Source organism: Eutrema salsugineum, unplaced genomic scaffold, assembly GCF_000478725.1.
Source record: "Eutrema salsugineum unplaced genomic scaffold, Eutsalg1_0 scaffold_9, whole genome shotgun sequence".
In the NCBI taxonomy this organism is placed as follows: domain Eukaryota; kingdom Viridiplantae; phylum Streptophyta; class Magnoliopsida; order Brassicales; family Brassicaceae; genus Eutrema; species Eutrema salsugineum.
Window position 1 is genome coordinate 7,196,465 of NW_006256342.1, and position 72,089 is coordinate 7,268,553.

The 72,089-nt window shown below is 37.0% G+C and overlaps 1 protein-coding gene, 3 non-coding genes and 2 pseudogenes across 4 annotated transcripts; 5 read left to right on the forward strand and 1 right to left on the reverse strand.

The window, feature by feature from the left end:
* Positions 1-759: 759 nt before the first annotated feature.
* LOC112087149 lies at positions 760-866 on the forward strand. The gene has a single exon (XR_002899917.1). It is a non-coding gene; the product is annotated as a small nucleolar RNA R71 (small nucleolar RNA).
* Positions 867-5,525: 4,659 nt separating this feature from the next.
* LOC112087181 lies at positions 5,526-5,632 on the reverse strand. Its single transcript, XR_002899944.1, has one exon. It is a non-coding gene; the product is annotated as a small nucleolar RNA R71 (small nucleolar RNA).
* A 6,627-nt stretch (positions 5,633-12,259) lies between these two features.
* LOC18008387 lies at positions 12,260-13,058 on the forward strand (annotated as a pseudogene).
* Positions 13,059-20,572: 7,514 nt separating this feature from the next.
* On the forward strand, positions 20,573-20,683 carry LOC112087141. The gene has a single exon (XR_002899913.1). It is a non-coding gene; the product is annotated as a small nucleolar RNA R71 (small nucleolar RNA).
* Positions 20,684-31,271: 10,588 nt separating this feature from the next.
* LOC18008337 lies at positions 31,272-32,259 on the forward strand (annotated as a pseudogene).
* A 4,237-nt stretch (positions 32,260-36,496) lies between these two features.
* Positions 36,497-37,336, forward strand: LOC18008380 (agamous-like MADS-box protein AGL80). Its single transcript, XM_006391250.1, has one exon. The coding sequence runs from the start codon at positions 36,497-36,499 to the stop codon at positions 37,334-37,336; it is 840 nt and encodes a 279-aa protein (XP_006391312.1).
* Positions 37,337-72,089: the final 34,753 nt, after the last annotated feature.

Consider the following 72,089-nt stretch of genomic DNA (forward strand, 5'->3'; position numbering starts at 1 on the left):
CGGGAAGAGAGACTTGTGGTTCAGAAGTGCAGATGCCCTTGTTCTTTTTAATAGACTTTAGTTCAGCGCCTAGTGTCTCCAGATACCATCTTTTGTTGTCCTAGTAAGAGCTGTTGGAGAACAACATTGAAATCAGGACTTTGTTGAACAGTTGGTGGGCCAAAACCAGGAGGTGGAGCCTTTGGCTGTAGGCTGACTTGATTTGTGAAGCTATTCCCTTGATTCTGAACTGCTGGTTGCTGAAAACCCTGTTGACCTTGGGAGTTACCTTGGTACTGATTCTGTTGAACAAAGCTTTGAGGAGGGTATATTTGGTCTTGGGGCTTGGCCACATTGTTGCTCCTATAGGACAAGTTCTGGTGGTTGTTGAAGTTGTTGTAACCATTGAACTTGTTTTGATTCCCAGTGAAGTGCAACTCCTCTTGAGTGATACCCTCTTCATTGATATTTGTGAAGCATCTCTTCTCCTCACTCACATAGTGTATAGGCTTTTGAGTGGCAGCTAGGGCTTTGTCAAGCTTTATATTCAACACTTTAAACTTCTCTTCCAGCCCTTGGTGTCTACCAGAATCTTCTCCTCTATAGCTTCTATCATAATCTTCCCCATAAGTGTCTTGGCTCATGGCTAAGTTCTCAACAAGTTCCATAGCTGCATTGATTTCTTTTGCCAAGAAATTTCCATTTGATGCTGTGTCCAACTGAATCATGATCTTAGGAACAGCTCCTCCATACAAAGTGCTAAGGAGGGAGGCTTCTGAAAATCCATGATGTGGACACTTACTTGTGTAGCTTTTAAACCTGTCCAAAGCTTCTCCAAAGGTCTCATTAGAATGTTGAGTGAAGCTGGAAATCTGGTTCTTTAGCTTTGCAGTCCTTGAGCTTGAGAAGAACTTGGATAGAAAGGCCATCTTGCATTGCTCCCATGTGTGGATGGATCCTCTTGGGAGGTTCTTTTCCCACTGATGTGCCTTATCTCCAAGGCTGAATGGGAACAATCTCAGTTTGAAGCTGTCTTCAGATATCCCATTGATCTTAGTGAGATCACAAACTCTGTCAAACTGATCCAGATGCTCCAAGGGATCCTCCATAGGTAAGCCATGGAACTTCTGATTCTGAACCATATTGATCAAAGAGGCCTTCACCTCAAAGTTGTTGTTTTGGACCGGAGGTGGCCTGATTCCTGCTCCATACTGGTGTGCATAAGCTCGGTCATTCTCACCAACAAAGACTGGTTGGGGCTGATGACGTATGGGTGGGTTTGGGTGGGGCTGTGGTGGATTAACCTGAGGTCGGTCTTGGTTCTGGTTACCCTGAGCGTGTCCCTGATGGACCTGAGCCTGTTGAACTTGAATTCCAATCCCATTACCAGCTCTTTGACCTTGATCAGCTTCTTGAGCCTGATGCTCATTCCCAACTTGCTGATCCATTCCTAACCTTTCCAAGTGAACAGCTATTTCTCTTTGTCTTCTTGCTTGGCTTCTTGTGATCATCAACTTGAAAACAAAGCCAGAACTTGAAAGGTGATCAGTAAAACAAATGAAACTTGATCTCAAAAACTATATCAGAAACTAATGCTAACAATCCCCACACAATATGGCAACGGCGCCAATTGATAAGTAGGGTTTTTAGGTCTTAGATGGGTTATCAATCCCCTTGTCAAAGTAGTATAAGGGGTGTCAATCCATATGTGTGGTAGTTAGGCACTAGTTTATAAGACAAGTTCTTAAGTCAAGCTGAATAAAATATGAGTTTGGTGAAACCAGCAACAAGAAAGCATAAACAAGAAACAAACAAGAAATGATTAATGAACTACTAAACAAGCAAGCAAACAAAATGATGATAAAGCAAATGATGAAAGATAAACCTCTAGATGTGATCATTGATTAGGGTGCTTTAGATATTGATTCATGATGCTAAGAACATAATGCAACACTTGCTACTCTTTAGTCTAGGATTCTTAATCAGATTAATTCATTCCCATGACAATAATCCCTTTGCTAATCACCTAATCAAGTCTAAAAACCATTAGATATAATCAAGCAATCAACAAGCATAATGCATCAAGCCTAATAAGTGACCAAACAATCTCTCAACCAAGAAGACTGAATCTTATACAGAAAGACATAACAAGCAATCACATGATCTCAAACATTTTAACTTAGAACTCTAATCTAGACTAATCCTCTCATGAAGGTATTAATCTCTACACTAATCCACTTTTAAACCAAATTCCCATTTGTGAAATATGAACTAATGAGCATTAAGAGACAGTTCTAATATGTCATTTATGCTTCAAACAAACATTCCCATGGCATTTAAAACATAAACCCTTAAGTTAGCTCTTTCAGGCATTTCATCAAACACTTTTGGTGCATGAAATGCCTATGAACCCAGATTTCACTTTCCCAAGGAAATCTGGCATTAGGAGCAGCTAACTAAGGAAATGAAATGAGAATCTAAACCCTAAACATCACAAATCAAACATCTAAGCACCCTAATCTACACACCTAGAAGTTTAAAAAGAAGACTACTCACTAATCATGATGAACACACCATTTCCTTTGCAAGAGGTGATGTTAATCATGATTAGAAGCAAAGATAAGAAGATGAGATGATAAGAAACAGACTTAGATTGATTCAATCCTTGAGATATCTCTTAAAAACTCGTTTTTTTAACAAAAGGGGAAAGAGAAACAACAGAAAACAAAGTTTAGTTCTTGAAAAAAACCCTAAAAAATATTTATATCTCTCTAAAAACGAACCGGGTCAGCCCGGAACAAATCGGGTCCTGACCCGGCTTTAGTGGGTAAAGTGGAAATACTGCGGGTTGGTCCAGTGTCTCCCAGGTAGCATGCCCAAGTCGCAGTAGATGAAGAACTGGTCTTGTGAGACTTAAATCGCTTTGTCTTAGCCGCACGCCCAAGTAGGAGTGTTTTGCGAGTCTTGCTGCGGCTTAATCTTCTTCTTCTTCAACTCGCAGGACCAAGGCGGTTTCTGGGGAATGTACAAACCGTGCGGGTTGGTCTCATTTACACTCAGGTCGCAGGCTCAAGTCGGAGTAGATTGCGAGTGATCATGCGGCTTGGTTCCAGTGTCTCCCAGGTAGCATGCCCAAGTCGCAGTATTGTGGACTTAGCAATTTTCTTGCTCGGGAGCCTCAGACCTCATCCATTGATAGCTTACCCGCACTTCTCAACTCGCAGCATCAATTTCCAGGCATTCGTCTTCAGGCCTGCGAGTTAACCAAGTCGCAAGGCTTTCTCGCAGCATTCAGAGCTGCTGGGACCACTTCGCATTCCGGAGAGTGTAACTTCTAAGATACTTGTCCGAATTGAGTGATTCTGGTTGCAGAGGACAGACGACTCATACATCTCCAACTTTGGTGAAGGAAGCTGCGGTGCTTGGGAAGTGGAAGGCTTCCTGGAGGGCTCATATTTCCAGTGCATTTACACGATCAGAGAGAGGCGTCTAGACATGTCCATTCCGGAGACCGTATCTTCCTGCTCATAGCTCAGAATTGAATGATCTCGGACGTTCTGGAAAGAAGACTCAAATGTCTCTGATTTTCAAGAAGGCCCCGGAAACTAAATCGGCCTGGAAGTGCACCGTCCTTCGCATTCTTCGGAGCTCATCGGCTCGGTCCAAAACGGCAGCAAGACAGGAGTTTCTTCCAATGAGCTTAACTTTCTGCTCACGCGTCCGAATTCCATGATTTCACTTGCTCTGGAACCGTGATCCAATCCTCTCCAACGTTGATGAAGCACCCGACAACTGAATCGGACCGGAAGGTTCCCCGACAAGCGATCTCGGAGACGTGTTTGCACCCAGAGATTTTGGCCGAGAAATCCTTTAGCCGGTACGCGTTTTGGCCGGTAAAAATCCACTCGCGGTACGCGTTTTGGCCGAGAAAAACCTTCCTGGTGCGCGAGAATGGCTGATAACCTCCAAAGACCCAATTTCACCATTTTTCAAGCTTTGATCACCATTCCACTTCCTGGATTCATCTTTTCAGCTCCAAATAGCTCCGAATACACCTGATAAACACTCAAAACATGCAAAGACTCATTGGGACCTAATGCATCTCCTAAGTCCTAAAACAATGCCTAAAGACCTAAAATGTATGCAAATGAGACATAATTTGGACTTAAATATGTACATTAAATGATGCAATTTATGAATATATCATTCATCATGAGAATGATAGTTAAATGCATAAATGACATATTAGAACTGTTTCTTAATGCCCATTGATTCAGATTTCACAAATGGGAATTTGGTTTGAAAGTGGATTAGTGTAGAGATTAATGCCTTCATGAGAGGATTAATCTAGATTAGAGTTCTAAGTTAATTGGAATTTAAGAGCATGTGATGCTTGCTTTATCTTTCTGTATAAGATTCAGTCTTTCTTAGCTCTTATTTTGATACACAAAGAGGCTGTCTGGTCATTTTAGACTTGGAACCTTATGCTTGTTGATTGCTTATTCATCTAATGGGAATTAGTCTTGATTTGGTAATTAACAAAGGGATTTTTGTCATGAGAATGAATTTATCTGATTTGGAAGTCTAGACTAAAGAATTCCAAGTGTTGCATTGTTTACTTAGCATCATGAATTCACATTTAAAGCACCGTGATCAATGATCACATCTAGAGGTTTAGCTTTCTCTTTATTTTGAATTTGAGTCTTTTCTTGTTTATCTTGCCTGTTTAGTTCCAAAATATTGCTTGTTTCTTGTTTGTTTTATGCTTTTAGATCACTTTGTTACCAAAACCTGTTTAATTAGACTTGGATTAAGATAGATCCTCATAGTCTTAGTGCCTAGATAATCTCCATTTGGATTGACCCTCAAGTGCTACAACACAAGAGGTTAATTGACCTTAGTAGGCTAAAAAACCTACTATCAATTTGGCGCCATTGCCAATTGGAGATTCATTATAGTATTAAGACTTTGGATCTTCGTGAGATCAAGTCATTTTATTTTGTTTTACTGATTACCTTTCAAGTGCTGTCTTTTTTTTCAGGTGTATGAACACAAGAAGTCAAGCAAGGAGACAAAGAAAAAGAGCTGAGCACATTAAGAGGATGGGTATGGATCAAGGGCAACAGGCTTATGGTGGTAATGGAAACCACCAGGCTCAGCAACAGGCACCACCACTACGTCCAAGAACAGTTGTGGGAGTTGGTGATGAGGCCAATACTCAGGGTCAGAGACATGGGATTCAAGCTCCTACACCTGAAAACGATTTTGAGATCAAATCTGGCTTGATCAACATGGTGCAATCAAACAAGTTCCATGGCTTGGCATTAGAAGACCCATTAGATCACATTGACAACTTTGATAGAGTTTGTGATCAAACTAAGATGAATGGAGTGAGTGAGGACAGTTTCAAGTTGAGGCTATTTCCTTTTTCTCTATGAGACAAAGCTCATCAATGGGAAAAGTCTCGACCTAAATGACCAGTCACAACATGGGAGCAATGCAAAAGAGCATTTCTAACCAAGTTTTTCTCTTCATCAAGAACAGCAAGGTTAAGAAATGAAATCTCAAGTTTCATTCAGAAGAACCATGAATTCTTTTGTGAGGCTTGGGAAAGATTTAGAGGGTATACCATGCAATGCCCTCACCATGGATTCTCAGATTCTCAGCTGTTAAGTACCTTCTACAGAGGTGCTTTACCAAAGGTCGGACTCCTCTTGGACACTGCTTCAAATGGTAATTTCATGACCAAGGAAGTCAATGATGCCATGACCCTTGTGGAGAATGTAGCTCAGAGTGATGAGCTTTATGGATCAGACTTTGACAGGAATTCAAGAGGTGCTCTGTGTGCTGAAGAGGAAAGGACAAGAAAAGACATCTGGTCTCTCAATAAGAAGCTAGATAAACTTCTCCTAGCTTCTCCTAGCTTCTCATAAGTCAGTCAACTTGGTTAGAGATGTGAATCATGTGTTTCAACACATTTCAAGGGGAAAACATCACAGCTGAGGTAAACTTTGTAGGTGGACAACAAGGTTACCAAAAAGGCTTTACCTACTACAAGAATCACCCCACCCAGAACTGGATGATGTCTTTGATCAGAATTCACTATTGCACTTAATGAATGCAGAGAGCTAGTTGACTGAAATCGAGATTTAGATTATTTAAGTTTTGCATGACAGAAAAAGTGGACTAGTATCTTTTGTATCTTGGTGAGAATTTTCTAGACTAAGTTGTGGATTGATGCACGATCTATGGTCCTAGTTTAGGAGTTCATGTCTATGAGATTTGTGCATTTCCTATTTTTGTTTTAACTTAACCAGTTTAGACTTTTGCTTTGTTTGGGGACAAACAAAGGTTTAGGTCTGGGGGAGTTGATAACACCATATTTTGACCACTTTTATGGATCGTTTTGAAATAATTTTTCTATGTTTTTTATTGCTTTCAAGTACTTTTATTATGTTTTTCTAGTATTTGTAGTTCCAATACTCTTTTGAGGAAACTTAAGGAAAAACTTAACAAAATATATAGAAAACCAGATTTTCAGCTCAGAGTCAAACCGTCAGAAGTTCACCCCCGATTGAAGGCCTTCTCACCTTCTGATCAGCCTGAAATATGGAGATCTCAAAGATGGAACTATCAGCTTTCTAGCACACTTTACAGCTTGGCAATCCAACGGTTCAGTCAAAAGTTACGCGAAGAGCAAAATGTCTTGTAAACCAGCCGGCAAGCATTTCCACCCGCGGCCAACAGCCATTTCACCGCGGTCAGAAGCTACCCGGCCCAGCCAAACATCCATTCCCCGCGGCCACGTCCCTTCCGACCGCGGCCAGCCACCTCCGAGTTAGAAGGCCCATTTCTGAAGCCCAAATAATTTTTTCAGCCTCAATTCCGAAACCCTAGACACCATGGAGTATTGGAGACTATAAATACTTATCATTTAGGTCGTTTTTAGAGAGAGACGAAATACTTTAGAAAAGATACAACTTTAAGCTTTTGTTTTTAGGTTAAGGGAGAGAGAGATCTATCTCTTGAACCCTTCTTCTTTCTTCTACAATTTCGATTATTGCTTTTCATCTTAATACTATGTTTTTGATTTCGTTAATCATGTCTAAGTACTTTTATTGTCGGGTCAAAGGGATTTTCGATGGGGATACATGTGTTCGTTGAGGATTCCATGAGCTATTGAAGCCGAATCCTAGAACTTTTTCTTCTGAATTTACTTTTAATGCATGGGAGTAGCGTCATGAACTACAATCTGATTCAGATGCTTGGTGACACGAAAGTGTTCATCCGGTGTAAGATCTAGTTTGGGAGAGCAAAACAAACATAGGAGTGGAAACCTACCTATGGGCGATTTGTGAATGCTGACGAGTCTTAAACATATTGCATATTTTCTCTTCCAGGGCCAGAGTGGAAACATACTGGTCAGGGTTGAGAGAGATAGTTGTCTATGATCACAACAGTGGCGTATTCATACGTCCGTGACTCGAGTTCGAAAAGTTTTAGCTAGGATCTTATTAAATTTACTCTTTAGCAATGTTTGGAATCGTTCATACCCCAGAGAAAATTTCCCTGAAACCCAGCGCCTCTTTTCTATTGATTTTCACAGATTTTATTTCAAGCTTTAGTTCATCATTTTCATTCTCTTAATCAATTTTTATTTAAGCAATTAGGTTTAGCCGTTTTTCTTGTTTTTAGTCGATTTCATTAAGTTTAGTTATTAGGTCTTTTTAGTTCTAATATTTTCTCATTAAGATTAGTTTTTACGTTTTAAAAACACCACCAAAACCCTTACAAAAATCGTCTGGTTCTAGACTTCCTTACTTTATATTTCTTTCGAAGGCTTTTGCAGGAAAAATCCTCCTTCCCTGTGAATTCGATCCCTAACTACTACAATCGATCAGATGTGCACTTGCGGCTATTGATTTCATTTAGGGTAAACTTGACACCCTCACCACACGACACATCAGACGTAGTCATCGCCTACCGACGCCTTGTTCACTATGACATAGAAGAAGCGTTTGGTCCAGAAGCTATCCTTGCTCGAGAAGCCACTGATAATTTGGCGCTTTGCTTTATTCGAGATATAGAATCTCTGCCCTCCCGGAGCCTTGTGGATTACGAACATTATATTATTTTAGGTAGTTTAGTCAATTAATTTATAGATACATGCATTTATGTATCGCTAATAAGAAATACAATGTAACAAAATCTGTTACTAAAAAGAGATATACCAGTATATATTGCTACTAAAAGAGATATGTCAGTATATTTTTCACTGAGTGAAAAAACAAAATGCTACTTTTCAGAAACAAATATATTTGAATAGATTTTGTTACACTGTATTTCTACGAGTAATACATAATACATGTATCAATCAATCAATTGATCAAATGAATAATCAACCTAAAATAACAGAATGTTCATAATTCTATATCTGCAAATATATCTTCCACAAAATGATTTTTTTTTCATACTAATTTTTCAATATTATTAAAAGAAAAAATGTTGCAGATATTGATCTAATAATATGTTTCTACTATTTTTTTTGTAAAATTAATAAAATTTAAAATTTTAAAATATTTTTAATAAAATTAAAATATAAGAAAATTTTGTATCGAAACAATAGTTTATTAATAATAAATTAAAAAATAATTTAACTATGCAATAGATTTGATAAATGTATAAGTTCTTTTTTTTCAAAATTATATAGACCTTTAGTAAAACAATTAATTTTTGATTAATCAAATTAATTTATTTATTTCTGGAATATAGATCAATATATACAAGTATATAGATCGATATACTTTTAAAGAATATAACATGCTAGCTTTTTATTTTATTTTTGTAACCAAACATGCTAGCTAATTTATCTATGCTTTTAAAGAACCCCAAATTCTCCTAAATAAAGTCTTATTCATAAAATATGTGGTTAGTGAATAAAGTCTCATTCATAAAATATGTGGTTACAGAATCTATATTATAATTACATAATGGTTATTCAACACTAAAACTAGTTAGACCTGCTAGATCAGAACTGTACTCTTATCATGTATGAGTTGCACTAAAGCATTGATCTGTATTGACTCACTAAAACCATGCAGATTGTGAGAATGGTCAGTTCAGAATTTTAGATATATATATATATATAACCAATAAAATTGATAATGTTTTTTTGACAAATATATAAAGTATCTTCAGTTTGTATATGTGCAAATCCATAATTATCATATGTAGATAGATTGGCTATTTAAACAAGAACAATGATATATCAAATATGTTTGTGATCTATCTATCTATGGATACTAAAAAATTATAATGAATTAGTAGCAAGTTTAATCGTTTAGTTTGAAAATCTTACAACAGAAACAAAATCAAAATTGATAAATACATTAAATCTATGATGTATAAGGGAACTTCTGTTTTATGTCCTTTCTTCAGTTCTCAAAAATACCATGCTAAATCTTTAGGGTTAAAAACATTTCTATAAGAAAGTAGTATCAAAACTCCTAAAATATTATCTAAGATATCATAGTATAAATAACCCGTTGAATGAAATAAATTAAATTTAAAAAAAAAAACTTCTAAAGCATAGCTTATGCATTTGCTTATTTTAATGTGTATCAAGTTATACATGTAGTTTGTTAGGGATTGAATACTCTTATTAAACACTATAAAAGGAAAATTTATATAATTCGATATTAAAAGGAAAATACTTTTATTAAACACTAGTTCCTAAATGGACGTAGATATTCTAATTTAAAATGCGCCAAACAAAACGCATTTCTTATCGATACAGGTAACACATTAATATTTTGTAGCAAATAACCAGACACAAACTTAAAAATTAACACACTATACCACCATTTTAACCAGAACTTAATTAGATAATTGGTTTCACAAAGTTATTTAGAAGTCTAAGGGTCAAAGTAATAATTTTATTTCCTTCACTTCATAACCGGGCCTATTTCGATATAAACATATACAAAGATTTAAGCAATATTTTGAATTATAAAAACAAAATGCTATTTTCCAAAAACAATTATATTTGAATAGATTTTATTACATTGTATTTCTTATTAACAATACATAAATACATGTATCTATCATTCATGTAGGAAAAAAATATTCAGTGAAAGATATACTGCCATATCTGAAATTATGAACATTATATTATTTTAGGTAGTTTTCTTTATTTAGTCAATTAAATGATAGATAGATGTATTTATGTATTGCTAATAACAAATAAAATGTAACAAAATCTATTCATATATAATTGTTACTAAAAGAGATATACCAGTATATATTGCTACTAAAAGAGATATGCAAGCATATCTTTCACTGAGTGTAAAAACAAAATGCTATTTTCGAAAGAAAAAAATAGATTTGAATAGATTTGGTTACATTGTATTTCTATGAACAATACATAAATACATGTATCTATCAATCAATTGACCAAATGAATGATCAACCTAAAATAATAGAATGTTCATAATTCCAGATATGTCAGTATATCTTTCACAAAATAATGTTTTTCATACTAATTTTTCAATATTATTAAAAGAGAAAATGTTGTAGATATTGATCTAGTAATATGTTTCTACTATTTTTTTGTAAAATTATAAAATTTAAAATTTTTTAATAAGATTAAAAAGATAAAAAAATTTTGTATCGAAACATTAGTTTATTAATAATAAATTAAAAATAATATAACTATGCAATAGATTTGATAAATGTATAAATAATTCTTTTTTCAAAATTATATAAGGTAAAACAATTAATTTTTGATTAATAAAATTAATTTATTTTTGATCTAAAAAAACAAGATTTATTACCAAGTTTGATCTTATAATCTGACAACTACAGCACAAGCTAGACACAAAATATTCTCTCATGATTTTCTATTTTAAGCTATTTTCAACTTCCATTCCCTAAACTACATTTTTATTATTTAAAAAATATCAAATATTTTTATATCTTTAGACTCCTATAATATTAATTTATGATAAAATCACTTTTCAAAATGGCTATTTTATATTTCTAACCTAGATATAATATATAAATTCAAAACATTAGATTACAGTCGATCCAGATTTTATGACTTGGAGCATCTTCGATTTGTGAAAAACATAACTTAAGAGTGTGATGAAATCGACAGAGTGGATGAGAAGTGTTACGATGAGTGAAAGAAGCTAAATTGCGAACACACCACATAGAGAAGAGAATAAAAGTGAAGAAAGAAAAATAGAATTAGAGTTCTTCAATTTGGGAAACACTAAATATCGGTTGAATCAATTTTGAATGGGTAATAGAGGTCTTTTCACATACAATTAACACACGTGGTATTAAATTTTTAACAGTGTTCAAGAATTTCCGTTTAGCTGATAAACAGAGGTAAAAATGGGGAGTAAAAATAGCAGTTTTTGAATGTATGGGAATTAAAACGACACTCCAAAATACGTTGGATATTTTTTGGGAAGTCAAAATAGATCAGGTATTTTTCTGGCAAATGTTTAAGACTTCGGGTATTTTAAGATTTTTTCTCGATTTTTAACTATGAACTTAGGAGAATAATATTTATAATGCTTTAGTTTGTGGTCACTTTACAAGTCAAAATAAATCACATTCAAAGTTCCCAATAAAGAAAACTAATTCCAGAAATATATTAAAAAGAAACTTTGACCCATTTCCTAATCCAAATCTTAGATATTATCTCAGATATCTATAAATATTTTTTTTAACATTAATGTACAATTTTTACTTATGTCATCTTGTTTATATAAGTGACTAAGATAGAAAAAATAATTAAATAGATTCATAACTGTATTAGTTATAATTACTCCCTCCGTATTTATTTAGTTGTCGTTTTAAGATTATGCACATAGATTAAGAAAACATTAATTGTATTAGATTTTCAATATAAAAACATCATTAATTATCTATTTAAATACAATTCAACCAACAATAAAACAAATTGCATAATAAAAATAATTATAAAAAATAAAAAACTAATAAATGTTACATTGAAAACTGAAAACGACAACTAATTTAAAACAAACAAAATTCTCTAAAACGACAACTAATAAAAAACAGAGGGAGTATTATTTTATTTTTATTTTACTCTCAATATATAAAATAATAATATCTATAATAAAAGAGACAAATCTTTCTACCCCTCCATTACTATATAACACAACTCATCCATGATTTTATTTCACAACTAACACAAAACAAATAAACATACAAAAAAAAAGAGAAACCTTTTTTTTTAAAAAAGCCCATCATGACGAGGAAGAAGGTGAAGCTTGCTTTCATTGAAAATAACTCGTCTAGGAAAGCAACCTTTTGAAAAAAACAAAGAAAGGCATTTTGAAGAAAGTGAAGGAAATCTCGACTCTCTGTGGTGTCACTGCCTGTGCCATCATCTACAGACCCTATATGTCTAATCCAGATGTTTGGCCATCGATTTCTGGTGTGCAAAAGGTAGTTTTGGATTTCCGGACATTGTCGGAGATGGGCCAACACAAAAAAATGGTGGACCAAGAGACCTTTCTCAGACAGAGGATCGCCAAATTGTCTGAGAATCTGAGGAGGCTGGGGAAGGCTAACAGGGAGCAAGAGATGATTGAAGTCATGTTCCAATGTTGGGATGGAAGCCTGTGGAGGTTTCATCTCAATATTTTGGATCTCAATGACTTAGGTTATGTGATTGACCAATATCAAGAGATATTAATCGCAAGATCGAGATTTTGGGGAGTTCTAGTATGGAGATGGGTGAATCTTCTAATACTGCTGTCACTGCGGCTATGGCTCATTCTTTTGAAGGCATTGGATCTTTGGCAGTTGCTTCGGCTACTACTGCTCCAGCCGCTCCAGCCCTTACAATTCATGAGGTTTATTCTTCCTCCTCATCCGCTGTTGCCGCAACTTTTTTTAACTCTATTCAGCAACAGCAACAATTTCTTCATCCTGTCACTCCACATGTTGGATTCTATGAGCAAACTCGAAATATGAACCTAAATCAAATTCATAATCGGAGCCAGCAACAACTTTTTATGGAGATGATGAACCATCCTGACTAAATGAGTGATGCATATGAGCATATGGATAACCGCCACAACCCCAACCTCCACAACCCCTTCCACCACCACCAGCACCAGCACCACTACCACTACCACTACCACCAACAGCAACAACAGCAAATCTCCAATGATTCCTATACTGCTCTGACCACAGTCAGCTCAAGCAGTGTCATCCATGTTACCAGTCCTAATCCTACCAATAATATATGGTTCTATTAGGGTTTCAAGAATGGACGTTCACATTCTAATATGCAAAAAAATAAAATTATTCTCAAGTGCTTTTGCAATATATATTTTTTTAGCTGTTTTTAATATTGTTGTGGTTTTTTTAAATTATCTTAATGATTATGATTTTCCATTTTATGGATTTGTGATATGTCTCATTTTTATTTAATAAATATATGATTTTCGTTAGCGTTTTGAGAATAGACGTTCATAGTCTGATAAGTAAAATAAAAAAATTATTCTAAAGTGCAAAATACACTTTAGTTTCTTTTAGTTTCCGTTTACCTGAGATATTGTAGTTAAAATCTAGGGTAATGGTGACTACCTAATATATTACCAAATTCGGTAGTAAGTTTTACATCAATTTCAAAATAAATTTTCTAATCAAATGTCTAATTTATCAGTTAGCCAAAAATATTTTGAATGTCTTTAAGGCAGGTGATAACTATTTAAATGTATGCAATTTATCATATATATATGGATTTTTGTATATTATATATACATATATATATATATTAATCTATAAGAAATGTAAATTAAGGTTTACTCTATTTTAAATATCTCCTTTACAGCAAATATTTAGCTCTTAGTTTCTGTGTTTAACTGTATCTTCTTTGTGATGAAAACTCTAATCATATTTGGCTACGAGTGGACCAGCATGGCTTCATGAGAGATTATATCGAGAAGGATGTGCCACAAGATATTTAAGATTGAGAAACTCGGAAGTGGAAGCATGTTGGAATTATTGGAGTCTGATGCTTTATTTATATGGTTACTTTTTCCTTTTTTTTTTTATTTACGAGACCTTTTGTTCTTTGGTTTTTGCTTAATTATATTCCAACGTGAAAAAAACTATATAAAATATGTTGAAATAATGTTCGCTAAGCAAAAAAAGATGTCTTGTAAAAAAATCGAGAATTATATATTTTTTTGGATATTTTTTTTTATTGTTCATCGATTTTATTCTCTGCTAATATCTTTATTTTTGGATGTAAGAAGAGATTGTTTATCTTCTGGTTCAGGAAATAGTATATTTTTATGATTTTTTATTTTATTTCATATCTGTATTATAGTTCTCTAGATGGATGAAGTAAATCAGATTCATAGTTTTTCTCAACTCTCTAGCGGCGCAAAAAGCAAGCAATTAGTTTTTCATGAAAATATATCAATATGTACAAATTATAGATAGATATATGTAACTGTTTGTGTTGGGTATTGATGTGCTCATGTTTTAACCCTAGTTTTCTGCAAGCGCACAGATGTACGTTGTAGTTTTTATGGTTCGATCCACTGAAGACCAAGTAACTGCAGTACGAGTTTACTTGAGATGAGAACTGAGATAAGATGAAAATATGGGTGTTTGTTTGGGGGTTGTGAACAGTGACGAAAATAACAAATAATAAACTTAAAAACAAGTAAACAATAAGATCAAATCAATACGAGAAGGTGTTGGGCGTTAGGGAATTCGCCGGGAATCATAAACTAGCTAACAAGAGGATTAAACATAGAGTTTTCTATAGATGTGTTCCTGAAATCAAACCCAGACTAACCTACTCACGTAGTATTAATCACAAATCAATTCACTCAGATTTACTAAACTCCCATTCAGTTCTCTAAGTTTCTAGACAAATTAGTTTGGTAATCTCACAAAACGCTTTAGATCGACTCATGCCGTCTAAGAGGATTTGTTCATCTAAATAGTGTTAATCGATTCAACAACACTTTCGGTGAGTAAATCAACCTAATCGCAGTAGCTAGATGATCGATCCAAGCCACATAAACGAAACGCAGATTTAGACAAAGAACTCTAAAGATAAACCCTAATCTAACAAACCAGAAATCAATCCGTGAATCCCTTTGAAAAATCCCTTGAAACCCAACAAGGGAATTACTCAATCATGGTGTATGAAAACATCACAGAAGTATTGTAGTATATATGCTGGAAATTAAATAAGAGAAAGGTAAAGAACGAAGAACGAGGATGAAGATGGAGATCGATGATGGATCCTTCGGCGACCCCTTCTTATCCCGAAGACGGCAACTCCGAGGTGTGCGGCTCTCTTCTCTGCTCTCTCTCCACGACTTGGTCATTAGAATGACCTAAAACGAGTATATATAGCCTTCTAATTTGTTGGAAACGTCTAGGGTTTAAAGAATAAGTAGTGGGCTGGACTTGGGCTTGAATTAGGTCACTTTCGGACGTCAACGTTATCTGGCCGCGGTCGCGGTGGTCCTGACCGCGGGGAATCATGGTCTGGCCGCGGTCGCGGCCTATGCTCTCCTTCGAGACTGCATTTTCTGTCTTTAGTGCATCAGGAATATCTGAAGATCTAGCCGTTGAATTGTCTCCAAACCAATTGCATTACAACGCTGATTGTCTCCTATATGTTGTCTCAAATTTTGGGGATGATCAGACGGTGAGAAGGTCTTCATCGAGTACCATACTTCTGACGGTCTGCATTTATCCAAAATTGCTCATTTGTTCCAAACTGCACATCTTTAGTTCAAGCTTCCTGAAAAATATTTTAAAACTCTAAAACATAGAAATCACTTAAAAACTATTGAAAACAGAGTTAAAACACCTGCATAAGATATTAAAACGGCCCATAAAAATGGTCAAAATCCGGTGTTATCAACTCCCCAGACTTAAACTTTTGTTTGTCCTCAAACAAAACATAGATCAAGCCAGGAAAAGAATCCTTAAAAACCCGCAGGAACTAAACTATATCTCAGTGACCGGCCTTCTAAACCATAACCTATTGTAAAACATCTATCTGGATCTAGTCTAGAAAATTCTCACCAAAATACAAACATAACTAGTCCGTTGATCCGTTATGCGAAAATCTACACACTTAGATCTAACTTCCAGTAAACTAGCTCTTTACATTCATTAAGTGCACAGTGAATTCTCATGAAAAACATCATTCAGGGTAGATGGCGTTTGGTAGTTAAGGACTATTTAAGTGGTGGAGTTTAAGTGTTTCGGGTTACCCGAAGAACTGGAGGATGCAAGATATTATGCAAAACCGCAAGAGAGAGAAAGACTTGTTGATGACCGCAGATTTTCAGTCACTTCTCCTTTGCCAAATGCTGTGGCATAATCTTCCTCCATTGTTGTAAACAGCTACTCCCCCAGACTTAGATCTTTTCCGGGAATCAGAAAGATAATCTCCAAAACTACAAATAATCAGATTCAAGCTTGCCTCAAGTATAAAACTCGATCCTCCTAGACTCTCTAAGGTTTTAAATTTTCTTTCCCTTATTCTTTTTTCCTCTTTTTTCTTTCTCTTTTTTTTCGAATATATTATTTTTTTTATTATTTTTTTGTGAAAGGGGAAACAACCTTTTATAGAGAGAGAGTCTAAGGGACGAAATTGTACCAAATTTTTGAAGTTTTTCCAAGGCAAACTGAGTTTTATCCTTTTGTTGAATCATTCCAATGAAATCGCGAGTTTCTCTCTTTAGTGACTGAAAACCGCGTTGATCCTCTTTCTCTCTGACGTTTTTGCACATATCTGCATGTAGGACAGTGAAAAACAAGAGTGCATATGGTTTGAAAGAGGCTGGGTTACGGTGGGGAACTAGCTAAAGGTGAACTAGCCATTCAGGATCAACAAAGAGTGGTAAAAAGGTAAAGGAGTCCTGAATGTATGATTCGTTTCCCTGATCTAATGCTTTAATGAGAAATTTAAGTCAAGATTAAGTCCAAATAAAATGAGCTAGTATATCATGTCAGAAAGAATCTCCATGAATAGAAATCCTCTGGTGGGACTTCGTAGTGTAAGTACTCTGGCACCGCCTAATCTAGGCCTAAATCATAGAAAGAGCAAAAAACGAGGAAATAGCGTAGAAGCACACTGGTCTAAATCATCATAGTATTGTTTATTTATGTTCCTGGTTTGAAAACGTTTTGAAAAAATTTTGAAAACTTTTTGAATAATTTTTTTTGTCCAAAACAAACTCAAAACAAATCAAATTTCGTTAGTAACGGATGAACATCCTCCCCCAGACTTATTTCACACTGTCCTCAGTGTGATAAAATCTAAGAAAAGATGGATAAGGAAATAGAAATTTGAAGTGTTTAGATTTACTTACCTTTCCAGAAGAATGAGTCGCGGTTGGAAGGATGGCACCGTCGGCCGGAGTGATGGTCGTTTTCAGTTTAAGATTTCTTCTCGTTTTTTATTCGTTCTTCTTTGTAAAAAAAACTGAAATTAAATGAAACAAAAACAAAGCAACAAAATAGAAAATAAAGATCAAACGGAAATAAGTAAAATACTGAGTGGGTTGCCTCAGCGCTTGTTTTAAGTCATTAGCTTGACTTGGTCGTCTTTTAGGCATTAGGCGCATCTGCTAAGGAGATCGGATCTTCCTTTTCTTCTTGAATGTCTGCAAGATATGGCTTAAGACGTTGTCCATTGACAGTGAAATCACCTCCTTGGCGGTTCCATAAAACCACAGCACCATAGGGTAAAACCTCTTTGATTTTGAAAGGTCCAGACCGTCGAGATTTAAGCTTTCCGGGAAACAATTTTAGACGTGAGTTATAAAGTAGAACCTGGTCATTAGGTGAGAACGTCTTATGAACTATTTTCCTGTCATAAAACTCCTTCGTCTTCTTCTTATAGATCTTAGAATTCTCATAGGCGTTATGGCGAATCTCGCCTAACTCATTTGCCGTCTGGATATCATAGTTCAGCTTTCTTATTGCCCATTCTGCCCTGAGCTCTAACTCCCATGGAAGATGAAAAGCCTTACCATAAACAAGTTGAAAAGATGTAGTGCCCAATGGGGTTTTGAACGCAGTTCTATGTGCCCAACGAGCATCATCGAGCTTTGCTGACCAATCTTGTCTTGTCGGTCCTATTGTCTTTTCCAATATTCTTTTAAGTTCTCTGTTTGATACCTCCACTTGGCCACTCGTCTGTGGGTGATAAGGTGTAGCTACCTTATGTTTCACTCCGTTTTTCTTCAACAGATTCTCAAAGACTTTGTTGATGAAGTGAGAACCACCATCACTTATCAAGATTCGCGGAACACCAAATCTTGGAAATATGATCGACTTGAACATCTTCATTACTACTTTTACGTCATTTGTGGGGCTGGCTATGGCTTCTAGCCACTTAGACACGTAGTCAACAGCAACAAGGATGTACTTGTTTCCAAAAGACGAAGGAAAAGGACCCATAAAGTCGATTCCCCAAACATCAAAAACTTCGACTTCTTGAATGAAGTTTTGTGGCATCTCATGTCGCTTGCTGATGTTCCCTTGTCTTTGGCAAGCATCACACTTAGATAGGAATTTATGGGCGTCCTTGAACATGGTAGGCCACCAATAACCAGCTTGTAAAACCTTCGCTACAGTCTTATCAGTAGCAAAGTGTTCAGCATAGTTAGATCCGTGACAATGAAAAAGGATTTCTGGAACTTCTTCTTCGGAGATGCACCTGCGAAACAAGTTATCTGCACACTGCTTATAAAGATATGGTTCATCCCAAAAGTACCTTCTTATATCACGCAAGAACTTCTTTTTGTTGTAGCCGAAGAATCGTGGTGGTTCGAGCTCTGCTGCTAGGTAATTCGCGATATGCATAAACCAAGGAAGCTCGGAAGGTTTTGCTTTTGGAGGCGGGCTGGACGTGTCTCTGGGGTGACCACTTTAGCATTACCATCTTTCTCCACGTCTCCAATAGGATCTTGAGAGGTCGATGTCGAGCTTGCACCAGGTGAGGTAGTTTTGCCCTTATATTTCTTTGATTTGCGCTTAGACTTCCTTGCTTTGTGCTTTGATTTTCTCGACTCGACAACTCCCTTAGGCTCGACTAAAGGGGCTTGTATAGAAACGTGTTGGCACCTGCCCTTTTTATCTCCAGGGTCTAGAATCAACTTCTCTTCCTTATAGATGGTTATACAGTAAAAGCTTCCACCACTACAGACTGCAGGATAGAAGATTCTCTTTTTGACTTTAGAAAAACAAACTCTTCGGTTGGGATAATCAACAACTGCCCCCACTGTTGCAAGGAATGAACTTCCAAATATTAACGCCCTGGGAGAGTCATTTTCCATCTCAAGAATGTGTAAATCAACAGGAACAAGACACCCTCCTATTTGCACCATCAAATCCGTTACGAAACCATACAGAATCGTGCTTGAATTGTCTCCAAACTTAACAGAACCGTGAGGAGGTATGATGTCACGCATCCCCAGCTCGGTTGCAATTGCTTTAGACATCACATTCACATTTGCTCCTGTGTCACATAGAGAGTCAGGAAATTCCATACCTTCAATTATGCAGGGGAAGATAAACTTCACCGAATCATTTATCTTATGAAACTTCCTTTGGTGTGGAACTTTGCCTATTGCATCATACTCTTCAGGACATACTGGAGATTCAACTTCAGTGTCCTGATTACTAGGAATAGGCGTGACTTCTCTCTCACCATCAGTGTTTATGACATTGCAACGCCACATTGGATTGTCTATGGTTTTTCCCGGAAGGTGACCATCTTGTCTCTTCACACTTTCTCCAATTTGTCCGATTTGTTTCTCAAGCATCTTGACATGAGTTGAGAGGTTAGTGAACTTCTGAAATGACTCCTCATTGTTCTTGTTGAGGTGATCATTCATGATGTCTAACTTGTACCCAAGATCATTCATGTTGTCTAACTTAAGCTCAAGGTTGCGGATGTCTTGGGCGATTTCTTCATGTACCTCAGCGATTTGTCTCTCCATAGCTTCGGTGCTTTTTGAACCATCTATTGTTTGTGATAGCTGCACGTCCATTCTATCAACGTGAGTGGAAAGAGCTTCAAATTTACCATTAAGGTCAGTGTATAGGCAGTCCACTCTTATATCCACATCGTCTGTTAATCTTTGCAGCTTCATAAGAAGTGGTTGCACCATAAGCTCGAGCTTGTTTTCTTGAGAGGTTGGAGATGATTTTAGAGCAGATTGGAGATTCATATGGGTGTGATCTTGTGCTCCAAGTTGATGATTAATCTCAGCTGCATTAACTGCTTCGCAGACATTAACATAACGCTGCTGATTTTGGAGAAACAATTTCACCATGGCTTTAAGTTCTTCAATCTCCTTATGATCATGGGAAGTAGAACGTGATGTTCTTCCTTGATCAGGACAATTGTTTCTGCTGCTTGCAGCAAGATTATTAATCAAGATGCAAGCTTCTTCCACATTCCTTGTCATGAAGTTTCCATCGCTTGCTACATTTAGAGGCGCCTTAGATGTCCATTCAAGACCTTCGTAGAAGGTATTCAATGCATGTCTCTGTAAAACCGTGGTGAGGACATTCTCTGATGTAGCCTTTATAACGGTCCCAAGCTTCATGAAAAGGTTCGCCTCCTTTTTGTTGGAATCTATACATATTGTCTCTAAAGAAGTTTGATCTAGAGGTTGTGTAGAAATGGTTAAGGAAGGCAGCCTTGCATTCGTCCCATGATTCGAGTGAACCAGGAGACAAAGGCTTGAACCAAGTACGCGGCTTATCACAAAGAGAAAATGGAAACAACTTGCACTTTATGTAATCTGCAGGAACTCCGATGGATTGCTTGGTACTGCAGATTTCTTCAAAATCTCGAGATGGTCCATAGGATTCTCCGATGCATCGCCATGGAACCGGTTCTGCTTGACCAATTTTATGAGTTTCGGGCTAATCTCATAGTCTACGTTGATGGGTTGTAGACTAATGGGAGAACGATTCTCATAGAAAGCATACGGAGTGTTATAATCTCTTAGAGTTAAACGAGGAGCGTTTTGGAACCTAACGTGCTCATCAACGTTTTGCTGGACTTGGTGGTTATCTCTAAGCCTATCTAAACCTTGCAAGTATCTATTGTTATCGCCCATCTATAATTTGTGTGTGTGTGTGTGTTTTTTTTTTTTTTTTATAATTAATTAATTAATTTATATATTTATATTATATATATATATATATTTTGTTTTTTTTCGTTTTCGTTTTTTTTTTAGTTTATATATATATTATAATTTTTTAATTTCTTTTATGTTAGTTATATATATATATAGATTTATATATATATATATATATATATTTTTTTTTCCTTTTTTTAATATTAATTTATATATATGTATATATATATTATATAAAATAATAAATATATTCTCTTTTTTTTTCTTTTTTTTTCTTTTTTTTAAAAATGAACAAGAGAACGTACCTTAGAGTCGATTCTGACCTGAAACTCGTAGGCAACGTTAAAGGTCCCCGACAACAGCGCCAAAAACTTGATGTGCTCAGGTTTTAACCCTAGTTTTCTGCAAGCACACAGATGTACGTTGTAGTACTTAGGGGTCGATCCACTAAAGACCAAGTAACTGCAGTACGAGTTTACTTGAGATGAGAACTGAGCTAAGATGAAAATATGGGTGTTTGTTTGGGGGTTGTGAACAGTGACGAAAATAGCAAATAATAAACTTAAAAACAAGTAAACAATAAGATCAAATTAATACGAGAAGGTATTGGGCGTTAGGGAATTCGCCGGGAATCATAGACTACCTAACAAGAGGATTAAACATAGAGTTTTCTATAGATGTGTTCTTGAAATCAAACCCAGACTAACCTACTCACGTAGTATTAATCACAAATCAATTCACTCAGATTTACTAAACTCCCATTCAGTTCTCTAAGTTTCTAGACAAATTAGTTTGGTAATCTCACAAAACGCTTTAGATCGACTAACGCCGTCTAAGAGAATTTGTTCATCTAAATAGGGTTAATCGATTCAACAACACTTTCGGTGAGTAAATCAACCTAATCGCAGTAGCTAGATGATCGATCCAAGCCACATAAACGAAACGCAGATTTAGACGAAGAAATCTAAAGATAAACCCTAATCTAACAAACCAGAAATCAACGTTATCTGGCCGCGGTCACGGTGGTCCTGACCGCGGGGAATCATGGTCTGGCCGCGGTCGCGGCCTATGCTCTCCTTCGAGACTGCATTTTCTGTCTTTAGTGCATCAGGAATATCTGAAGATCTAACCGTTGGATTGTCTCCAAACCAATTGCATTAGAACGCTGATTGTCTCCTATATGAAGTCTCAAAGTTTGGGGATGATCAGACGGTTAGAAGGTCTTCATCGAGTACCATACTTCTGACAGTCTGTAGTTATCCAAAATTGCTCATTTGTTCCAAATTGCACATCTTTAGTCCAAGTTTCCTGAAAAGTCTTTTAAAACTCTAAAACATAGAAATCACTTAAAAACCATTGAAAACAGAGTTAAAACACCTGCATAAGATATTAAAACGGTCCATAAAAATGGTCAAAATCTGGTGTTATCAGGTATGCTTATTAATAATTAATAAAAAAAACATTAGCAAACTGTATCCATATGTTTCTTTTAACATCATATATTATGAAATATCATGGTGTCTATGTAACTGATTATATTTCTTTTACAGAAGTCTATATTTATAATAAAATAACATGTTGAAGATGAATAATATATACAGTTTTATAGATCAATATATACAAATGTACAGATCGATTTACTTTTAGAGAATATAACATGCTAGCTTTTTATTTTATTTTTGTAACCAAACATGCTAGCTAATTTATCATTCCTTTAAAGAACCCCAAAGTTTCTTAAATAAAGTCTTATTCATAAAATATGTGGTTACTGAATAAAGTCTCATTCATCAAATATGTAGTTACTGAGTCTATATTATAATTACATAATGGTCTCTTGCAATGATTCAACACAAAAACTAGTCAGGCCTGCTAGATCAGAACTGTTCTCTTATTGTGTTTGAGTTGCATTAAAGCATTGATCTATATTGACTCACTAAAACCATGAAGATTGTAAGAATGGCCAATATATATATTCATGTATAATCACCAATAAAATTGATAATGTTTTTTTTTTTACACATGTATAAAGTATCTGCAGTTTGTGTATGTGCATATCTATAATTATCATATGTCTAGATTGGCTACTTAAACAAGAACAGCGACTTATCAAATATGTTAGTGATCTATCTATCTATGGATACTAAACAATTATAATGAATTAGTCTCAAATTTGATCGTTTAGTTTAAAAATCTTACAACAACAGAAAAAATCAAAATTGAAAAATAAATCAAATCTATGATGTATAAGGGAACTTCTGTTTTATGTCCTTTTTTCAATTCTCAAGAAATAGCTTGACAAATCTCTAGGGTTAAAAACATATCTATAAGAAAGTCATATCATAATCCCAAAAATATTATCTAAGATATAATAGGATAAGTAACCCGTTGAATGAAATAAATCGGATTTTAAATCAAAAACTTCTAAATCATAGCTTATGCATTTGCTTATTTTAATGTGTATCAAGTTACCACTTTTCTGATTTTCATAGGAGAGTTTTGGTGTAGCTAAAGGTGTTTGGGATTGAATACTCTTATTGAACACTATAAAAGGAACATTTATATAATACGATATTGAATGTGTAGAAAAACCTAAAAGGACATAGATATTCTAATTTGGAATGCGTCAAGCCAAACACATTTCTTATCGATACATGTAACACATGAAATTTTTGTAGCAAATAACCAGACACAAACTCAAAAATTAACACATTATACCACTATTTTAACCAGAACTTAATTAGATAATTGGGTTCACAAAGTTATTTAAAAGTCTAAAGGTCAAAGTAATAATTTTATTCCCTTCACTTCAAGACCAGACCTATTTCGATATTAACATATATAAAGATTAAGCAATAATTTAAATTGTAAGAACAAAATGATATTTTCCAAAAACAATTAAATTTGAATAGATTTTGTTACATTGTATTTCTTATTACCAATACATAAATACATGTATCTGTCATTAATGTAGGAAAAAAATATTCAGTGAAAGATATACTGCCATATCTGAAATTATGAACATTATATTATTTTAGGTAGTTTCTTTATTTAGTCAATTAAATGATAGATAGATGTATTTATGTATTGCTAATAACAAATACAATGTAACAAAATCTATTCATATATAATTGTTACTAAAAGAGATATACCAGTATATATTGCTACTAAAAGAGATATGCAAGTATATCTTTCACTGAGTGTAAAAACAAAATGCTATTTTCCAAAAACAAAGAGATTTGAATAGATTTTGTTACATTGATTTCTGTGAGCAATACATAAATACGTGTATCTATCAATGAATCGACCAAATGAATAATCAACCTAAAATAATAGAATATTCATAATTTCAGATATGTGAGTATATCTTTCACAAAATATTTTTTCATACTAATTTTTCAATATTATTAAAAGAGAAAATGTTGTAGATATTGATCTAGTAACATGTTTCTACTATTTTTTTGTAAAATTAAAACAAATTTAAAAAAAAATTAAAATTTTTTTTAATAAGATTAAAATATAAGAAAATTTTGTATCGAAACTATATTTTATTAATAATAAATTAAACAATACTTTAACTATGCAATAGATTTGATAAATGTATTTTTTTCAAAATTATATAGATTTTGGTAAAATAATTGATTTTTTATTAATCAAATTAATTTATTTATTTCTGGAAATTTTTGATCTAAAAAAAAAAGATTTTTAACTTAAGTACAATATATAGTCAGATTTATTACCAAGTGTGATCTTATAATCTGACAACTACAACACAAGCTGGACAAAAAATATTCTCTCATGTTTTCCAATTTTGAAGCTATTTTCAACTTCCATTCCCTAAACTATATTTTTATCATTTAAAAAATAGCAACTATTTTTATATCTTTAGACTCCTATAATGTTAAGTTATGAAAAAATCACTCTTCAAAATGGCTATTTTATGTTTCGAACGTAGATATAATATATAAATTTAAAACATTTGATTTTTAACTATGAACTTAACAGAATAATATTTATAATGCTTTAGTTTGTGGTCACTTTACAAGTCAAAATAAATCACATTCAAAGTTCCCAATAAAAAAAACTAATTCCAGAAATATATTAAAAAGAAACTTTGATCCATTTACTAAACCAAATCTTAGATATTATCTCAAATATCTATAAATATTTTTTTAACATTAATGTACACTTTTTACTTATGTCATCTTGTTTATATAAGTGACTAAGATAGAAAAACTAATTAAATAGATTCATAGATTCATAAGTTATCTTCGGGAGGTGTGGAAGAGACAGAGACCTGAGTTCTTGTTTCTTTCTAAAACCAAACAAGATTTTTCGTTTTTACAAAAATTTCAATTTCATTTTGGTTATAATAAATTGTACACGGTGGAGCCGTGCGGTGCAAGTGGTGGACTTGCTTTATTTTATAATTCTGCTTTTGATGTTACTATTTTATTTTCGAATAATAGAATTATTGATATCGAAGCAAATGTTCTCGGAAGAAAAGTATTTATATCTTTTATTTATGGAGATCCGGTTCCAAAATTGCGGGACCAAGTTTGGGAAAGACTAACACGAATAAGCCTTAATCGGAATGACCCTTGGTTTATTATTGGTGATTTAAACGAAATAACGGGTAATCATGAAAAAGAAGGAGGTACTCTAAGGCATGCTTCAACTTTTGTATCCTTTAATCTCATGATTCGGGACTGTGGATTCTTGGAATTTCCATGTTTGGGAAATACTATGTCTTGGAGAGGACGGCGGAATTCAAAAGTGGTGAGGTGTAAACTTGATCGGGCTCTAGCAAATGCAGATTGGCATGAGATTTTACCCCAATCTGTAGTCGAGTATTTGGCAATGGTTGGTTCGGATCATAGACCAATAGTCGCTACAATTGTGGATAAAATTCCAAGGAAAAAATCACAGTTTCGATTTGATAAAAGATGGTTAGGACAAGAAGGCCTAATGGAATCTATTTTTAGAGGTTGGGATTTAGGTAATGGACGAGAAGTGAAGTTTGTAGATAAAATACGTAATTGCCAGAAGGAAATATCCAGATGGAGGAAAACCTCCTTACCATATGGACAGGAAAAAATTAATGAGTTAAAACGGGCTTTAGACGAGATCCAGACGGATGATACAAGTACAGAGGAGGAGTTATTAGAGATCACAAAAAAGTTAAAGGAAACATATAGGGATGAAGAATTATTCTGGCAACAAAAAAGCCGTACCCACTGGGCGAGGGATGGAGACAAGAATACAAAATTCTATCATGCATTAGTAAAACAAAGGAGAGCGCGGAACCGAATTATTGGCTTACATAACACAGCAGGTGCATGGGTTACTTCCGAAAAAGAGATACAACAAGTGGCGGAAAAATATTTTGACGACATTTTTACGTCGACATCGCCGACAGAGTTTGAGGAAGCACTAGGAGAGATAAAACCTTTAATTTCGGAAACCAATAATGAGATGCTCACGGCCAGGGCTACTGAGGAGGAAGTACGGAAGGCTCTCTTCATGATGCATCCTGAAAAAGCTCCGGGACCAGACGGCATGACTGCACTTTTCTACCAACGTTCGTGGCAAATCATCAAGGCAGATATAGTAGGATTAGTTAACGGTTTTCTGGACACAGGGAGCTTCGATGAGAGATTGAACATGACAAATATTTGTCTAATACCAAAAACAGAAAGACCCACCAGGATGACAGAATTACGCCCCATCAGCCTATGTAACGTGGGCTATAAGATAATTTCCAAAGTATTATGTCAAAGGTTGAAAAAGCTATTACCGGACCTGATATCGGAAACACAATCAGCCTTTGTGGCAGGACGGTTGATTTCGGATAATATCCTAATTGCCCAGGAGATGTTTCACGGACTGAGGACCAACAAGTCCTGCAAAAACAAATTTGTTGCAATTAAGACCGATATGAGTAAAGCTTATGATAGAGTTGAATGGAGCTTTATTGAGAATTTGTTGAGACGTTTTGGCTTTGCGGAAAAATGGATAGTTTGGATGATGAGATGTATAACTTCGGTTCGATATAAAGTCCTCTTGAATGGACAACCAAAGGGACAAATCATTCCTGGCAGAGGATTACGTCAAGGGGATCCCTTATCACCATATTTATTTATATTATGCACGGAGGCCTTAATTTCGAATATAAGGAAAGCGGAAGAAGAAAAATTACTGACGGGTCTAAAGATCGCAAGGGCGAGCCCACCGATTACACATTTACTTTTTGCGGATGATAGTTTATTCTTTTACAAAGCAAAAAAGGAAGAGATTCAGAAGATTCTATCTATATTGTTTACGTATGAAAGAGCATCAGGCCAACAAATTAATTTTGATAAATCATCTCTTGTATTTGGCCATACGGTTTCTGAGGAGGTACAAAATGAGTTGAAACAACTATTAGGTATTTTGAAGATTGGAGGAAATGGATCCTATTTGGGTATCCCGGAAAGTCTAGATGGGGCCAAAAGTAGAGTCTTTAATTTTGTAGCGGAAAGACAGCATGATCGGATTAATGGCTGGACCTCGCGGTTATTATCAAAAGGTGGAAAAGAAGTCTTACTTAAGTCAGTAGCATCGGCAATGCCTACCTTTGTAATGTCATGCTTTCGTTTACCCAAGTCTACGACGGAAAAGTTGACAAGTGCAGCGGCGAGATATCGGTGGTCCTCTGATGGGCACAATAGAGGAATGCATTGGATCGCATGGAACAAGATGTGCAGAGGCAAGACAGAAGGAGGAATTGGATTCCGAAATGTGGAGGATTTTAACACAGCACTATTGGCAAAACAATTATGGCATTTATTAGATAAACCAAATTCATTGTTTGCACAAGTTTTTAAGGGACGATACTTTCGGAGTTCTTCCCCTTTGGAACCTATCCGCTCATACTCGCCATCCTATGGCTGGCGGAGTATAATATCGGCTAGATCTCTGGTTAATAAAGGGCTAATCAAAAGAGTTGGTTCGGGCTGTTCCATTTCAGTATGGAATGACCTCTGGATACCAGACTCTCGCCCGAGATCAGCTACTTGTAAGGGTTTTAACTATTACCCGAATCTAATGGTAAATCACCTGATTGATCCAATGAAAAATACTTGGAATATGGGTTTCCTAAATGCAATTACTGAACCTGCGGATGTGGAAATTATTCGAGGAATACCTATTAGCAGGACCTACAGCCAGGATTCACTAGGCTGGCATTTTACCAAATCTGGTAGATATACAGTTAAATCGGGATATCACATTGAGCAACAATACAAGGACTGCCCGCGAAATGATATTTACGGCCCAGATGTTAAAGTTCTACAGGCTCACACATGGAAATTAGAGTGTGCACCGAAATTAAGACACTTTATTTGGCAGGCTATATCTGGATGTCTATCCGTGTCGGCTAGATTACGGACACGTGGAATAAAATGTGACACTCAATGCGCACGATGTGGAGCAGAGGAAGAAACTATTAACCATTTTCTATTTGAATGCCCCCTGCCCTGCAGACTTGGGCTATGTCTCAGATACCGACCCCTCCGGGCGTTTTTCCAATGACTTCGGTTTTCTCAAATTTCGACCATCTGTTCTGGAGATTGCCAAAGAATTCTAACAATTCTCAATTTCCATGGATTGCGTGGTATATATGGAAAGCAAGAAATGAGAAAGTTTATTCGAATATCGATGTGGACCCAAGGATTACTTTAAAAAAGGCAGAAACTGAGGCGGTACTATGGACAGAGGCTCAAACGAATGAGCAAGATTTAGGGATACAAGACAATAGGAACATTTTGATGTCACAACCAATGATATATGAGGGTTGGTGGAGTTTTATTGATGCCTCTTGGAAGGCAACAGATTTATCATCGGGATTGGGATGGTATTATTTCCAGGACAGGGTTAAGGACAGAATAATGGGAGCACGAAATGTCAGACGGAGTCTATCACCTCTGCATGCAGAGATGGAAGCCCTAATTTGGGCCATGCTTTGCATGATCGAGAATCAGAAGACAGAGGTCGCTTTTGCAACAGACTGTTCGGATTTGGTGCAGATGGTGTCTGAACCCGCCGAATGGCCAGCTTTTGCTATACACTTGGAGGAAATCGTGAAGATCAAGGAGAGGTTTAGTTTCTTTTCACTATCACACATTCCACGCGCGAAGAATAGGGAGGCAGATAACCTAGCAAGAAGTGCTCGGATCTATCCTTGTGATGTTAATTATGTAAACTCGGTACCTCCGGTTTGGTCTGTCAAATCGTTATAGGTATCTAGGCTGTTGACAAAAAAAAAAAAGATTCATAACTGTATTAGTTATTGATAACACCGGATTTTAACCATTTTTATGGATCACTTTAATATATTTTACAGGTGTTTTTACTCCATTTCCAAAGGTTTTCAAAGGATTTCTATGTTTTCGGATTTTAAAAGACTTTTCAGGTAATTTGGGATAAAGAGGTACAAATTGGAACAAAAAGACTCTTTTGGATAAATGCAGACCATCAGAACTCTCATGGAGAGACGATGACCTTCTCACCGTCTGATCACCCTCAAAATTGGACAACATGTAGAAGAATCAACCAGCTTTCAAATGCACTTGGTTTGGAGACATTCCAACGGTTGGATCTCAAGATATTCCATTAGCCCCGGAGCCACTTGAAGACGGCCAGCAAGTCACGCGACCGCGGCCAACAGCCCATTTCCTGCGGTCAGAAGCCTCCCGACCGTGGCCAACCACCTAATCCCCGCGGTCACGTCACTCCCGACCACGGCCATCAAGCTCCGAACTAAAGCCCATATTTCTGAAGCCCAAAGTGATTCTCAGCCTCAATTCCGGAACCCTAGAGACCATGGAGTATTGAAGATTATAAATACTTGTCATTTAGGTCGTTTCTAGGGAGAACCCTTGATACTTTACAGAAACCCTTTTCCTTTAGCCGTTTTTATGCGATTTTTGTAGAAGATTGTTCAAGTCCGAGTTCTTCAATAGAGAAGCTTTCTTCATCTCTTTTCTTTACTGTTTTTCATTACTTTTATATAACCAATGATGATCTCGACCTCAGCCATGTCTGAGTAGATCCCGAGTTGGGCTTAGGGTTTTCGAAAGGGGCTCTCATAATCGATTAAGACATCTAGGTTTATAGATCTGGGATTTCGACCTGTTCTCTGTTTATTCTTGTTCTTATTGCATGTATGCTTGATTGATCACCTAGTATCTGATCTAGATAGTTAGTGTTGCGAAAGTTTTCATTAAGTATCAGCCCTAGAATGAAACAGGCGATTTTTCCGTAGGAGTGGAAACCTACCTGCGGCGAGATCGTGAGTATTGACGAGTCTTGTGCAGCTCTTGCGTTCTCTCCCTTCCAGGGACAGAGTGGAAACCTACTGGTCAGGGTTGCGAGAAACAGTTGGTTATGATCACGACAGTGACGTAGTCATACCGCCGTACTCTAGCTCTAGAACCCTATATATCGATATCCGTCAATTCCAATCTATCTACCCTAGTGTCAAAACCGATTATGATCCCTTAGAGTTCCCAAAAGCTCAGCGTTTTTAGCCATAGTTTACAAACCAATCGATTTTTATTTGCTTATTTAGATCTGCATTTCAATTGCCTTAGTTCGATATTTACTTGCTTTACTTGCTTTCCATTCAATTTTTCTACTTGCTTTTTAGGATAGATTTATTTGCTTTCTTTTGTTTTAGTTTAATTCGTGACAAACAACCAACCTTTAAAACCAATCTAGTCTAGACATAAAGTTAAAACCGTAGAAGAATACCAGGCACACAAATCTCTGTGGATTCGATCCCTAAATACTACAACTGATTAGCTGTGCACTTGCGGCTTTCAATTGTTTTTGTTAAGGGTAAAACTTGTTCCCTCACGCAGTTGACCGACATCAGTTATAATTATTATTTTATTTTTATTTTACTCTCTCTATATATAAAATAATAATATCTATAATAAAAGAGACAAATCTTTGTACCCCTCCATTACTATATAACACAACTCATCCATGATTTTAGTTCACAACTAACACAAAACAAATAAACAGACAGAAAAAAAGTGAAACCTTTTTTAAAAAAAGTCCATCATGACGAGGAAGAAGGTGAAGCTTGCTTTCATTGAAAAAAGCTCGTCTAGTAAAAAAACATTTCAAAAAAGAAAGAAAGGCATTCTGAAGAAAGTGAAGGAAATCTCGACTCTCTGTGGTGTCACTGCCTGTGCCATCATCTATAGTCCCTATACGTCCAATCCAGATGTTTGGCCATCGACTTCTGGTGTGCAAAGGGTAATTTCGGATTTCCAGACGTTGCCGGAGATGGACCAACAAAAAAAATGGTGGACCAAGAGACGTCTCTCAGACAGAGGATCGCCAAATTGTCTGAGAATCTGAGGAGGCTGGGGAAGGATAACAGGGACCAAGAGATGATTGAAGTCATGTTCCAATGTTGGGATGGAAGCTTGGGGAGGTTTCATCCCAATATTTTGGATCTCAATGACTTAGGTTATGTGATTAAACAATATCAAAGAGAGATTAATCGCAAGATCGAGATTTTGGAGAGTTCTAGTATGGAGATGGGTGGATCTTCTAATACTGCTGTCACTGCGGCTATGGCTCATTCTTTGAAGGCATTGGATCTTTGGCAGCTGCTTCGGCTACAACTGCTCCAGCCGCTCCAGCAGCTACGCTTCGTGAGGTTTATTCTTCCTTCTCATCCGCTGCTGCCGCCACTTTTTTTAACTCTATTCAGCAACAACAACATCATCATCAGCATCAACAATTTTGTCATCCTGCCACTCCACATGTTGGATTCTATGAGAAAACTCAAAATATGAACCTGAATCAAATTCATAATCCGATCCAGCAACATCGTTTTATGGAGATGATGAACCATCCTGACCAAATGAGTGATGCATATGAGCATTTGGATAACCGCCACAACCCCTTCCACAACCACTAGATCCAGCAAAAACAGCAAATCTCCAGTGATTCCTCTACTGCTATGACCACAGTCAGCTCAAGCAGTATCATCCATGTTACCAGTCCAAATCCTACCAATAATACATGGTTCCATTAGAGATTCAAGAATGGAAATTCACATTCTAATAAGCAAAAAAATAAAATTATTCTCAAGTGCTTTTGCAATATTTTTTTTTGTAGCTATTTTCAATATTGTTGTGGTTTAATTTACTATCTGAATGATTATGATTTTTCATTTTATGGAATTGTGATATGTGTCATTTTTATTTAATAATATATGATTTTGTTAGCATTTTGAGAATAGACGTTCACAGTCTGATAAGTAAAATAAAAAATTATTCTAAAGTGCATAATACACTCTAGTTTCTTTTAGTTTAAGTTTACCTAAGATATTGGAGTTAGAATCTAGGGTAATGGTGACTACATAATATATTACCAAATTTGGTACTAAGTTTTACATAAATTTCAAAATGAATTTTCTAATCAAATGTCTAATTTATCTGTTAGCCAAAAAAATTTTGAATGTCATTAAGGCAAGTGATCACTATTTAAATGTATGTAATTTATCGTATATATGGATTTTTTTATATTTAATATATATATATTTTAATCTATAAGAAATGTAGATTAGGGTTTACTCTATTTTTAATAGTTCCTTAACAGCAAACATTTAGTCCTAGTTTCTGTGTTTAACTGTATCTTCTTTATGATGAAAACTCTAAAATCTAATAGGATCACTTGGGACATCGCAAAAAAAATTATAATGGATGGTGGTTTCCAATCATATTTGGCTACGGGTGGACCAGCGTGGCTTCACGAGAGATTATATATCGAGAAGCATGAGGCACAAGATATTTAAGATTGAGAAACTCGGAAGTGGAAGCATGGTGGAATCATTGGAGACTGATGCTTTATTTATATGGTAGTTTTTTCCTATGTTTTTGTTTTACGAGAATTTTTGTTCTTTGGTTTTTGATTAATTATATTCCAACGTTAAAAAAATCTATATAAAATATGTTGAAACATTATTTTCTTAGCAAAAAATTTCTTGTAAAAAAATTGAGAATTATAAAAGGTTTTTGGATATTTTTTTTCATTGTTCATCGATTTTATTCTCTGCTAATATCTTTATTTTTGGATGTAAAAAGAGAGTGTTTATCTCCTGGTTCAGGAAATAATATATTTTTTTTTATGAATTTTGTTGTTTCATATCTGTATTATAGTTCTCTAGATGGATGAAGTAAATCAAGATTCATAGTCTTTCTCCACTCTAGCAGCATAAGAAGCAAGCAATTACTTTTCATGAAAATATATCAATGTGTACAAATTATAGATAGATATATGTATATGTTTGTGTTGGGAATGCTTATTAATAATTAATAAAAAAACATTAGCAAACTATGTCCACATGTTTCTTTTAACATCATATATTATGACATATCATGGTGTCTATATAACTGATTATATTTCTTTTACAGACCATATTCATAATGAAAATAACATGTTGAAGAGAGATAAACAATATATACAGTTCTATAGATCAATATATACAAGTGTACAGATCGATATACTTTAAAAGAATATAACATGCTAGCTTTTTATTTTATTTGTAACCAAACATGCTAGCTAATTTATCTATGCTTTTAAAAACCCTAAAGTTTCCTAAATAAAGTCTTATTCATAAAATATGTGGTTACTGAATAAAGTCTCATTCATCAAATATGTGGTTACTGAGTCTATATTATAATTACATAATGGTCTCTTGCAATGATTCAACACTAAAACTAGTCAGACCTGCTAGATCAGAAGTGTTCTCTTATCGTGTTTGAGTTGCATTAAAGCATTGATCTATATTTACTCACTAAAACCTTGAAGATTGTGAGAATGGCCAATTCACAATTTTAGATATATATATATATATATATATATTCATGTATAAACACCAATAAAATTGATAATATTTTTTTTGACACATATATAAAGTATCTTCAGTTTGTATATGTGCATATCCATAATTATCATATGTATAGATTGGCTACTTAAAGTGACTTATCAATTATGTTAGTGGTCAATCTATCAATGGATACTAAAAAAATTATAATGAATTAGTCTCAAGTTTTATCGTTTAGTTTGAAAATCTTACAACAACAGAAAAAAGTCAAAATTGATAAATAAATTAAATCTACGATGTATAAGGGAACTTCTGTTTTATGTCTTTTTTCAATTCTCAAAAAATACCTTGATAAATCTTTAGGGTTAAAAACATATCTATAAGAAAGTCATATCATAATCCCTAAACTATTATCTAAGATATAATAGGATAAGTACCCCGTTGAATGGAATAAATCGAATTTTAAAACAAAAAATTCTAAATCATAGCTTATTCATTTGCTTATTTGAATGTGTATCAAGTTACCAGTTTACTGATTTTCATAGGAGAGTTTTAGTATAGCTAAAGGTGTTTGGGATTGAATACTCTTATTGAATAGTATAAAAGGAACATTTATATAATTCGATATTGAATGTGTAGAAAAACCTAAAAAGACATAGATATTCTAATTTGGAATGTGCCATGCCAAACAAATTTCTTATCGATACATGTAACACATTAATATATTTGTAGCAAATAACCAGACACAAACTCAAAAATTAACACATTATACCACTATTTTAACCAGAACTTAATTAGATAATTGGGTTCACAAAGTTATTTAAGTCTAAGGGTCAAAGTAATAATTTTGTTCCCTTCACTTCAAGACCAGGCCTATTTCGATATGAACATATATAAAGATTTAAGTGATAATTTCAATTGTAAGAACAAAATGATATTTTCCAAAAAAATTTATATTTGAATAGATTTTGTTACATTATATTTCTTATTAGCAATACATAAATACATGTATCTATCATTCATGTAGGCTAAAAATATTTAGTGAAAGATATACTGGTATATTTGAAATTATGAACATTATATTATTTTACGTAGTTTCTTCATTTAGTCAATTAATTGACAGATACATGTATTTATGTATTGCTAATAACTAATACAATGTAACAAAATCTATTCAAATATAATTGTTACAAAAAGAGATATACCAGTATTTATTGCTATTTAAAGAGATATGCCAGTATATCTTTCACTGAGTGTAAAAACAAAATGCTATTTTCCAAAAACAAAGAGATTTGAATAGATTTTGTTACATTTTATTTCTGTGAGTAATACATAAATACGTGTATGTATCAATGTATTGACATAAAATAATAGAATGTTCATAACTCCAGATATGTCAGTATATCTTTCACAAAATATTTTTTTCATATTAATTTTTCAATATTATTAAATGCGAAAATGTTGTAGATATTGATCTAATAATATCTTTCTACTATTTTTTTATAAAATTAAAAAATTAAAATATAATAAAAATTTGTATCGAACTATATTTTAATAATAATAAAGTAAAAAATAATTTAACTAGTACTTTTTTTCAAAACTATATAGACTTTTGGTAAAATAATTGATTTTTGATTAATCAAAATAATTTATTTATTTCTGGAAATTTTTGATCTGAAAAAACAAGATTTTTAACTTAAATATAATATATAGTCAGATTTATTACCAAGTGTGATCTTATAATCTGACAATTACAACACAAGCTGGAAAAAAAAATATTCCTCTCATGTTTTCCAATTTTGAATCTATTTTCAACTTCCATTCCTTAAACTACATTTTTATCATTTAAAAAATATCAACTATTTTTATATCTTTAGACTCCTATAATGTTAAGTTATGAAAAAAACACTCTTCAAAATGGCTATTTTATGTTTCTAACATAGATATAATATATAAATTTAAAACATTAGATTTTTAACAATGAACTTAAGAGAATACTATTATAATGCTTTAGTCTGTGGTCACTTTACAAGTCAAAATAAATGACATTCAAAGTTCCCAGTAAAGAAAACTAATTCCAGAAATATATTAAAAAGAAACTTTGACCCATTTACTAAACCAAATCTTAGATATTATCTCAAATATCTACAAATTTTTATTTTTTTAACATTAGTGTACAATTTTTACTAGTGTCATCTTGTTTATATAAGTGACTAAGATAGAAAAACTAATTAAATAGATTCGTAACTGTATTAGTTATGATTATTATTTTATTTTTATCTCTCTTTATATATAAAATAATAATATCTATAATAAAAGAGACAAATCTTTGTACCTCTCCATTACTATATAACACAACTCATCCATGATTTTAGTTCATAACTAACACAAAACTAATAAAGAGACAAAAAAAAAGAGAAACCTTTTTAAAAAAAAGTCCATCATGACGAGGAAGAAGGTGAAGCTTGCTTTCATTGAAAATAACTCGTCTAGGAAAGCAACTTTTTTAAAAAGAAAGAAAGGCATTCTGAAGAAAGTTAAAGAAATCTCGAGTCTCTGCGGTGTCACTGCCTGTGCCATCATCTACAGTCCATATACGTCCAATCCAGATGTTTGGCCATCGACTTCTGGTGTGCAAAGGGTAATTTCGGATTTCCGGACGTTGCCGGAGATGGACCAACAAAAAAAAATAGTGGACCAAGAGACCTTTCTTAGACAGAGGATCACCAAATTGTCTGAGAATCTGAGGATGCTGGGGAAGGATAACAGGGAGCAAGAGATGATTGAAGTCATGTTCCAATGTTGGGATGGAAGCCTGGGGAGGTTTTCTCCAAATATTTTGGATCTCAATGACTTAGGTTATATGATTGAACAATATCAAAGAGAAATTAATCGCAAGATCGAGATTTTGGGGAGTTCTAGTATGGAGATAGGTGAATCTTCTAATACAGCTGTCACTGTGGCTATGACTCATTCTTTTGAAGGCATTGGATCTTTGGCAGTTGCTTCGGCTACAACTGCTCCAGCGGCTCCGGCCGCTACGATTCATGAGGTTTATTCTTCCTCCTCATCCGCTGCTGCCACAACTTTTTTAACTCTATTCAGCAACAGCAACATCATCATCAACATCAACAATTTCGTCATCCTGCAACTCCACATGTTGGATTCTATGAGCAAACTCAAATATGAACCTGAATTTAATCCGATCCAGCAACAACGTTTTATGGAGATGATGAACCATCCTGACCAAATGAGTGATGCATATGAGCATATGGATAACTGATGGGCTTGCGGGCCTAGGGTTGTTTTTCATACAAGCTCATTGCTCCATAAAAAAAATTTTAAATTTATAAAACCCTAAAATCTGAAAGTGCACAGATGTACATTGTAGAACTTAGGGTGTCGATCCACATGGAGGATGTCTAATCTGCAAGAAACAACAAACAGGGAAGTAAGCAAAGTCATAAACCAATAAAAGTTTTGGGGTTTTTGGTTAAGAATCTTAAACTAAACCTAATCTAATATTCACAAGATATAAATGCAATGCAGGATGAATTGTTAAAAGAACATCTAAAGCAGATCGACTCAAACTAAAGACTCTTAAACTCATAGGTGGCGATTTAGACTCCTCCAGTTTACTCTAATCGATGTATGATGGCATTTCCAATTAGCTTCCGGACGACTTATCTTCATCTGTTTCTAGGAATCTGCATTGAACTGGAATAGACGCATGTAAGATTAACCAACTGTCATCACCTTAATCAACTAATCACTTAGATCTAGCAATTAACTGTCGCTCTCATGCTAAACTTAAGATCATTCATTAGACATTGAATTCGTCTGCTCAAATCTTCTCTATAGGTAGCTTTCGACTCCTATAGCGACTATGTTCTTTTGAAGCTAGGTATGGATGATCTGATACAACACTCTCGTGGCTCTGATCGATCCTAGGCTCAGAGAATAGGCCATGAGTCTACTCTCATGCTTTAACTTAGAAGAGATGAGATCCAGAATATGGCTAAGAACAATAGAAATCCTAATCAATATATATGCTTTTCAATATCTTCAAACAACTTGACTCTCTGGGACTAATCTACATGATGCAATGAATGATAAAAGACATATAAGAACGCAAAAGAATGAAACAGAAAAGTTAAAAAGATAAAAAGAGAAAGAACAATGGATCTGGGGAAGAATCCCCATCTCCATCGCCTAACCTTAGAAAAACAAAGTTTGATGGCTCAAAATCTCATTACAGGAGCACACACCCGTTTAGGACTGCTAAACAATGTATTTATAGGTCCTAAGGTCTTCCAGGTCTCATTTAGGGCTTCTCTGAAGAGAAATGGCGAAGTGGGCTTTGATGTTGGGCCTTGTGGCTCGTCCTAGGGTCCACCGGGGGTGAGAGTCTTCCAGGGCAGGTAAAACATGTGTTTCCCGCGGGTGAGAGTCTTCCAGGACTGGTGAACTGGGTCAACTTGTTCTCCTTGTGTCTTTTGATTGCACCGTTGGATCTTTGTGATGTAAAGTGCTGTGGAAATCTGGTTGTCTCCTCTTAATTGTCTTCAAATTTGAGCTGGATCAGACGGCGAGAAAATCTTCATTTGAGGCTGAACTTCTGACGGTCTGACTCTGAGCTAAAAATGTGGATTTCTTCCATTTTGCCATCATATTCCCTAAGTTTCCTGAATAAAAAGCCTTGAAATTATAAATACATGGAAATCATAATAAAAGTTCCTAAAACAAAGTAAAACCTTTGAAAAACATTTGAAATAAATGGTGAAAAGTGGTCAAAATCAGGTGTTATCAACTCCTCCAGACTTAAGACTTTGTTTCTCATCAAACAAAACAAGATCAAATCTGGAAAAATATCATTCAACAAAAATGAGAGGGAACTCAAAAATATCAGCAACCATACTTCTAGACCTTAATTATGGACAATGCATCAATCAGATCAAGTCTAGAAAATTCTACCCAAAATACAAACATAACTAGTCCGTTAATCCGTCATGCGAAAATCCACACACTTAGAATTAACTTCTAGTCAACTAGCTCTTAACATTCATTAAAGGTTTCAGTGGTTCTCATCAAAATGATATTAAACAAGGCATTTAAGGTTAGGTATCAAAAAGGCTTTTTAATGTTAAGACTGATGTGTTTAGGGTTACCTTTTTCTGGAGAGACATGACATTATGCAAAACAGCAAGAGAGGATGAAACTGTAAATGCCCCCACAGTTTCAGTCACATTCTTCTTACTTTAAGATTTCTAATCTCCTTTCTTCAGGTTCTCCTTATAGTTCCCCCAGACTTGGATTTTTGTTCAGGTTGTGAATCCATAACTCCTTAAGTGGATACCTGATAACACCGGATTTTGACCATTTTTATGGATCACTTTAATGTTTTTTACAGGTGTTTTTACTCCATTTTCAAAGGTTTTCAAAGAGTTTCTATGTTTTTGGATTTTAAAAGACTTTTCAAGTAATTTGGGATAAAGAAACACAAATTGGAACAAAAAGACTTTTTTGGATAAATGCAGACCGTCAGAACTCTCATGGAGAGACGAAGACCTTCTCACCGTCTGATCACCCTCAAAATTGGACAACTTATAGAAGAATCAACCAGCTTTCAAATGCACTTGGTTTGGAGACATTCCAACGGTTGGATCTCAAGATATTCCATTAGCCTCGGAGCCACTCGAAGACGACCAACAAGTCACGCGAGCGCGGCCACCAGCCCATTCCCCGCGGTCACAAGCCTCCCGACCACGGCCAGCCACCTATTTCCCGCGGTCACGTCATTCCCAACCGCGGCCGACAAACTCCGAATTAAAGCCCACATTTCTGAAGCCCAAAGTCATTTTAGCCTCAATTCCGGAACCCTAGAGACCATGGAGTATTGAAAACTATAAATACTTGTCATTTAGGTCGTTTTTAGACACCACCCTTCATACTTTACAGAAACCCTTTTCCTTTAGCCGTTTTGATGCAATTTTTGTAGAAGATTGTTCAAGTCTGAGTTCTTCAATAGAGAAGCTTTCTTTCATCTATTTTCTTTACTGTTTTTGATTACTTTTATTAAAACCAATGATGATGTCGACCTCAGCTATGTCTGAGTAGATCCCGAGTTGGGCTTAGGGTTCCTGAAAGGGGCTCTCATAATTGATTAAGACATTTGGGTTTATAGATTTGGGATTTTAACTTTGTTCTCTGTTTATTCTCGTTCTTATTGCATGTATGCTTGATTGATCACCTAGTATCTGATTTAGATAGTTAGTGTTGCGAAAGTTTTTCATTAAGTATCAGACCAATGAAACAGGTGATTTTTCCGTAGGAGTGGAAACCTACCTGCGGCGAGACCGGGAGTATTGACGAGTCTTGTGCAGCTCTTGCGTTCTCTCCCTTCCAGGGCCAGAGTGGAAACCTACTGGTCAGGGTTGCGAGAAACAGTTGGTTATGATCACGACAGTGATGTAGTCATACCGCTGTACTCTAGCTCTAGAACCCTATATATCAATATCCGTCAATCCCAATCTATCAACCCTAGTGTCAAAACCGATTATGATCCCCGTAGAGTTCCCAAAAGCTCAGCGTTTTTAGCCATAGTTTACAAACCAATCAATTTTTACTTGCTTATTTAGATCTGCATTTCAATTGCCTTAATTCGATATTTTGCTTGCTTTATTTGCTTTCCATTCGATTTTTCTACTTGTTCCTTAGGATAGATTTATTTGCTTTCTTCTGCTTTAGTTTAATACGTGACAAACAACCAACCTCTAAAAACAATCTAGTCTAGACATAAAGTTAGAAACCGTAGAAGAATACCAGGCACACAAATCTCTGTGGATTCAATCCCTAAATACTACAACTGATTAGCTGTGCACTTGCAGCTTTCATTTGTTTTTGTTAAGGGTAAAACTTGTTCCCTCACGCAGTTGACACGCATCAATACCTAATGCCTTGGCTCAAGTGATTTCGGCTCCTGATGTGTCGTGTGGTGAGGGTGTCAAGTTTTACCCTAAATGAAATCAATAGCCGCAAGTGCACAGCTGATCTATTGTAGTACTTAGGGATCGAATCCACAAGGAAGGAGGATCTTTCCTGCAAAAGCCTTCGAAAGAAATATAAAGTAAGGAAGTCTAGAACCAGGCGAGTTTTGTGAGGGTTTTGGTGGTGAGTTTAAAACGTAAAAACTAATCTTAAAGAGAAAATATAGGAATTAAAATGACCTAATAACTAAACTTAACGAAAACGACTAAAACCGAGAAAACGGCTAAACCTAATTGCTTTAATGAAAATCGATTGAAAGAGTAAAGATACTAGACTAAAGCTTGAATAAAAGTCGGTGTAAATCTATAGAAAAAAAGGCGCTGGGGTTCAAGGAAGTTTTCTTAGGGGTATGAACTATTCAAAACATTGCTAGAGAGTAAATTTGATAAGATCTTAGCTTAAACTTTTCGAACTGGAGTCACGGACGTATGAATACGCCATTGTCGTGATCACAGACAACTATCTCTCTAAACCCTGACCAGTAGATTTCTACTCTGGCCCTGGAAAAGAAGAGATGCATTATGTTTAAGACTCTTCAGCATTCACAAATCGCCCATAGGTAGGTTTCCACTCCTATGTTTGTTTTGCTCTCCCAAACTAGATCTGACACTGGATGAACATTTTCGTGTCACCAAGCATCTTGATCAGATTGTAGTTCATGACGCTATTCTCATGCATTAAAAACGAATTCAGAAGAAAAAGTTCTAAGATTCGGCTCAATAGCTCATGGAATCCTCATCGAACACATATATCCACATCGAAAAACCCTTAGACCCAACAATAAAACTATTCAGACATGATAAACGAAATCAAAAACATAGTATTAAAAAATAGAGCAAAATTCAAAATTGAAAAAGAAAGAACAAGGGTTCAAGAGATAGATCTCTCTCTGCCTAAAACCTTAAAACAAAGCTTAAAGTAAAATTTCTGTTAAGTATTTCGTCTCTCTTCTTCTCTCTTTAAAAACGACCTAAATGATATGTACTTATAGTCTACAATACTCTCTGGTGTCTAGGATTCCGGAATTGAGGCTGGGAAAATGATACGGGCTTCAGAAATGGGCCTTCGAACTCAGAGTTAGCTGGCCGCGGTCGGGAAGTGCGTGACCGCGGGGAATGGATGGCTGGCCGCGGTCGGGATGGTTGTGACCGCGGGGAATGGCCTGTTGGCCGCGGGTGGAAACGCTTGCCAGATTGTTTACGGGACATCTTGCTCTTTGCGTATCTTTTGATTGAACCGTTAGATTGCCAAGCTGTAAAGTGTGCTGAAAAGCTGATACTTCCATCTTTGAGATCTCCAAATTTTAGCTGGATCAGACGGTGAGAAGGCCTTCAATCGGGGGTGAACTTCTGACGGTTTGACTCTGAGCTAAAAATCTGGTCTTCTATCCATTTTGTTAAGCGTTTCCCTAAGTTTCCTGAAAAGACTAGAAAAACGTAATAAAAGTACTTGAAAGAAATAAAAAACATAGAAAAAGTATTTCAAAACGATCCATAAAAGTAGTCAAAATACGGTGTTATCAACTCCCTTAGACTTAAACCTTTGTTTGTCCTCAAACAAAGCAAAAGTCTAAACTGGTTAAGTGAAAACAAAAATAGGGAATGCACAAATCTCAGAGACATGAACTCCTAAACTAGTACCAAAGGTCGTGCATCAATCCACAACTTAGTCTAGAAAATTCTCACCAAGACACAAAAGATACTAGTCCACTTTTTCCGTCATGCAAAACTTAAACAATCTAAATCTTGATTCCAGTCAACTAGCTCTCAACATTCATTAAGTTCAATAGTGAGTTCTCATTAAAGACATCATCCAGGGTAGACGGCGTTTGGCATTAAAGGGCTGTTTAAGGGGTGGAGTTAAAGTGTTTCGGGTTACCTGATAAATCTGGAGGATGCAAGATAATATGCAAAACCGCAAGAGAGATAAGGACCTGTTGATGACCGCAATTTTCAGTCACTTCTTCTTGCCAAATGTTGTTGCATAATCCTTCCACATTTGTTGTGAACAGCTATTCCCCCAGACTTAGATTCTTTCCGGGAATCAGAAAATGGTCTCCAAAACTCCATAAAATCGAACTCCAGTTGAGATTTTACCAAAACTCCATAAAGACGAGATTGTACCAAAATTTGAGATTTTTCTAAGGCAAACTGAGCTTCTTCTTGTGTTGAATCCTTCCGGGAACTTTTCCGGCAAATCGCAGGTCCCTGTCTTTGGTGACTGAAAACTGCGTCGTTCCTCTTTCTCTCCAACGTTTTTACACATATCTGCATATAAGACAATAGAAAACAAGAGTGCATGTGGTTTGAAAGAGGATTGGTTAAGGTGGGGAACTAGCTAAAGATGAACTAGCCATTCAGGATCAACAGAGAGTGGTAAAAAGGGTAAAGGAGTCCTGAATGTATGATTCGTTTCCCAGGTCTAATGCTTCAATGAGAAAATTAAGTCCAAGTTAAGTCCAAATAAAACAGAGCTAGTGTATTCCTTCATCTAAATCGAAATCATTCAAATTCCTCTTGGGTACTTTGTTTCAAATGTGCTTAGCTACCGCCTAGTCTAGTTCTAAATCATGAATGAGCATGTCACTAGGAACAGTCTAAAAGCACACAGTCAACTATCATTGATTCATGTTCACCATTCCCTTTTAAACGTATTTTGTTTTGAAAAACAGTTTTGAAAAACTTTAAGAAAAATGCAAAAAGTGTAGATAATGCAAGACTCATGAAAGAAAAGTTGTTAGAAAGGGATGAAACCCTCCCCCAGACTTAAATCACACAGTTTTCAGTGTGAAACAAGTCGAGATTGGATGAGAAAAATGCATAGATAATCGAATTGGTAAGGCCAAAGAGAACTTACCTGGATCCGGGATACTGGTGGAGATGGACCGGATTCATTCGAATAGGTTTGGGAAGGTTATAGGTGGTGATGAAGGTGGTGGGAAGTGATGAATGAGGTGGAGTGGGGCTTGGTGAGGTGGAATGAGGTGTAGTGGGTTTTTGGGGTCGGGTATCATCTCAACGATCATTTGCCGCATTCAAAGGTCACGCGACCGCGGTGAAATGGTGTCCGGCCGCGGTCAGAAAGACGCGGCCACGGTCGAGGAGCTGTTTCCCGCGGTCAGAACGCCTGTGACCGCGGGGGCTTATATCGCGGCCTGTTTCCTGCTTCTCCTTGGTTCCTGCTGGGCCGAGCAGTCAGGGACCATCATTCTTTTTGGTTTTTTCGGTTTTTTGATTTTTTTTGCTTTTTTGATTTATGAGAAACATCTGAAACTAAGAAAAGAAAAAGATCAATAGAAAAAGAAAGAAAAATCCTAAAGAAAACAATACCTAAATGGATTGCCTCCCATTAAGCGCTTCAGTTTTAAGTCGTTTAGCTCGACTTTTGGTGTAGGAAGTGGCTTAGTCCAATGAAGAAAATCTTGTCCCGAGACAAGTGTTTTTCGACATCTCCTTGCTTTGTCTAGCAGGTTTTTCGTCACTCAAAAGTTTTTCTTCAAACTCTTCTGTTGCAGAACGTTCTCCTGCTTTGCTGTTCTATGGGACAGCTCCCGGGAAGACATCATTGTCGATATTAGCAAACGAAATCCTCTGGTTCGGCCAGTCCATTATAGCTCCGGAAGTTGCTAGAAAAGACCATCCGAGAATCACTGGATGTGTTGCGTCTCTCGTTTAGACAATGTAGAAGTCGACAGGCACGATGCAATCTCCTATTCTCAAAGGAATGTCATGAGCTATTCCTTGAGGTGTTGCATTGGAATCATCAGCTAGACAAATCTTTGCTATAGTCTCGTGCAGGTGTTTAATACCAAGTCTCAAAGCAATTGCCTTGGACATCATGTTAAGACAAGCTCCAGAATCACAAAGCACGTTTTTAAACATTTCACCTCTAATAGAACAAGAGATGAGAAACTGACCTGCACCTTCGATTTTGTGAAGTGTTCGAACAGGTTTAACTCTTCTGGCATGATTGAACAAGTCTTCTATTTCAGGGATTGATTCCTTGCTCTCACAGAAGTAATGTCCTATCATGAAGTCCTTGCAAGCTCTGGCAAAGGTGATTCTTTCAGTTAAACTTTGAACTACATCATTGAATTCGTCGAGCTTTTCTTTGCTAATTTTGTTGGTGTAGTAGCTGCAGTCTTCGGGTCTTTGAAGGTGGATTGAATAAGTTGCAGCATCAGGTGATGTCCTGGGAAAAGTCAGGCGTCTGGCCCTCCCAAAATAGGTTCGGATATCCTCTTTTGTCTCCTTGCTGTTCCTGAAGAAAACTTGCAGACAACCAAGATGCCATATATCATCGAAACCTGTATAAAGAGGGATCGATTTCACAAAATTGTTGAATTCAATGAGTCTTTCCCTGGAGATTGGTGCGCTTAATTCCACCAATTTGTCTGGATTGCCTCCTTCTATGAACAGACGATAATCCTCGTCCTCGAGATATTTCCCTTCATATTCATCTTCATATGCTAAGACTATGTTGCAGGGAAATACATCATCTTCATCTCGAGATGTTTTGGAGCTGATGGCGTACACCGTTTGCTCAAGAAAAGGAGTTTTTACCGTCCCAACAGGTGCATCAAATGAACATTGACCTGTAAGAATAGAAAAGGGCTGAAACGATACTGACTGACTATTTGCCGCAGGTGGAGGATGCATGACCGCGGGTGTAGAGTGGTTTGCCGCGGGTAGGAGGCTCACGACCGCGGCTGGAGGGTGGTTGGCCACGGTCGCGGGAGTCGCGACCGCAGGAGAGAGACTCCGAGATTGTTCAACTGTTTCATCTTCTCCTTTGCCTTCTAAACTGATTTTTGGATCTTCCAACTCTATTTCCTCTTCTTTTAGGTCAAGATCTTTGATGGGAAGCGTCCAACCGTTCGTTTCACGTCATTGCATAAGCTTTTTGACCTTCTCTTCGGCTTCATCAAGGGCATAGACTACTTTGTCCACGGTTGAGTCGATTTCTTCTGCTTTGTCTTGAACCTTGTGTACTCCATCCCAAATCTCTTCCAAGTAGGAGTAGGTTTGGTTGTTATGGTCGTTAATAGTTTCTTCTGCTTCATCGAGCTTGACCTCTAAGGTGCGGATGTTTCCAGTGGCTTTGCAAATGCTAAGTTCGTTCTGTTCGACTCGTCCTTCAACTGCTTCTATCCTCTCCTTGATAGTCTCAGCATCCTTGTTTGGTTGAGTCTCGATGGTTTTAACTTGAGCAGAAATATCTTCAAGCTTTTTGTTAAAGTGAGTTGACATGTTGTCAATTTTCTCGTGAAGGGCGGTTCTTGATGCGGCTTGAGCTGCGATTAAGTGCATGACCACCGTTTCTAGCTGACTCAATCGGTTACTGAGCTGGACGTTTTCATCTTGGTGAAGCAGACGACGAACAGGATGTCTAGGGCTCGTTCAGGAACGTTTTGTAGTTTTCGGTTCGAACTTCTTCGTAGAGATCGCGTAGGTATTGCTTCTCTCTGCGTCTGGTGGCTTGAGGAGTGTTGTAAGAACCTCTCTCATAGTAGGGATTTCGATTTATAGGATCCATTGCTTCGAGAATGGAAACAAAATAACCGAAAAATGGAAATATGCTGAAAAAGGGGTTCTAGAGTCAATTTACCAACCTTTCTTAGGGTTTTGCGGAAAAGAAAACGCGTGCCTTCCCCGGAAACGGCGCCAAAAACTTGATGTATCGTGTGGTGAGGGTGTCAAGTTTTACCTAAATGAAATCAATAACCGCAAGTGCACAGCTGATCGATTGTAGTACTTAGGGATCGAATCCACAGGGAAGGAGGATCTTTCCTGCAAAAGCCTTCGAAAGAAATATAAAGTAAGGAAGTCTAGAACCAGGCGAGTTTTATGAGAGTTTTGGTGGTGTGTTTAAAACGTAAAAACTAATCTTAAAGAGAAAATATGGGAATTAAAATGACCTAATAACTAAACTTAACGAAAACGACTAAAAACGAGAAAACGGCTAAACCTAATTGCTTTAATGAAAATTGATTGAAAGAGTAAATATACTAGACTAAAGCTTGAATAAAAGTCAGTGTAAATCTATAGAAAAGAAGGCGCTGGGGTTCAGGAAAGTTTTCTCAGGGGTATGAACGATTCAAAACATTGCTAGAGAGTAAATTTGATAAAATCTTAGCTTAAACTTTTCGAACTGGAGTCACGGACGTATGAATACGCCACTGTCGTGATCATAAAAAACTATCTCTCTCAACCCTGATCAGTAGGTTTCCACTCTGGCCCTGGAAAAGAAGAGATGGATTATGTTTAAGACTCGTCAGCATTCACAAATCGCCCATAGGTAGATTTCCACTCCTATGTTTGTTTTGCTCTCCCAAACTAGATTTGACACCGGATGAACACTTTCGTGTCACCAAGCATCTTCATCAGATTATAGTTCATGACGCTACTCTCATGAGGTAAAAACGAATTCAGAAGAAAAATTCTAAGATTCGGCTCAATAGCTCATGGAATCCTCATCGAACAAATATATCCCTATCGAAAATCTCTTAGACCCAACAATAAAACTACTCAAACATAATTAACGAAATTAAAAACATAGTATTAAAAAGTAGAGCAAAAGTCGAAATTGAAAAAGAAAGAACAAGGGTTCAAGAGATAGATCTCTCTCTCCCTAAAACCTTAAAGCAAAGCTTAAAGTAAAATTTCTGTAAAGTATTTCGTCTCTCTTCTTTTCTCTTTAAAAACGACCTAAATGATATGTATTTATAGTCTCCAATACTCTCTGGTGTCTAGGGTTCCGGAACTGAGGCTGGGAAAATGATACGGGCTTCAGAAATGGGTCTTCGAACTCGAAGTTAGCTGGCCGCGGTCGGGAAGTGCGTGACCGCGGGGAATAGATGGCTGGCGATGGTCAGGATGGTTGTGACCGCGGGGAATGGCTTGTTGGCCGCGGGTGGAAACGCTTGCCGGCTGGTTTACGGGACATCTTGCTCTTTGCGTATCTTTTGATTGAACCGTTAGATTGCCAAGCTGTAAAGTGTGCTGAAAAGCTGATACTTCCATCTTTGAGGTCTCCAAATTTGAGCTGGATCAGACGGTGAGAAGGCCTTCAATTGGGAGTGAACTTCTGACGGTTTGACTCTGAGCTAAAAATCTGGTCTTCTATCCATTTTGTTAAGCTTTTCCCTAAGTGTCCTGAAAAGAGTCTTGGAACTACAAATCCTAGAAAAACGTAATAAAAGTACTTGAAAGCAATAAAAAACATAGAAAAAGTATTTCAAAATGATCCATAAAAGTGGTCAAAATACGGTGTTATCAGCTCCCAAAACTCTTTAGGCTCTTAGTTTCCTTTCCTTTCTTTCTTTTTCTCCTTTTTTGTTTTTTTTAGAAAGAGAAAACTGCCTTTTGACTTGGAGTCTTAGGGAGCACAAAAATTACCTTTAAGAATGAGCTTTTATGAGGCATCATACGATTTCTGGCACACTACCTTCCTATCTCTTTCAGTCTTTCTCTTGAGTGACTGAAAACTATGTTGTTCCTCCCTCTCCAGCGTTTTTGCACATATCTGTCGATCTAAACTTAAGAGAGAATGCATGAGGTTTGAACATGAAGGTTTGGGTTAAGGGTATGGTACCAGCTAAAAATGAACTGGCCATCTAGGACAACAAACAGTGGTAACAATAAGGTAAGGATGTCCTAGATGTATATCATGATGCCTTCTTAAAACCATTGATGTAAAAAATTAGATGTCAAGATTAAGTCCAAGTAAAATGAGCTAGTATATCCTGTCAGAAAAGATCTTCATGAATAGAAGTCCTCTGGTGGGATTTCGTAGTGTAAGTACTCTAGCTACCGCCTAGTCTAGTACTAAACCTTGAAAGATCTTTCATGAGTGATCGGTGTAGAAGCAAACAGGTTGGTTATCATCATCGATTTTGTCATTATTCCCTCAAAATGTATTTGACCTTTGAAAACACTTTTTGAAACTCAAAAGACTTTTGAAAAGTTATAAGAAAATTGAAAAAAATGAAAAATTTTAAAGAAAATGCAAAGGCTCATGCAAGAAAAGATGGCTAGAAAGGGATGAAATCCTCCCCCAGACTTAAAACACACTGCCCCCAGTGTGAAATAAATTAGGCAAGGATGAGAAATAGAGTATGTGAAAAATTAAAAAGATTAAGAAAAAGAAAACTTACCTGGTGTTGGTGATGGATTGTGAGGTGGTTGTGGTGGTGATGCTTGATCAAACTTGGATGCTAGGGATCCAAAATAGATTTGGTCAAGGTGGTATGGAAGTGGCCAAGGATGGAAAGGAAGTGGCCAAGGTGAATGGAGGTGGCCAAGGTGGAATGGAGGTGGCCAAGGTGGAATGCAGGTGGCCAAGGTGAATGGAGGTGGCCAAGGTGGAATGGAAGTGAACAAGGTGGAATGGAGGTGGCCAAGGTGGCCGGCTGTGCTGGCCATGGGTTGGAGCATCGCGGCCGCAGTGGGACGCGTGCCGGCCGCGGGCCAGATCTTTTTGGCCGCGGTAAAACGCCTGCTGGTCGCAGCTGAACCTCCTTTGGCCGCGACCAGCTCTTTTTCTTCTCTTTTTTTTTTATAGAATACTAAGGCTTGTCTAAAATAAAAGAAACAAAACTTTAATAGAAAAAGAAAGCTAAACCAAAAACAAATAAGTACCTAAAATGGGTTGCCTCCGATCAAGTGCTTTGGTTTATAGTCCTTAGCTAGACTTTGCTAAGAAAAAGACTTAGTTCAAATAAGATATTTTCCTAAGACAAGTCCTCTTCGAAATCCTCCTGTTCTGTCTTGCAGGTTTTTCATCACTCCAGAGATCTTCTGGTTCAAATGCCTGGGTTTTATGTTCTCCCCTTTTACTCTTAAGTGGTGTAGCTTCATAGAAGATGTCCTTGCCGATATTGGCAAAAGAAACTCGCCAATCCTTTGAGGAATAACTGCATAAGAGTCATATTTGGTCTTCACTATGTATAGATCAACAGGTGCAATGCAATCTCCAATCCTTTGAGGAATGTCTCGGGCTATCCCTCTTGGTGTTGCACTTAATTCATCTGCTAAAGTAATCTTTGTCCTGGTGCTTAAATGTGCTTAATGCCAAGTCTCAAATCAGTTACTTTGGACATCATGTTAATGCAAGCTCCAGAATCACAAAAAATATTGAGGAATCTTTCACCACTAATATCACAAGAGATAAGAAATTGACTTTTGTCTTGAACTTTGTGCAGAGTTCGAATTGGTCTTTCCTGTGGATGATCTGGTGCCTCAAATGCAGAATAAGAATCACAATAGAACTTGGAAGCATCGAACTCGATGATCAAATCTATGTATGGCATTTCAATCTTTTTAGGTGATTCATCCTCCACATCTATCACATCTGGTTCTTCATCTGTGATCTTCATGCATGGGATGTAAGATTCATGCTCTTCTAGGTCTGCAGAGTCTTGGTGATGCAGACTTGGAGTGAGATGGCGGTTCCCCACAGGTGGAGACGTCGCATCCGCGACAGAGAAGGATCCGGCCACGGGTGAAGCTCTCGCGGCCGCGGTGGGGAATCCCGAGTGTTGCCAGCTGCTTCTCCTTCTTGCTCTTCCAGAATGTCGTCAGGGTTATTCTGGGTGTCCATTGTGGGATCTCCTGCATCAGGATTGGTTGGTTCTTCTTCTTTTTGCTGACCATGAACAAGAGAATCCTTCTTATGATTCTCAAAGATATTTCTCACAACAAGGTTTGTGTCTCCTTGGCAGTTAGAGAGATGCTTGATGTCGGAACTGGTTTCCATGCTCTTGTGCTCAAGCTTGCTCAGGGGAAATTCAATCTCTTGAAGTTCACCATCTGTCTTTCCTCTGTACCATGAAGCGATTTCATTGCCCTCATTGATCTCTAGCTTAGCAGCCTTGGCATCGATGGATCCTTGAAGGATATCATATTTCTATCTTGGCTGCTCTTCCTCAAAAGCATCTATCTTCCTCTTTAGGGCAGCAATGTCTTGAGAGTGAAGATCTTTTAGCCATCTCACATGGTGAGTGAGGTCATCGATCCTCTTGTACAGGGTAGCTTCCGTAACAACTTGAAAATCAAGGTATTGATTCAGCATAGCTCCTAATTGATTCAGTTGGAGCCTAAATTGATCAGCCTCAGCGTTTTGGTGCAGAATCTGATGAGGAAGAGGATGAGATGGTTGACAGTTCACCAGGTGTGGTGAATAGTGCTCATCTCGGTGATGTGGAGGTCGCGAGTCTCCATGGTGGTGGTTCGGATTAGGGTTCCGAAGATGATGATCAAAATCACGCCTGGAGGGTGATTCACATGCGCAGGAAGCTTCACACAGGTTGCAGGACCTTTGCTCGGGGTTAGGGTTTCTACTTGGATGATCCATGCTTCAAAGGTTTATAAAACTAGGGCAAACAGAAGAAAGAATATGCAGAAAAATAAAAAGTTAGGGTGTTTATGAATTTGGTTTACTTCCTATGTTGATTTGGCAGAAACTCGACATATATATAGTCTTCTGCCGCTTCAACCTCCCAGGTTTAGACCTCCAGAGACTTCATGCCTCCCCGGCAACGGCATCAAAAACTTGATGGGCTTGCGGGCCTAGGGTTGTTTTTTAACAAGCCCGTTGGTCCTCCAAAAGTTTTAAATTTATAAAACCCTAGTGTCTGCAAGTGCACAGATGTACGTTGTAGGATTTAGGGTGTTGATCCACAGGGAGGATGTCTAATCTGCGAGAAACAACAAACTAGGAAGTAAGCAAACTCATAAACCAATAAAAGTTTTAGGGTTTTTGGTTAAGATCCTAAACATTAAACTAATCTAATATTCACAAGAAAGGCAATGCATGATGATTTGCTAAAAGAACATCTAAAGCAGATCGACTCAAACTAAAGACTCTTAAACTCATAGGTGGTGATTTAGACTTCTCTGGTTAACTCTAATCGATGTATGATGGCATTTCCAATTAGCTTCCGGGCGATTTATCTTCATCTGTTTCTGGGAATCTGCATTGAACTGGAATAGACACATGTATGATTAACCAACTGTCGTTACTTTAATCAACTAATCACTTAGATCTAGCAATTAACTCTCGCTCTCATGCTAAACTTAAGATCATGCATTAGACATTGAATTCGTCTGCTCACATCTTCTCTCTATGTAGCTTTCGACTCCTATAGCGACTATGTTCCTCTGAAGATAGCTATGGATGATCTGATACAACACTCTCATGGCTCTGATCGATCCTAGGCTCAGAGAATAGGTCATGAGTCTACTCTCATGCTTTATGAACAACTTAGAGGAGATGAGATCCAGAATATGGCTAAGAATAATAGAAATCCTAATCGATCTATATGCTTGACAATATCTTCAAACAACTTGACTCTCTGAGACTAATCTACATGATGCAATGAATGATAAAAGACATATAAGAATGCAAACGAATGAAACAGAAAAGTTAATAAGATAAAAAGGAGAAAGAACAATGGATCTGGGGAAGAATCCCCATCTCCATCGCCTAACCATAGAAAAACAAAGTTTGGTGGCTGAAAATCTCATTACAGGAGCACACACCCATTTAGGACTGCTAAACAGTGTATTTATAGATCTTAAGGTCTTCCAAGTTTCATTTAGTGCTTCTCTGAAGAGAAATGGTGAAGTGGGCTTTGATGTTGGGCCTTGTGGCTCGTCCTAGGGTCCACCGGGGGTTTAGAGTCTTCCAGGGCAGGTAAAACATGTGTTTCCCGCGGGTGAGAGTCTTCCGGAACTGGTGAACTGGGTCAACTATTCTCAATGTATCTTTTGATTGCACCGTCGGATCTTTGTGATGTAAAGTGCTATAGAAAGCTGGTTGTCTCCTCTTGATTTTCTCCAAATTTGATCTGGATCAGACGGTGAGAGAGTCTTCATTTGAGGCTGAACTTCTGACGGTCTGACTTTGAGCTAAAAAAGTGGATTTCTTCCATTTTGCCATCATATTCCCTAAGTTTCTTGAAAAGAGCCTTGAAACTACAAATACATGGAAATCATAATAAAAGTTCCTAAAACAAAGTAAAATCTTTGAAAAAGCACTTGAAATCAATGCTGAAAACTGGTCAAAATCAGGTGTTATCACTAACATCTTTATTTTTGGATGTAAAAAGAGCTTGTATCTCCTGGTTCAGGAAATAATTTATTTTTTTTAATGAATTTTGTTGTTTCATATCTATATTATAGTTCTCTAGATGGATGAAGTAAATCAAGATTCATAATCTTTCTCAACTCTCTAGCGGCAACAGAAGCAAGCAATTAATTTTCATGAAAATATATCAATGTGTACAAATTATAGATATATGTATCTGTTTGTGTAGGATATGCTTATTAATAATTAATAAAAAAACATTAGCAAACTGTGTCCATATGTTTTTTTTAACATCATTTATTGCGAAATATCATGGTGTCTATATAACTGATTATATTTCTTTTCCAGAAGTCCATATTCATAATGAAAATAACAATTTGAAGAGAGATAAACAATATATACAGTTCTATGAATCAATATATACAAGTGTACAGATCGATATACTTTTAAAGAATATAACATGCTAGCTTTGTATTTTATTTTTGTAACCAAACATGCTAACTAATTTATCCATGCTTTTAAAGAACCCCAAAGTTTCCTAAATAAAGTCTTATTCATAAAATATGTGGTTACTAAATAAAGTCTCTTTCATCAAATATGTGGTTACAGAGTCTATATTATAATTATATAATAGCCTCTTGCACAGATTCAACACTAAAACTAGTAAGACCTGTACTCTTATCGTGTTTGAGTTACATTAAAGCATTGATCTATATTGACTCACTAAAACCATAAAGATTGTAAGAATCGCCAATTCAGAATTATATATATATATATATATATATTCATGTATAGTAACCAATAAAATTGATAATGTTTTTTTGACACATATATAAAGTATATTCAGTTTGTATATGTGCATATCCATAATTATCATATGTATAGATTGGCTACTTAAACAAGAACAGTGACTTATCAAATTTGTTAGTGATGTATCTATCTAAACAATTATAATGAATTAGCCACAAGTTTAATCGTTTAGTTTGAAAATCTTACAACAACAGAAAAAAATCAAAATTGATAAATAAATTAAATCTATGATGTATAAGGGAACTTCTGTTTTATAAAAATCTTAATTTTTTGGATCTCAATGACTTAGGTTACGTGATTGAACAATATCAAAGAGATATTAATCGCAAGATCGAGATTTTGGGGAATTCTAGTATGGAGATGGGTGAATCTTCTAATACTGCTGTCACTGCGGCTATGGCTCATTCTTTCGAAGGCATTGGATCTTTGGCAGTTGCTTCGGCTACAACTGCTCCAGCCGCTCCAGCCGCTACGATTCATGAGGTTTATTGTTTCTCCTCATCCGCTGCTCCCGCGACTTTTTTTAACTCTATTCAGTAACAGCAATATCATCATCAGTATCAACAATTTCATCATCCTGCCACTCCAAATGTTGGATTCTATGAGCAAACTCGAAATATGAACCTGAATCAAATTCATAATCAGATCTAGCAACAACGTTTTATGAAGATGATGAACCATCCTGATGAAATAAGTGATGCATACGAGCATATGGATAACCGCTGTGTGAGCCAAAACTCACGCAACCAAAAATTTGTTAAGGAAAACTTAAGGGATTCAAAAGTTGTAGGGTTTATCGCAAAAACAGTAAGATCAAAAGAAGGTTTTTATTGCTTTGTAAAGTGTTTAGTCTGATTGCTTAGGGTTGCAAAAGCTACATAATGAATTGTTTACAGCGACTATTTATACAGAGTCTATGTACCGCCTAGCCAAGAATCTCGAGAGAGATTTTCGGAATATTTACTTATCGCCTCGCGCAACCGCCGCCATAACATTTCGCCTAGGGTTTTTGGACGGGCTTCATCCTCCGCGGCTAGGCCTGGTAGCCATCGAACATCAATCAGCTCGGCCCATACATCTTGCGATGCAGCTCACCCTCCATTTCTTTTTCAGCTCAGCCCACTTGCTCTTTCCCGCAGCTCGGCCCAACTCACACCACAACAGGACTCGGCCCACTTGCTCTTTCTCGCAGCTCGGCCCAAATGGAACCTCAACAGGGCTCGGCCCATCAAAAAGGAAGCCCAGCTCGGATCAGACATAGCTAGACATAATATCTCAAGCACTTAGTCTTTTTAGAGGTGGGTAAACTTCTTGATGGTGGAAACCAACCGCAACACTTAGCCCCCCAGCTTGTTAGCTTTGAAGAAGAAGATGACGAGGACTGTTACAAGTTAAGCCATCGATCTGAGCCGTTAAGAAGCAGCTCGTGCTTAAGTGCTGCTGAACCGTAAACAAACGGAAAATTTCTCGAGGCTCACTGGTTTCATGTTTCTTTTGTTGTTTTGTTTTTTTTTTTATATTGGCCGATGCGCTCTCATGAGGGGCTGTGGCGAGGTGTTTTGAATGAATTAAGGGGGAGGCGTTTTGCTTGACAATACCCAGCCCATAGTGCTGTGGTGCACAGATGCCTAGGCGACAAGGCGAGATAGTGCCGAGACGATGAGGCGAGGTGATGCCTAGGCGAGGAGGCAAGTTGATGCCTAGGCGACGTGGCAAGATGATGCCTAGGAGAAAAGGCAAGATGATGTGTAGGCGACGAGCCGAGATAATGTCTAGGTGACGATCCGACATAATGCCTAAGCGGCAAGGCGAGTTAATGCCTAAGCGGCAAGGCGAGTTAATGCCTAAGCGACAAGGCGAAGTTATGCCTAAGCGACAAGCCAATGATGGCTACATGATGATAAAGGATGACGCCTAGCCGACGAGCCGATATGATGGCTAGGCAACAAGGCAAGAGGATGCCAAGCTGACGAGCCGAGATGATGGCTAGGCGACAAGGAAAGAGGATGCCTAGGCGACGAGCCGTGATAATTCCTAGGTGACAAGGCAGATGATGCCTACGCGATGAACCGATGATGGAGAGCATGCTAGCCGAGCTGAACTAGGGATGCCATGAACTTCTCTCTTGGCTGAGCTGTTTTGAGCCGAGCCGTGTTTAATGATAACAAAGAGGCGTTTTCACTTAGATGACGCCGAGCCATGTGCAGTGATATCAACGCGGCGTTTTTTTTTTAACTGACGGCGAGCCGTGTTTAATGATAACGACGAGGCGTCTTCGCTTAGATGACGCTGAGCTGTGTTTAATGATAACGACAAGGCGTTTTCTCTTAGATGACGCGGAGCCGTGTTAAGTGATAACGACAGGGCGTTTTTTCCGAGTCGTATATAATGACAACAATGAGGCATTTTCATTAGATGATGCTGAGTCGTATTTAATGATAACAACGATGCGTTTTCGCCAAGTCGTGTATAATGATAACAACAAGGCGTTTTCATTAGACGATGTCGAGCCCTATGTAATGATAACGACAAAACATTTTCGTTTTAAGTGACGCCGATTCATGTATAATGATAACGACGAGGTGTTTTCAGTAGACGATGTCGAGCCATGTTTAATGATAACGATGAGGCGTTTTCATTAGACGATGCCGAGCCGTGTTTAATGATCACGATGAGGCATTTTTGCCGAGGTGTTTTCATTAAATGATGCAAAGCCGTGTATAACGATGATGCGTTTTTATTAGACAATGCCGAGCCCTGTTTAATGATCACGACGAGGCGTTTTTTCCGAGTGGTGTATAATGATAATGATGAGGCTTTTTCATTAGATGATGCCAAGTCGTGTTTAATGATAACGACGATGCGTTTTCATTAGATGATGCCGAGCCGTGTATAACGACGAGGCGTTTTCATTAGATGATGCCGAGCCGTGTTTAACGACGAGGCGTTTTGTTTTTTATTAACCAGAGATGATTTAGGGCCATTTGTTGAGATTTATCCATTCTATCTCTGAGAGAGCTCCTCATTGAGGTGAGCTGTTTTGGATTATTTTGAGAAAGAATCTCTGACTAACGCCGAAGCATTTTTCAAGTAAGTGACGTGTTTTGTAGGCCTTGTTCTCTTTGAGAGACTGATTGTTCGTGAGGAAGAGTCAGGCGTTGCAGCCAAAGTGTTTAGCTTGAGCCATGGCCTCATTTTCGAGGCGAAAGTTCAAGAGGGTATATTTTTCTCTTTGGAATATGATTATAGACCGGCGTTCCCGAGAGGATGAGTGTGTTTTGCCGGGTTTTAAGAGTTCACTTTGGGTTTAGAGAAAGCGATGTAGTCTCGACTTATAATCTCGTGTGCGATAGTGAGCTGTGGCGACCGATACGTTTTTGGTCTGAAATTTTTTTGGCACGCTTAAATTTTATCCATAGAGGATGTAACTTGCACATTCGTCCTAGGAAAGGTGGTAAAAGTCCGTTTAGAGAACTTTGTGTTTGTTGTCTCGTTGTGGCCAGCAACAAGACGAGGTGTTCGGTGTTTGTATACTGAAGATAAATGGTCTTGCCGCAGGAATGCGAGATTAATAAAGCAATTTGTAAGACAAGTAAAAGTCTAGCCGACGTAAAACAAGTGAATAAGAGACTAGACAAAGTGAAAACAAGTGAATGAAAAACTAGCTGAGGTGAAAATAAACCTAGAGATAGCTGACTCGACGAGCTAAAAATTTTAAAAAATGGTGTAAGTATAAATGTATACGTACCCACTCCACCCACTTTTAGGAGGGGGGACAGCTGAACCCGTCCGAGGACGGGCTGCCTACATACCCTTGCAAGGATCAAGCCATCCCGTATTTCATGTTGGTCGTGCTGTATCCTTAGTGATAGTATTTCTTCAGATCCGAAATTAAAATCGAGCTCCGGATTGCTGCTTCATTACTGCTCGTCTAAATTCTTCATTCCTTCCTCATTCACGACAAAGTCCGATGATCGATGCAGAGTGTCTTGAACTTTTTGCGGCATGTTAAGTGCCATCTCCCGTCGAAACTCCGATTTGTACCACAGGGATCGCTTGAAGGTTTCAAGAGCACTTGTCACTTATTCGTTCTAGTTTGGACACAACAGCTTTGAACCTTGCCATGTAATCCCGAAGCGGTTCGTTAGGTCCTTGAGATAACGTCCATAGATCGGCGTTGGAGGTGCCTCGGTCCATGAACATCGAGTACTGCTTCAAGAACAAGGTGGAGAGATGCTGGAAGCTGTTGATTGAATTACGTTCTTGCCTTGAGAACCATTCCAGTGCGGCCCCTTTGAGATGCTCTACAAACAGCAGATAATAACCGGCGTCTTTTTCTTGCTCGGTTAGGTTGGCAGAGTTTCTCATGAAGGCTTGTCCCATTGCTATGCGAAACGCCGTGATATGACCTTTCAGGTCGGTGGTTCCTTCATATCCTGACTTTCGCGGGCTCGGGGATCCTAGCCTCCGTGATCCTCGTCATAAACGGAGTCCTCTGGGTTTCTTCAAGCATCTGATCGATCTCTGGCGCGGCGCTTATTCATTATGCACCTGGGTTTTCACGGCGCGAATTTCTGCAATGTCTGAGCCATAGAGGCTCGGAGCTCTTCCATCTCTTGGGTCTGCGCACGGGTCATTCTCCTAGGTGGGCGAGGTCACTCCTAGTCTTCTCTCCTCGGCTCGTCTTTGTACTCCGCCTGCTCGACCCATTGGAGGTTCTCTTCTTCTTCAGTTGAATCGTTATCGCAAGTCGGGTTGCTGACTACGTCTGTTTCGATGCCATTAAGCGCCGAGGGGGGGGGGGCTCTTCTTCACTTATCCGCCGAGCCGAGCCGTTTTTCTGCGAGTTTCTGGTACTGTCGCTCTGCTGGGCATCCACGTCGAACATGTCGTTTTCCTCCTCATCACCTCACCGTCTTTAGTTCCGACGAAGTAGGGGTGGCTCGGTCATGATGACTCGGGTTGCCGCTGGAGTTTGTTCGTCGAGGGGACAAAACATTGGTGGAGCCATGGGAATTCTTGTGCCGCTACTGGATGCTCCTGCTGGCGTCGAGAAGTCGAAGCGTCTCCTGACTCTATCTGTCGGATCGGAGATCCTGGCTCTCCAAGTCGGACGCTGTCTTTCAGCCGTTATTGCGTCGAGTCTCTCTGTGATCGCCTCGTTTCTCTTGTCCTGCTTCTCGATCTTCTTCATCAGGGTGGACAGCACGCTCCTCATCTCGTCCTGAGTTTCAGTGGTTGTCATCGCATTCACTAGGGGAGCATCCTTCTCCGTGTTGTGGTCGTTGCTGTTGTCGTGTCCAGGTGCGTCAGTTGTCATGTTCTTCGGATCTCAAGCTCTTGACGATATTGAGTAAGAAAATTTCGAGTTCCCCACAGACGGTGCCAAATTGTGTGAGCCAAAACTCACGCAACAAAAAATTTGTTAAGGTAAACTTGAGGGATCCAATATTTCTAGGGTTTATCGCAAGAACAGTAAAATTGAAAGAAGGTTTTTATTACTTTGGAAAGTGTTTAGTCTAAGTTACATAATAAATTATTTACAGCGACTATTTATACAGAGTTTACGAACCGCCTATCCGAGAATCTCTCGAGAGATATTTGGAATATATCTTTATCGCCTCGCACAGCCGACACTTTAACATTTCGCCTAGGATTTTTGGACGGGCTTCATCCTCCGCGGTTAGGCCTGCTAGCCATCGAACATCAATCAGCTCGGCCCACACTTCTTGCGATGCAGCTCACCCTCCATTTCATTTTCAGATCGGCCCACTTGCTCTTTTCCGCGGCTCGGCCCAACTCACACCTCAATAGGACTCGGCCCACTTGCTCTTTCTCGAGGCTCGGCCCAACTTGCACCTCAACAGGGCTCGGCCCATCAAAAAGGAAGCCAGCTTTGATCATACATAGCTAGACATAATATCTCAAACACTTAGTCTTTTTAGAGTTGGGTAAACTTGTTGAGGGTGGAAAACGACCCCAACAACCACCACAACTCCAACCTCCACAACCCCTTCCACCAGCACCAGCACGAGCACTACTACCACTACCACCAACAGCAACAACAGAAAATCCCCAGTGATTCCTCTATTGCTCTGACCACAGTCAGCTCAAGCAGTATCATCCATGTTACCAGTCCAAATCCTACCAATAATACATGGTTTCGTTAGGGTTTTGAGAATGGACGTTCACATTCTAATAAGCAAAAAAATAAAATTATTCTCAAGTGCTTTTGCAACAATTTTGTTTGTAGCTGTTTTTAATATTGTTGTGGTTTTATTTTATTAACTGAATGATAATGTATTTTTATTTTGTGGATTTGTGATATGTGTCATTTTTATTTAATAATATATGTCTTCGTTAGTGTTTTGATAATAGACGTTCACAGTCCGATAAGTAAAATAAAAAAATTATTCTAAAGAGCAAAATACACTTGAGTTTCTTTTAGTTTAAGTTTACCTAAGATATTGGAGTTAGAATCTAGGGTAATGGTGACTACCTAATATATTACCAAATTTGGTACTAAGTTTTACATATATTTCGAAATGAATTTTCTATTCAAATGTCTAATTTATCTGTAAGCCAAAAATATTTTGAATGTCTTTAAGGCAGGTGATCACTATTTAAATGTATGTAATTTATCGTATATATGGATTTTTGTATATTTAAAATATATATATTTAATCTATAAAAAATGTAGATTAGGGTTTACTCTATTTTTAATAGCTCCTTAAGAGCAAAAATTTAGCTCCTAGTTTCTGTGTTTAACTGTATCTTCTTTATGATGAAAATTCTAAAATCTAATAGGATCACTTGGGACATCACAAAAATTTTTACAAGGGATGGTCGTTTCTAATCATATTTGGCTACGGATGGACCAACATGGCTTTATGAGAGATTATATCGAGAAGCATGTGCCACAAGATATTTAAGATTTATATCGAGAAATATTTTTTTCTTAGAAAAGTTGTCTTGTAAAAATATTGAGAATTATATAAGTTTTTTGGATATTTATTTTATTGTTCGATTTTATTCTCTGCTAATATTTTTATTTTTGGATGTAAGAAAAGATTGTTTATCTCCTTGTTCCGAAAATAATATAATTTTTATGAATTCTGTTGTTTCATATCTGTATTATAGTTCTCTAGATGGATGAAATAAATCAAGATTCATAGTTTTTCTCAACTCTCTTGCGGCGCACGAAGCAAGCAATTAATTTTTCACGAAAATATATCAATGTGTACAAATTATAGATAGATATTTGTATATGTTTGTGTTGGTATGCTTATTAATAATTAATAAAAAAAATATTAGCAAACTGTGTCCATATGTTACTTGAAACATCATATATTATGAAGTATCATGGTGTCTATATAACTGATTATATTTCTTTTACAGAAGTCCATATTCATAATGAAATAACATGAGTAAGAGAGATGAAGAAAATATACAGTTCTATAGATAAATATATACAAGTGTACAGATCGATATACTTTTAAAGAATATAACATGCTAGCTTTTTATTTTATTTCTGTAACCAAACATGCTAGCTAATTTATCTATGCTTTTAAAGAACCCCAAATTTTCCTAAATAAAGTCTTATTCATAAAATATGTGGTTACTGAATAAAGTCCCATTCATCAAATATGTGGTTATTGAGTCTATATTATAATTATATAATGGTCTCTTGCAATGAGTCAACACTAAAATTAGTCAGACCTGCTAGATCAGAACTGTACTCTTATCGTGTTTAAGTTGAATTAAAGCATTGATCTATATTGACTCACTAAAACCATAAAGATTGTGAGAATGGCCAATTCAGAATTTTAGATAGATATATATATATATATATTCATGTGTAATAATCAATAAAATTGATAATGGTTTTTTTTTGTCACATATATAAAGTATCTTCAATTTGTATATGTGCATATTTATAATTATCATATGTACATAGATTGGCTACTTAAATAAGAACAATGACTTATCAAATATGTTAGTGATCTATCTATCTATGGATATTAAAAAATTATAATGAATTAGTCTCAAGTTTAATCGTTTAGTTTGAAAATCTTACAACAACAAAAAAATATCAAAATTGATAAATACATTAAATCTATGATATATAAGGGAACTTCTGTTTTATGTCCTTTCTTCAATTCTCAAAAGTACATTGATAAATCTTTAAGGTTAAAAACATATCTATAAGAAAGTAATATCAAAACTCCTAAAATATTATCTAAGATATAATATGATAAGTAACCCTTTGAATGAAATAAATCGGATTTAATAAAAAAAAACTTCTAAAGCATAGCTTATGCATTTGCTTATGTTAATGTATATCAAGATATACATGTAGTTTGTTTGAGATTGAATACTCTTATTAAACACTATAAAAAGGAACATTTATATAATTCAATATTATATGTGTAGAAAAATCTAAAAGGACATAGATATTCTAATTTGGAATGCGCCAAACCAAACACAATTCTTCTTATCAATACAGGTAACACATGAATATTTTGTAGTATATAACCAGACAAAAAATCAAAAATTAACACACTATACCACCATTTTAACCAGAACTTAATTAGATAATTGAGTCCACAAAGTTATTTAAAAGTCTGAGGGTCAAAGTAATAATTTTATTCTCTTCACTTCAAGACCGGGCTTAATTTCAATATAAACATATATAAAGATTTAATCAATAGCTTGAATTATAAAAACAAAATGCTATTTTTCAAAAACAATCATACTTGAATAGATTTTGTAATATTGTATTTCTTATTAGCAATACATAAATATATGTATCTGTAATTCAATTTACCAAATTAAGATGTTTATAATTCCAAATATGTTAGTATATCTTTCATTGAATGTTTTTTTTGTTAATAATTTTTCAATACTACTAAAAGAGAAAATGTTGCAGAATTTGATCTAGTAATATGTTTTTTTTTTTTTTTAATTTTTTATAAAATTAATAAATTTTAAAATATTTTTATTTGATTTTAATATAATTAAAAATTTTACCAAAACAATAGTTTATTAATGATAATTGTTTTAAAAAAAATTAACTATGCAATATATTTGATAAATATATAACTATTTTTTAAAAAATTATATAGACAGTTGGTATTTTTAATTAATCAAATTAATTTCTTAATTTATAGAATTTTTAATAATATTCAAAAATTATTTGAAAAAAATATCCAGTAAAAGATATACTGGCATTTCGTAAATTACAAACATTATATTATTTTTGATAGATTCTTCATTTGGTCTATTAATTGATAAATACATGTATTTGTGTATTGCTGATAAGAAATACAATGTAATAAAGTCTATTCAGATATGATTGTTACTAAAAGAGATATACCAGTATATATTGCTACGATACATTTATGTCGAATTTACGACGAGGACAAATTTCGTCGTAAACTCGACGTAAATAATAGAAGTTGTAAATTCATCATAAACTTACGATCATTTTACGAAGAATTAGCAAGGGAGATAATTAACGTCGTAAGTGATATATAAACTTTACATCGATTCTACGATGATCAGCCTCTCTATTGACTTCGATGTAAAATTAATTTTTCATGTAAACCCAATGTAAATATTCAATGGAATTTTGTTGGTATCCAAACAAAAATCTATATATACCCCTCTCCCTTCTCTCATTATTCAACCAAACAAAAAAAAAACATATAAAGACACAATTTTTTGGAGTCTTTGAGTTTTTGAGTATAATTTTTATGAGTTTTATTTGTTCAAAATAATAAAAAAAAAAATAAAAGTTGATTTTATGTTTTTGAAATGTCTATATAAGATCTACGCAAGTGGATGTATACGCCTAAAGATGCAGAGGGGGCATTGACCGAAGACTTCGAAAACGGTTTGGAAATATTCATGTATCAGGCTTTATACAAACAACTATAGAAAGCGGCGAAATGTATTTTCCTTGTCTGAAATGCAAAATTAGGAAACATAATATTATTAACACATTGTGGGTGCATTTATTGAATAGAGGGTTTATGCCGCAATACTATATTTGGTATTAACATGGAGAGGGCTGTAGTCAAAATAATGGTCAGATTGCTGCAGCAGGTAGTAGTAGTAATCTTGAAGAAAATAGAGATTTTGAAGCATCAAATGATTATCAGAGTAGTCAATTTGAGGGTCAAGATCAGGATAGGATGCATGATATGGTTACTGATGCATTTCTTGAACGCATACTGATATTGTTGAGGAGCCCAATGCATATGCGCTTTTATGATATGTTAAACGCTGCAAAACAGCCTCTCTAAGATGGATGTACAGAAGGTCTGTCTAAGTTATCATTAGCAACTCGGATGATGACAATTAAAACTGATCACAATCTATCTGAAGTTTGCATGGACGATTGGGCAGATCTTATTAAAGAGTATTTACCGGAGGATAATTTGGCCGCCGAAACATACTATGAAATTCAGAAGTTGGGTTTTACTCTTGGATTGCCTTCAGAGATGATTGATGTATGTGTTGATAATTGTATGCTTTTTTGGAGAGATGATGATAAGCTTCAGGAATATAGTTTCTGCCAAAAACCGACCGCAAACTTCTGGGCGTAAGAAGATACTATACCAATGAATGTGTAATAACTTAGAGTTTTCAAGGCTCTAAATGAGGGGTTATCAATCCCTTTGCAGCATAAAGGGTATCAATCCATCATGTGTAGACACTAAGATGCAGTATCAGTTCTTAATTCAAGCCAAATGAGTGAGGTTTTTATGATTAATGACAACTAAGAATGGAAAACAAGGATTAAAGCTAATGATCAACCTAAACAAGCAAACAAGTAAGCTAAATGAGATGAGAATGTATGTATGATGATGAGAAAGGTCTTAGACATGATAGTGGATTATGGTGCCTTCAGTGTTAAACTAGTGAGCTAATGAATCATGTGATCAAGCAAACCATTCAACTTAAACATCATTAATCAAGTTATTCCTCTCATGAAGGTATCAACTTCTATGCTAACACTGTTTCTAACCTAATCATCATTAGTGTAACATGAATCAACAAGCATTTAAGCATATAGACAATCATTCCCATGATGAATAACACTTAAACCTCTAACAACCTTGGTTCAGGCATTTCATCAAACACTTTTTGTGCATGAAATGCCCAGAATCAAGACCACATATGATGTGTATGATCCAGCATTAAGAACAGGTTGTAGAGAATGGAATATGAATGATCTAACCCCTAAGCTCACTAATATACCACTTCAGCACCCTAATCTACATATCTAAGACCTTAATATGGGGATTACTCACTAATCATGACCAACACACTAGATTCTTTGCAAGATGTGTTGTTAATCATGATTAGAAGTGTGTAAATGAAGATGGAGATGATAGATTAAGAAGAAGACAGCTTTTAAACACAAGATCTCTCAAACTCTCTTGATTAAAACGCCCAAATCAGATATTTCTCTTCAAAAGGAGTTTTCTTACACAAAAGAGGCAAAGAGATTCTGGAATAAAGCTTAAGTCTTTGGGATAAAACCCTAAAAACTATATATAGGTCTCTAAAAACGAACCGGGTCAGCCCAGAACAAACCGGGTCCTGACCCGGCTTTAGTGGATAAAATGACGAGTGTGTGAGTTGGTCAGGAGCCTCCCAAGTCGCATGCCCAAGTCGCACAGGTGAAGAAGCAGTCTTGTGAGCCTTAAGTCCCTTAGTCTCAGCCGCATGCCCATCTAGGTGTGTTTTGCGAGTCTTTATGCGATTTAGTCCTCTTCCTCTTCAATTCGCATGACCAAGACGAAATCTGGGGAGGATATGTGTGCGACTTGGTCCTCATGTAATCCCAAGTCGCATGCCTAAGTCGCACAACCGAAGAAAGAAGCTTGAACGAGATGAAACCCATGTAAGCTCAGCCGCATTACTCTCTCAGTGGATTTGCGAACTTTCATGCGGCTAAGTCTTCTTTACTCCTTAACTCGCACGACCATGTAGCAGGGGCCTTCAGAGATATGTGCAGGGTGGTCTCCATCACTCCCAAGTCGCATGCTCAAGTCCGTGTAGATTGCGAGTCTTCATCCGGTATAGTTCCAAGCTTGGCCAACTCGCATGCTCAAGTCGCACGGTTGTGGACTTAGCATTTTTCTTGCTCGGGAACCTCAAACCTTACCCAGTGACACCTTGTTCGCACATCTCAACACGCAGCTCAGCCCCCAGACATTAATCTCCAAGCATTTCGAGTTAACCAAGTCACAAGCCTATCTCGCAGCATTTAGGTCTCCTCGGATCACATCACATTCGTGGGAGAGTAACTCCCAAGATACCGGTCCAAATGGTGCGATTCTAACTTCAGTGGACAGAATAATCCGACAACTTCAACTTTGGTGAAGGGCTCAAGCTCAGGTGACGTCGGCAAAGGCTCCGTTCCGCCAGTTCTTTGACGCGCATTGCTTTGGTCTTTTATCAGCTCCGAGACATGCACTGTTTCCGATCGCCGTAACTTTCAGCTCACAAATCCAAATAGGACGATCTCAAGTGTTCCGGAAACTAAACGCATTTCTATTGATTCTTGATGAATACGCCGGAGGTTCAATCGCATTGCAAGTCCTTCGTCCCATGCGATCAAAGTGAGGGTTTTGTCTGCACCAAACCATCTGTCCGAGTTGCTGTACACAGGTGAGGGTTCCTCCATGATCCCAGCTCCAAGTTGCTCCCAAAAATCTCCAAATGACCTGAGAACACTCCAAAAATGCAGGACACTCTAGGACCTAATGCAAATCCTAAACAAAGCTAGAACCAATGACAAACTCTAACAAAACTAGCTAAATGTATGCATGAGACTACATATTTGGACAAAAATGCAGTCTTAATCATGACAAATTATGAATATATCAACTCCCCCACACTTGTCCTTTGCTTGTCCTCAAGCAAAAAGAGCAAATGAGAGAAAGAGGTTGGATGCATTGGAAGTTCATATTCCTTAATGAGAGAGTGTATTACTAAAAGAATTCAAGGCTCACTGTCCTAGTTGCTAATTATAAGATGCAATGCAAACAAGATTACTCACAAAACTTTAGCCATACTTATCAATAAATGAATCAAGCTCAAGCTTAAGTTTTCACAAACAGCCATAGTTCCAACCTTTTGACATTCATTAAAGCTCATGTGAATCATGCTTATGCAAATCATGTGAACTCACTTGTCTTGGGACAGGGTCATGAGACAAAGATGATCTCATTTAATGTTTATGGTTTCCATGCAGCTCAAGGGATCACTCAAGAAGGAATAAACTTTAACAGAATGCTAAGGGTAAAAGGCAACTGGTGCATACAAGAGCTGAATCCCATCTACCCTATGCCCCAAATTGGTCTTTCACCTTAACTCTACTCCCATGAAGATTACATCCTAGCTACTCCTTTCTCAAGACATTCATTGCCTTATCAACCCTCTCCTCTCCTCACTTCACTCTCATTCCTTTTTTCTCACCAGGGGATTCATCTTTCCAACTTTAAACTCAGGCTTTGGGGTCTGAATCTTCCACTTAGCTCTTTCTCATATAACTTTTTGTAGCCTCTTTTCTTTTCTTTTCAAACACTTGAGCCTTTTGGCTTCTTTTCTTTTCTTTTTTACTTAGAGGCTAGACTTTTCTTTTCAACACACAAGAGCTTTTCTTTCTTTACACAACAGACCCCAAACCGCTTTCTTTTCTTTTCCAACCCCTGGTTTTCATCTCAAATTTCCTCTTTTCCACTCAGTGTTTCTCAAGAACTCTTCCTAGCCTACTCTAGACTCATGATGCTGAGCTAGATCTACATGAGACCCTACTCTTGTCGCCCTAAATCCAACACTTTCTGTCAAGTTTTTTCAGAAAAAGGCCTCACATCTCTCACTATAGTGTTTCAGGCTTCAAGGAAGGTTTAGTTAAAGGCAGGGAACTGTCTCAAGGTGAGAGAACAGCTATTTGAGCTAGCAAAGAGTGGTAAAAGGGATAAGAGAGCTCAAATATTTTAAGGGTTCCCGTGAGTTCACAATGACATGCACAAGCAATGATAATTAGATTGTCAAATTATGGTTCTCACTTCGATAAGGCTAGACTAATCAAAGCTTGATTCACTCAACACGTTCAAAGCATGGATCAGTCTTGATTTCTTTCTTGTTTACATGCAGCAAAGAACTAGAAACTAGGGCAGTGAACCGAATTCTTAAAGTGATATTCTCTCAAGGAAAAACCTATCATTACTCCCTTGCATTGATGCAGCCTACATGAATATGCAACTAGACTCAATCCTAAAAATGAGAATGCAACTACATGAACATTTTTTGTGAATTTTTGTTATTATTATTTTTCAATTTTTTTTTTGTTTTTTTATATGCACTTAGATGAAACTACATGAATGAATGCAAGAATGTGACTCAAGACTCAAAGTATAAAATAAGAAAAGAGAAAACATGATTAGTAAAAGATGAAACCCCTCCCCCACACTTAAATAACACAGTCCCTTGTGTTATAAAAGCATGAGAAAGGAGTAAAAGCAAAACAAACAAGTATAATGCAAAGAGGAAAAGAAAATCTACATGCATATGTACAAGGTTTGGAGTGTTACCTAAGAGCTGTGGAAGTCTGACCCCAAAGAGTAAGAGGGGTTTGAAGTGTGACCGGATGGTGTCTCCCAGGAGTGATGGCTTGCCTCATCAGAACCGTCTTCAAGATCCACCCAAGCTGTGCCATATGTGAACAGGGCTGTGCAGTTTATGGAACTCTCTCCAACCTCTTCTCTGTTCCTTGGTGAAACCGGTGTTGGAGACCCACCTTTGCAAGGGTTTTCAAGCTTCTTGATCCTTTTCTTCATCTCCTTGATGCACTTTGCCATCTTGTGGATGGTTTTATCCTGGTACTTGCACCATTGTTGGAGAACACCGATCTTTTGTTGAGCTCTAAACCCTGAAGTGCCTGGCTCCTCCCAGTTGTAATTATCAAAGTGATATCTGTTTCCACCATAACGTTTTTGAGGTGGAGGCAGACCATCATCTCCAGCACCAGCAGCACTCGTGGTAGCATCTTCAGCGGTTGCTTTCCTTTCCTTGGAGGCTTCTTCTCTGCAAGCTTTCTTGTACTTGATGATTGGTGGATCAGTTTGGACATTGTAAAGCTCTTCCTTCAGCAAGTAGAAGTGAATGTTCCTCTTTACATGGAATGTGGTGATGGAGGTATTGGACATGAGAGTTTGGACTGGCTCATCAATGAGAGACTTGAAGTCGTAAACCACCTTGGTTCCAACTCTTCCTTGAAGGAAACCGATCTTACACAAATGGGCTTCATTAATCAGGTCAAACCTTGCCTTGTTCTCCTTGAACCTGTACCCTTTTGCCTTCAAGATCTTTGTTACAACCCATCCATGGGCCAGCTTTGCATCCTTCTTTGTTGAACCCCAAATGCACTTTTTGTAGAACATCAAAGACCTTGCTAATTGAGAGGCAAGGCAAGGTGTGTAAGCATATCCTTCATAGGGCTTCCCATCTTCATGAGTTGGCATCAACTGTTTCAGCCCCACATCAAGGAGATTCATATTACCCTTGTGAACTCTCCCAACATCAAGCTTGAAGAAGAAGCTGTGAGAAAGGATCTTGTGGACATATCTCAGCATTGGGTTCCTTATCCAAGAGGACTTAGCTGCTCCAGCTGTGTACTTCCCAGAAGCTATTGATCTCCATAGAGCCTGAATATCTTCCTTTCTAAGATTAATCTGGTTGGAGAGAGGAACATTTTTAGGCGCAGAAAACCCAAATATCTCATTCAATTCCCTGAATGACACTGTGTAGTCCTTTCCTTTCACAGTAAACTCCATGTATCCAATACCATCCCCTTGAAGAATCCTCGAATCCCTTGGGTAGTACATAAAAGCATCAAAAGAAGCCAAGAACTCTTGAGACTCCTCTTCATATGCGGTCTCTCTCATCTCCAAGAGTGATTCAATGCCCATGTTCCCAAGAAAAGTTTTGACATCTTCATAGATGCCAATCTTCTTCAGAAAGTCCACATCAGGGAACCTCTCTTGCTGGATCCCCATCTGTTGAAACTTGGCCAGATAATCAGGTGTTTCTAGTTCAGTTTTCTTGATCCTCTTTGATGCCTCTTCAATGGTGCCTTGGGAACCTCCAGCTGAGCTGCTTGAGCCACTCTCAGTCTGTTCATCATCAGATACCACAGCCAATTGTTTCCCTTTCTTCTTGGAACCAGAAGCAACCACCAATGCTTTCTCTTCATGCCTTGTCCTTTTCGGCGCTGGTTCACGTTTCCCTTGCTTTGTGATTTTCTTGGTGACTTGGCCTTTTCCTTTTGGCTGTGAAGACCCTGAGACCAAACCCTTGTCCTTGGATGCAGTGCCTTTCTTCTTGGATATAGAGTTGGTTCTTTCAGTCATCTGCCAATAAATTTCTCAAAAACAAGATGAGCACAAGATCAAGTTCACAAAATTCTCCAAAATTATGAAAACATTTGTTGCAAAAATCGATTTCTAAAGCATATGAACAAGTTTCTCAAGCCAAGCATCAGTCCAATGAGTTCATAGCAATGCAAAAACAAGAGTGCAAAGCAAGGACTCAGCAGGAAACAAGTTCATTTCTTTTCCAAGAAAAAAAATCGATTTTTCATGAATTAACTTGCAACAATTTTCAAAATTCAAGAACAATGAATCACCAAAAAAGTTCTCTGTTTTCCATGACTATCTAGCACCCTATCATTTATAAAAAATAATCCCAAGGTCTAAAACAACCTATCAGAATCGATTCCACACTTTGAAGTTCAAAAATCACCATTTAAGAACATGGAAAAAGATGAATTTTAACAGAGTGAATACCTTGGGATTATGATGCAAACGAGTTCGAAATGCAATCAGGATGATGTTAACAACTCAAAAACGAGCTCAGAGCACTTTGAATCAAAAAATTTGGTGGAGAAATGAGAGAGTTATGATGAAAACAATGGAGAGAAATGAGGTAAGAGAGCAAACTCGTGGTTTTGGTGAGGAAGAGAGAGTGTGGGACTAGGTTCAGCCTTTGGACTGGTGGTCAATAGATTCACTTTGACCAGTCAAGGCTTTGACCTGTCCTTTCCTCGTTGACCGGACTCCTTTCTCTGCTTGTGCGGGCTGGAACTCCCGTGACCGAGCCGCACGACCAACTCAGTGTAAACGTGAATTCTTGTGCGACTTGGTTCCTTCTTCTTCCTGTCCCGCACATCCAAGTCACACTAAAAACTCTTCTGCACGGCCTAGTCCCTTTTTCCATGCTGCGACCTGGCTATTCCTTCAGCTCACCTGCACGTCCCAATCAGTGTGAATTGCGAGCCTTCGTGCGGCCTGATCTTACGTGCGTCCAAGTCGCATGACTGAGTCGCACGACCTGGTCCTTAGACAATATCCATGGTCCCCTCAATGTGCGGCTTGGTTCTTCCCAGTTGTTTAAGCCGCATTCCAAGGTCGGTGCAATTTGCGAGTGTCAGTGCGGCTTGGCCTTCTTGCATCTCACCCGCAGGACCAGGTCGCATATCTTAGCACTTAGTCTCCACAGCTCCTTTCTCCTGGTGTGCGGCTTGGGCTCTTGTGCATCAGCTCGCAGATCCAGCTCGGTGTGATTTGCGAATGTCCCTGCGCCTTGGTCCTTTCCTGAGTCAGGCCGCACGCCCATCTCGCAGGCCTTGGTCCTTAGGCATCTCGGCCTCTTTTCCTCATGTGCGACTTGGTCGGCCTAAACCAGGTCGGTGTAAACTGCGAATAGAAGTGCGAGATGGTTCTCAGCTAGGCCGAGCCGCATGACCAAGTAGCACACAGCCGTGCTTGAAGTTTTCATGCCTCAAACTCTTCTCTCAGCTTTCTCACATGCCTCAATCCACTTTGATCTGAGCCATGGCCTCCAAATGTCACCTGGAACCTGAGATCAACTCACAAAACCCATCAAAAAGTTCTAAAACATAAAAAGAAAGAAAAGAAAAGCTCAAAAGCATATTTACAAAGGATAAGCTTGGGGTGTCTCCCAAGAGCACTTTGTTTAAAGTCTCTAAGTTTGACTTTGGAAACCTGCTTAAC

What these genes read in the sequence shown, in the direction of transcription:
- LOC18008380 (XM_006391250.1), top strand. Translation starts at nt 36,497, where the DNA reads ATGACGAGGAAGAAGGTGAAGCTTGCTTTCATTGAAAATAACTCGTCT.